We start from the raw sequence: 72,089 nt of genomic DNA, 5'->3' as shown, positions 1-72,089 counted from the left end.
TGAGTTGCAATTTAAAATATCTACAAATCCTTTGCAATCCCGTTAAATCCTTAACCTAAAATCGAAAATATCATACATTTAACATTTCAGCAGGAATATTGAGCACCCGCATATTACCACAGTATCATAAATCCAAAGTAGTGACAGTACCAGACAATACATACATTACACCAACTGATCGTTTTTCCCGGCTAATTCCCGTTCAATGATAACAAGGAAGTTTGTTAAACAGATGATAAGTGTTATACTTCTTCCCCACATACATCGTTGCCAAAGCGATTCCCTACTCATGCTCGTCTCAGTATAGAGGTGGGTGGTAAAGCATCGTTTTCGCTCCACTTCGAAATACCTGCAGTATAGAGTAAGGTGCTTCAAGGATTCAACTATATCCGGTAATTGGCAGAATCTATATAATCCTCTCAATGCATTATTTTTATACTTTTGCCAAAACATAATCTTTTCATTAGTAAGCATCTCATTCAGACGAAATCTTAGGTAGATCCTTCTTACAATATTGCATGGAAACACGATCTGATACCTTGGGCGAAATCCCCATTGTCCTATAAATTTCGCGTATTCAGTGTAAGTTTGATACCCCTGAATCTTTTCAGTCAACAGACACCAATGGTATCTGCAGTATTTAGTCTTACATGATGGTAACCCCAATACCAACTCCTCATGTGAAATCATAGCATCTGAAAGGAATTGTTCCATCCTATTCTTAATTATCAAGATCGACCGAGGATGCCCCTTCTCAGTCATTATTGCAAGCTCTTCATACAATGAATTCTGAGGAGGAGCCAGCATTTTCCCATAGTTGGTTAGCATTCGCCAATGCCATTTAACTGATAGTGGTAGAATTCCCAACTCATGGCAAACAATAGCATTTGGTATGGACATTGCAAGACCCAGAACCTTTTTTAACATTTTCCCCTGGATAGTATCCACAATATCATCCATCTTGTATAAACAAAGATCCAATGCATATAACAAGATTGGTTCAATCTTTTGTAGGTAAAAAGTAAGCATTGGTATCATTGAAAATTTCCCAAGGCGATTGTACACCAGTTTAAGCTGTGCAGTCAGCGATTGGGCTTTTTTGGTTAAAACCAACTTCCAGTTCTCACAGGAATTACTGCATGCCAGATGATAACCCAAATAACGCATGGATGGGGCCCTCGGAATCGCACAGCAATCAATCGACCATGTAACATTTTTAATTTTTTGACGTCCTTCATTGAATGTAATAATAAAGGATTTCTCCGTATTAATCGTTAAATTATGTTTAAATGCAACGGTATGGAAAAGGTTCAATTTAATCTGTAATCCATAGGGGGTCCTATCGAAAAACAGTAAATCATCCGCAAAACTTAGCCAGTTCAATGCAATAATACCCAATTTTGCAGGAAAAATCACTGCCTCTTGCCATTGATCGTCTAAATCCAATAAGTAGAGGTTGAACAGGACTGCAGCAAGATTGCAGCCCTGTTTCAGTCCGATCTCAGTCCGAATGGGTTTGGTGAGTACACCAGCCTTGGTAAGTCGGATGCGATATGTTGTATGGTGGTGCAGAGCCGCTATGATTGAAACTAACTGGGATGAGAAACCAAATTTAATCAATTTATTCCAAAGTAGCTCTCTGATTACTGAATCAAACGCAGCAGTGAGGTCCAAGGCCGCCATGTAAACACAACCCGCCTTGTCTATTTTGGTTTGCTGGTACAAATGGGCAATAATAGTTGCGTTGAGCTGGCAGCCCATGAATCGTCGAAAGCCAGTTTGGAATTTGGATAGTAGGTTAGACTGATTAATATATTGGTTAATGGCTTGTAGTAGGAGATTTGTAAAGATCTTAGCCAAGGCATCCATAAGAGCAATCGGCCTGAAGTTCCCAGGGTCAGTCATTGGCCCCTTTTTATAAATTGGGATAATTATCGCAGAGCACCAGGAGGCGGGGATGTGCCCAAGATAATAAATAGCGTCAAATTTGATTTTAAATAATGCCGCCCACATTTCCGGATTAAGCTTGATAAGACATGGCGGAATGCCATCTGGTCCTGGTGCTCACGACCCCTTAGATTTTATGATGGCCAGGTGTATTTCCTCATTAGACCAAGGACAACCCTGGAAAATGGGACGAAATGACGATCTCTCCTCTAATATAAATTGACTAGGCATAGCAAATTTTACTCTGATATGATTTACCCAGGAGACAGCGGAGATAGCTGATTCCTCAATCTGCTCGGCTGTGCCAAATAGGGTGCGCATAGTCACCCATAAATTCCTAGCGTTTTTAGAAATTAAAACAGCCATGAGATTCTGATTCTTAATATTGAACAGCTCATATTTCAACCGTTTTATTTGGGATTTATAGCATTTATTAATCTCCGCCTTAGTCTCCGCGTAATCACTGTCAATCTGTTGCAGAAACCTAATTTTCTGATTCGATACCGTTTTTCTTTCCTTAGATCGACAATTTTTTGACTATATTGATGTTGGTGTTTAGGTGGATGGCTGCCTTCAAGTTTGACATATGCACCGCTATTCTAATGGAATTCTGGACCTCTTGCCACACACACATAACACCTTTACTCTCAACACTCACTTTAATCAACGGGTCCTCTAGAATTGCAGCACTAAATGATTGACATCTTCTAGAGGTCCACTTGATTGGTAACCCAGCCCGATCATGGGCAATGGCCCTTAAATTGGGCTCCACATCAAGACATAATGTTTCCAACTTCAATTTAGTTTTCAGGGCTAAATGATCCCCTTTAAAAAGATTAACAATCAAAATTGGATCAACTAGATGGAACCATCCTGTGGAGACAAAGAAATAGTCAATCGTTGAAGTATAGAGACCTTGTGCCCATGTATGATGATAAGGTCCTGCCTTGAACGGAATCAACTGAATGTCCCAAAGCATAAGAAACTCCACCCACCTTACACCATTCGCATATGATTTCTTTCTAGAGTCAGATTTACAATGAGTATCTGCCGTCAGATCATCTATACAAGTGGCATTAAAGTCACCCCCTATAATCACGTTCAAGTTTGCTTTGGTCCTAATAATCTCTTCAAAAAGGGAATTTATGCGATCTGTTAGGGTTTCAAAGGAAGTCACCACCTGATTCCAATACAAATTAATAACAAAAAAATCTTGAAATCGGGATTCCGTGCTTGACATTTCCACAACCAGTAAAGCCTCATCAGCCCACAGCAGATGGGAGCTCACTTTCAGCTTTTTATCAATCAGGATCGCCAGACCCCCAGCTGGACGTCCTAGTTGCCCCCTTGATGCCGGCTGATAATAGGAGTCAAACCCTTCCAGAACTACCTCACCCATAATCATACTTTCTTGGACCAAGCAGATCCCTGGACGAGAATCACAATCAAGTGCACCATTCCACGCCCTTAGATTAGAGCTCCCACACGAGTTTCATGACAACAGGGACAAACCACACTCATCCTCCTATTTTTTACCCATCACTATTGACGGTTTAGGAGAAGTTGATGACCCCTTCCCCATCATCCCCGATATTGAGGCGGCAAGATTCATAAATTGCTTCAATACCTCTTCACTGATCTGCGGTATCGATCCTTCCACACTCATGGTCTTTGGTTGCTCCGGGATAGTTGCAATGTAAATTTCTGCAGATTCCTCAGAATTAAATAGACATGGAAATAACCCAAGTAATTCTAGGTCCTCCCTTTGTGCCCAAATTAATCGTGCAATGATGTGAGAGTGATAACCACAAATCATCCTCGTGGGGTTATTATGGGACAATCGAACCCATTCAATATCGTTGCTTCTGATAGTGCGTAAAGCTGGGATCGCTTGAAAAGCCTTCAGCATAGCTGATCTATTCAAACTTATTCTGGCAGAGGGTGGTTGCTTAGTTTCCCAACCCATAATGGGTGGCATATCTACGGTTAGGGAGAGTATCTTATCAGACAATGCCTGTTCATATACATCAGGGAAGGTTGTATTCTCTATCAACTCTCTTTCTGAGGGCAGTCTATCTCTAGCCCTACATTTATTGCTGTTACCTGATGAAGAATCACAACTGCCATTCTCATCATTTCCAGTAATTGCTTTCAGCACAGCTTCTTTTACCTGTGCGTTTGCTAGCAACTCCTGATGTTGATCATTTTTAGATAATTTACCCTCCTGCTTTTTTTCTCCACTTAACAGTAACTCAGTGGGTTTAGTTGGTATTTTAATCATCTCCCCTGATTTTTTCAGGGGTTTCTTAGAGACTGCTTCCTTAATTTTCTTCGATGCCTTTTTCATGTAAAGCGCAGGGAAGAAGCTAAGGAGCTCAGTTTGCTTATGGTTAGATAAAGACACCTCCTCTATCCGATCAGGGGGATCTAGGTCATTAGGCATTATTCGTTTCTCCTTCCCATTACACTTCTCAACCATACTCTGGTTGTTTTCAATATTCAATAGCGCCCTAGACTCAGAATCAAGTTGCAATAGATCTATCTTTTCCTCGTCCATAGATGTTTCTTTTATCTTAATCTTAAACGAGTCAAGAATAGAGTTTGTCGCAAGGTGATTGGTAGACTTCTTTAGGTTTTTTGCTTGTTTAATTTTACGTTTTGAAGCTCTCAATAGCAATCTCTTCTGCTTTCTTGAAAGTACCGGTTCATGGCATAAGTCTTCAGCCTTCTCTCCATCTAAGACATGATGGGCATTCTGTTCATCGTCTTCGAGATCAATTAAGTTGGTCAAAGCTGACGGACTATCCAAAGACTCTACTCTTATGGAGTTAGACCGCGGTCCTATGGAATCATCCATCATTACCGTCGGACCATATTGACCATTTACTGGTTGCTGAGTAGAATTTATCTTTTGGATCGTAGTCAGAATCTGTTTGATGGCCCCGGCATTAGCCGTTCCCAGCTCTAACAGCTGATTCAGGGCAGGATTAACAGCCTCATTACTCTTTCTTACATCCGAGGCCATAGCTTCAGCAAAAGTGGGAAATGGTTGGAGCCCTATTCTTATACCAGGCGATGTTTGTGAGGCTTTAGAACATACCGTCAGCGCATTACCCACTTTTAGTGCACTATTTAACTCGCCTATGGTTTGTGATGCTTTTGAACTCATTTTAGGGACATCCCCTTGTTTACCCTTAGTCAGGGCCGCCACCGCCTCACAGGTAAACAAGAGCCCTTCAATTCTATTGATTTTGGCCGATAAGTCAATAATAACATCATGCGTATGCATCAATTGCGCATGAGTATATTCATGTCCTTTATCAAGCAAATCGAGTATTCTGGATAGAACTGGGAACTCAACCCCAATATCTGATATCTCCATTAGGTTGCATTCCGCTTCCACTTCTAGTTGAGATAAGCTCGTTTTAGGGTCGTCATGATGTAACGACCCTGCGATGTCTCCAACTAGTACATTGGTGATTGAATGTCTACCAGGAGAACTAGTGTCTTGATTAAGGACCTCCTTATCATTTTCTAAATTTGCTGAGAAATCGTCGAAGCAGGCATGTACCAAGGCTTGCGTCCCAGGTACATAGCCTGGATCCGCGTGAACATGTATATCTTCCATGCAGTAATTGTGGGCTTTGACCGGGGTTGATGGGCCTCTTGAGAAGCGCATTCGCTTATCCAAAAGTGCCTCAATAGCCGGGGCAATGATAGACACGTCAGTGAATCTTGGTTTAGTTGGTTTTATCCCCATTGTGGCTAACAAGATCTTTTTGGGCGGAAGCCCCAGGCCCTCACTCAGCCCCTCATTCTCATCATCATGATTCATTTCAGTTAGCTTATAAGTATCTGATAGAAGGGGGGCATTCGGCGAGGGAATTAAAGGCAAAATGACCCCCTCCTTCATTGAAAGCATTGTTTTTTCCCCGACATCCTGGGGTACATGCTCACCCACATATCCCAACACTTCTTCACATTTAGATGTTCCTACCTCATTTGAGCAGTATAATTCCTCATCATCTACAATGGGGGTCCCAGACATATTCGAGTGGTTACCCAATGATTGGTTTAGATCCTTGCTCTTCTCACCACGTATCTTCCTCCCACTACGCAGCCCATTCACCATTGTCACTGCGTCTAATAATGGTAAACCAATCCCGCCCGCCACCCGCGAGCAGTGAACAGTAAACAGTACTTTAAGTACTTTACACGGTGCGCGCGCGCGGACACAAGGCTTTAAGTAGGAAGTGAGGTGGGCGTGAGTCACACTCGAGGGAGGAACCCAGGAAGGAGACCTAAGTGAGATAAAGAGAGAAAAAGAAAAGCAAGAGGCGACTTTCAGTAATCCCACAAACTCTTTGTTGTGCAACACCAATGGGGCACGTTGCCTACGTAACGCTAGACGCTACACACTCAACGCCAGACGCTAGACGCCAGACGCTAGACACTTATCACAGTAGGCAGTCCAGCTCATTAGAGCATTACAGTCACCTTGATTTAGCAGGAAGCCATGCAACCTTGGGGTTACAGATTAAGACGTCCTCCAGGCGTTACTTGTGCAGCCACGCTCCTTCCAGCAGCTCCAAGGGGAAAAAAAAAAAAAAAAAAAAAGTTTCGTTTTTAAATAGAAACGGGAGCAGGGGCAGCACGGCAGCAGACCAGCACGGCAAGCCAGTAAACAGTACTTTAAGTACTTTACACGGTGCTCTTAATACGCCATCATTTACCGGCGAGACCCAATTCAGCCAATGCATCACATTGGACTTCCGCGCACCTAAGGAAGAGAAAAAGACATTATTTAAACCAAGAAAGGCATGCAAGAATAACAACAATATACAACAGCAATAACACCCACCTAAAAGACTCAAAACGGGCCGACATCAGTGAAGTAACTAGATCACATTCACCCACAAAGGACAACGCGCCCCTGCCAAGAAGGCAGGAGGGAGAGCACACCTGAATTAACAACAAGGTGAGAAGAGGTCCAGAGGGGCTGCGGGCATACGGGGTGGAGGGGGGTTGCTTACCCCAGTTGCCCAGTCTTGAACATTGCCCTCCTGTATTCCAGGCAGAACTTCCCCGCTGGTCACACCTGGGAACCGCAAAGAAGGGTACCAGAGTCCCTATGGCTGAGTGGCATCCCCGTGGATACCAGGTGAGCGTAACAGTTACGACGAACATCAACGGATGGATGCGCGATTTCTCTCATCAACTTTTTCGCACAACATAAACTTTATACTAAAAACATGACAGAGGTGACGTCATTCTACATGGCAAATAATAAAAAAACCTACTGGGGATCGGGATAGGCTTAAGAGAAACATCTAAGTACACATTACATAGGAACTAGGATTGTGATTGGCTGCCCACTGTCAGGCGGGCAATATATGACTACCTCTAAAACATGTCATCTTTAAAACCATTAGATATGTGGTTTCCCATTGGTCTTTAAACTATAAGGTCCTTTGTTATATGGATCACTGCAATTAGTTGTCACGCTTGTGCCTTGTGAACTCTATTTTCATCCTTAGCTCATGTGACAGGAATCCACAATTTGGTCTATTTTGCAGGTCTTAAATGCTCTAAATGAATAAAACATGGAACTCTTGGTGTTCTTTCTCTGCCCCTTAACAAGGGATGATTCATCCTTCACATGTTCACTCCTTTCCAGAATAGATAGCGGACCTTGGCTTCTTCAGACTTGACTCCAGGCCAGACAAACTCGCTATGCAGCTCCACGATTTCAGCTTATTCGTGCTGCAAGACAATTCTCTCTTTCTTCTTCATGGGTCCTGGCTTACTAAATTTCATGATACTGATGTCCTGCTCCTATACAATGGTGGCTCTGTCTGCATTCTATTCACTCCATATAGCCAGCTTCTATGATGACTTAGTCTACCTTGCCTTTCAGCATCTGTACAATTATTGAACGGTTGATTCTCTTCAGTACTTCGGGCATGTGTAATCTTCTTTTTCATATTAAAAGGTTCACTTGACTCTTTACTTTGTCATTAGTTTCTGTAGGTTCCATACATCCTCTTCAGCCAATATCCTGAGATGTTGTTCCTACTCTCTTATGATGTCAAAGACTTCTTTCTTTGCTCTTTTTCATATTCCTTCAAGGAGTTCCTCTCTCAGATTATCATCCCTTTTGGGATATATTTGATAAGGTTGTCTCAATGGGTACCTTCTTTTGAAAATAAGCTGCGGTATTGGCACAACTGCTTGTTTCAAACAGGGCACAATCTCACCCTTTCAACATATAGGCGGTAGGGGGCAGGATTTCCTGCAGAGGCATGCAGCTGCTCCTTGACATTTCCCCCACTGGTCGAGTCCTCAACCACCTCCTCAATGGTTTCCACATCCTGATATTTTTTCTTGAAGAAGTGTTTCTTTGGTGTCCATATTTTCATCACCCCCCTCAGGGTGCCGGCTGATTTGACTTGTTCATCTTCACTCCAGGTCATGTAGATTCTTTGCCCATTTGGGGTACAATAGACCCATCATCCCACGTACTTCTTATGATTCTTTGAATACAGGAACTTTGTTCCCTCTGGTGCTACGATGCTAGCCTCTATATATTTTCAGACAGCTTCATCAGTCAGCTCCTTGGCATTATGTTCAGGTTTGATATTGATCATGATCTTCATTCCTATCACCTTTTGTGCTGTTTTCTTGCATTGGGCAATCGCTGTCCTGATTACACAGAATCTTAACATCACCAACACTGATATTACTCCAAGAATTTTGAATATATTTGCCAACAACTGCAGAATCCACGAGAACAGGGTGGCAAACCAACTGTCATCTTCAATGTCATATGTCTCATCTTCCATCTTGTTATGCAGGTCTGTCAACAGAGTTATGGCCTCTGTCAAGGTCCCATTTTGTTCATCAGGAGAAGGATGAATGTGTAACATGATAGCCCAATTTTGGCACAAAATCCTCCTTCCATTGCTGTGATCATATAAGGGACATATCGGTTTGTATGGCCCTCAGCGCTTCCTTAATAGCATTAAATCCCTTTATGGTAACATTGATTGTCTGCAGAAGCTCCCATCTCGTGATCTGTAGCCACTTGATGTTTGCTACTGTTTGGATCCCAGGCATGAATATAGTCATCAATATTGTGACAGTCTTGCTGAACAACCAGTGCTCCTCAGGAATGGAGTAATATGCAGTTATTGTTTTGGCTGAGAAATAATGCTCTCTTCTTGTCCGACAGAGAAGTTTGAGTGATCTTCTTTTTCTCAAATGGGCATACACTTTTGGAAATTCACCAATGTTCAGGTCACTTTGAAGAATCACTAATGCTTAAACATGGATGAGCACCAAAGAACATACTGCACCCCAATCCTTGGGCAACCTCATGTCAGCTGTAGATCCACAAGCCCAATATCAGTTCATAAGGACGGCTGTCCCTTCTCCCATCCTAGAAACGTCAGTTGTGGTTTTGCATTCTTTGTTATATCCCACATGATTCTTTCTGTGTCTTCGGAAGTTCAGTGTCGCATTAACCAACGGGATTACAACTACTGGGCCTGATTCATCTTCTAGCCATGTCAGTAGTTTGGAGTGTTTGGCCCATGACTTTAAACATCCATCATTCACCTTCTGCACCTCTTGTACGTAATCTGTTTTCAGCAGGTGAGCTGCACAGGACATCATTCCTTCTTCTCATCCCTTCTTGGAATTCACTCCTCCATAGATGAATAATTGAGTTTGTTCCCAACATCCAAGTGATCTGGCTATTTCTGTCACATCTGGTCAATTCATTCTCTTTACTTCTTCAATGATCACCTCACCCTGTCCTGCAGCAGGATACGCAATCCTCTTGCTCTTCCATACAGGCTCCTTTTCCATTAGTAACGTTTTGATATAGTCATCCTGGTATGTAAACAACCATTTTGATCTCTATCTCAAGATCGTCCTGCTTCCTTGGAATTGTCCTTGGGTTGTACATGTTGCGAGATGACTGAGGAACTTTGCATCGTGCTCTGAAACCTCTCGGGCAATGAAAGTTCGTACTGTATTCATGGCATAGGGGATGAGGGAGCAGATGTAGCAACCTTTCTTAGATACTTTTCCCCCCACTTTTCTCATGTGTTGGTACCACATGTTATTCCCCAGGTGAGCTGTGATGTCTAGATAAGTATTTATCCCTTCACTATCTTCCTCTGTATCCCTTTTGCGTCTCCCAAAATCTGTATAGAAATCATAGAGTAAGTCAAAAGTAATTTTCACAGTAGGGAGAATCATAGGGACTTCTCCTTCAGTTGAAGTACTAAGATGAAAGAAATAGTGAAAGATGAGGAACAGACAGAAAAACAATGAGTGCAATCATGGAAGCATCTATTATACATAAGAATCTGGGCATCCATCTCTCACGCCACCCTAATACTTGTTGATTTATTTTATTCTCTATCACCATGCCACTCTCTTCATTATTCATTTTTAATACAATCATCATGATTCTTTATATTTGCAACTGTAAAATGTTTCAATTTTAGCATTAAATAGTCTTTTTTTTACACTGGACGATTTTACAAGAAAGTGTGAATATTAACGTCTCTTCTAACAAGAACAGGGTACGACTGAAGTATAAACACAAAGACAGCAAGCACAATCTGATGAACGTCACTATCGGCAGGTACCATATGTTTGATCACTTAAAACAAATATTCTCCACAAAATGAATCAGGATACTGATCTTGTTTCCAATTTCTGATCAAGAACTGAAGTTTAGGCATAACTCTGATGCATTATTTTCTACTTCAATATGTACTTCTAAAAGTTCATTTAAAAATTCCTGGAATTCTTCCCAAGTTTTTTTCACTCTCTGCTAGAACATCTATAAGGAGTGTCTTATTTAATTTGAGTCCAAATAAAGTATGTATTATTCACTTGTTGTTTTATTGTCCTTCTTCTTGGTCATCGATCCGGTCTGCACACGCTGAAATTCTTTTTCTTGTCTTGCTTCTGGATCAGCAACGGTCGGAGGGAAGGTCTCACCTTTATAAATCTTCACATCACCCAGGTGCAGCCAAGCTCTTCTTTCTTGTACCTTGGCAGCAGAAGGGGACATTTCTTCGATAATAAAAGGGCCATGAAAACATGGCTCATGCCATTTCCTGATAAAAACAATTATTAACACTAGGTCCCCAAAAAAAACTTAGGTGATGGTAATAGTTTGCTTGGATTGGTTGCCAAATTAGCTTATTATATGTTCTTAGACCGACCCCCCGGCACTTGACTTGATCTGAAATGAAAGAAATACTACACATCATACATGTCAAATAATCATGCATTTCATCACCTTAAGTTTTAGCTACACTCTGGGCATCACTTAAACTCCTAGATGGAGGTGTAAGGAGTGATCTCATTTGATGCCCTGTAACTAGCTCATGCGCGGTGAGGTGGTGGTCTGATGCTGACTGATTCCAAAGGCCGTATAAGGCTTGGGATAGGCAATACAGCCCTCCCTTTTTCAAAGTCATTTTGATCTTGGCAATCCTTTCCTTGAGAAGGCCGTTGAGTCTCTCACATAGACCGTTCACTTGCGGGTGATAAGCAGAAGAAAACTTGTGCTTTATGTTTAATAGATGCCCTATTTGCTCAAATAGCTCATTGACAAAATGTGGCCCATTATCTTATTTTAGCACCTCATACACACCCCACCATGGGAACACCTCACACACAAAAAACTTTCCTGCGCAAGTGGCATCAGGGTGTGTACATGGACCAGCCTCAATCCACCTTGAGAAGGGACACACCACCATAATATGATGATATGATATGATAGGTTATTTATAACGTGCTTAATACCCAGAGGTTTCTAAGCGCGGACCCAGGGATCAAACCTGTGTTGCTCTGTGTCATCTTGTTTCCAAGTCGAGCAGGCTGCCGCAAAGCTATCCTCCTGGGACGACCTATAATACCTATATCTATTACATGTCTGCAGCATATCAACATAGTCGATATGTAAATGATAAAATTGACCTTTCGGTCGAGGTATTACTCCTCTGATCATTCTCAGTGTATGCCCAGCAGTAAACATTTGACACACGATGCAGTTCACCATAAATAGTGCAACGCGTTCCAACAAATTAGGAATGAACCAGTCTTCTGCAATACTGGCAGCAATATTTTCCCTAGTTACATGTGCAGGGTAATGCAGCTGTTTGAGCACATTTTTTTATAAAGTTTCTGGCATCACTGGCTTTGCAGTGCTGACTTGTTGCCATAACGCTTCCGCAAGGGATAAAGAACACCCCCTTCATTTCCATAATTTCTGCTCTTCCTGTGGTGCACTCCCTTGAATCTCTATTAATTGGGTTATCAACAACTTATCAAACCCCTCTAGCACTAGCAGTGTTGTAACTAAATGTTTTTGCATACTCTCTGTGTCAAAACTCGAAATGTCTGGGGAATATGCAACCCTTTTGGCTTCTTCATCTGCGGCTTAATTCCTGCAAGAGATAATATCTGTTCACTAAGTATGTGCTGCGCATTTAATGACTGCTAGGGCCACTGGGAGTTGTAGTGCCTTAATGAGCCTATTCAAGAGGTATGCATGCTGCGCTGGATAGCCATCGGCGCGGAAGTAGCCCTTCCTTTTTCAATGTCACAATCCTGCGTGTACGGTTGATGTCATGTAGGCGGAGTCAATGTAAACCATCACTTCCTGCCCTTCATGCTTCTCAAGCGACAATAAGTGCTAGCAATTCTACTGCTTGTGCTGAAAAATGAGATGGTAGCCTTGCACTCGCCACTACTTCAAATTCTCACTACGGCTCTTGAATACCTTCGCCGACTAGGCTGATTGACGCTTGAAGAACAATCAATAAAGAAAATCTCCCCTGCCGCTTAAGCATTCTCTTTCCCAAGGGGTATATCATCATAAAATTCAACATAATTAGCACAGTCATGCACATGATCGCCTTCTTCGCCCGGCTCAGCAATAAATGTGGCAGAGTTCACTATTTTACATCTTACTGTTTTAATCGCTTGGTTAGAAATCATTACCTCATATGCTGAAGATTTTTGAGGCTGTCAATTTGTCCTTGTTTGGCAAGTAGAGCATGCTACACAAAGAGGGTCATAGAGAAGCCCCTGACAAACTTGTAGTGTACAAAGAGTGGGGGTGTCCGGACTGGAGAAGTCTAAGCCGACTGGCGCTTATTGATTGCAGTCTAGGTTTAAAGACAATGCTTTATCCTTGAGTGTCACAATTTGTGTATTTACCAAGGATAACAGTACATGAGAGAACCATAATAATCCACTTGTGCTAGATCATTAGTCTGCAAAAGAACAGCTTTTATTAATTGGCTGTCCTTGTTCTTTTACATATTTTTTGTAAAGAAATTGTAAGTACAACATATATGGGTGTACATTTTTTCACCAAAGTCACACATAGGCAATGCAAACAAATATAGAACAAAATAGAAAAAATAGAAAAAAGACATGTAGCAAAAGATAAGACAAAGTCATACATGTGCATGCTGACAGAAGTATAAAGACATTCTGTTGCTGCTAATACATTTCGTTTTTCTAATTGTAGAAAGTTATCCTCGAAAGTAAAAGTCCTTGGATAGGTCTAACTAAGCCAGGCTAAAGGGTGACCAAAAAGTAGTTGACAAACTTGTAGACTTGTTGATCGCGAATGCAGCAGCTGCCAAAGATTGTTTCCAAAGTAAGTGTCCTCTCATAACTGGGTCTAAAATTCCACTGTAATATGCCAAAGGTTTGTACCACAATGTGGTTCTCTGTGTAAGCACTGCTGTCATGACTGTCTCATTTGTGTGCAAAAATAAATATAATTCCTCAGCATACTTGGGAATTCCCATAACAGGGGCTGTACAAATAGCTTTTTTCAACTCTTCAAATCCTCCTCCATTTCTTTTGTCCATTCTAGTTTTGTTTTACCAACTTGCGCATTCTTTAATTCTTGAAGAAGTGGCCTTTTATATGTGCTATAATCAAACACTCAGACCCACCAGAGGGGAAAAAGGAAGTTCATGGGAATAGAACCATAGAATCAATCAATGGAATAAGCTGCGCACTGTGAGGGAGCTAAATATGGGGACAGATCAGGTCAAGGAATCATAGAGATATATTCAATCAATCTTTAATAAACACATATACAATTGCCATACAATTAAAAACAGCTTAAAAACATATAATTGATACTAAACATATCTAGTTAAAGTGCATATTATTTTACTAAACATCCTAGGATGTAAGCAAAAGTGCAATGTGCCTAACTTAGTTCAAAAGTGCATAAATTCCGTAGACAGTAAAGAGCCTCAATTGAACCCCAAATTGTATTTAGCCAGGGGGATATATTATAACTAATCTCTGTATATATGTAAGAGTTAGTTAGTGAGGCTTAAAGAGTTATGTAGGACACCAAAGTCACGCAGATCAACAATAAACAATATTTTCTGCGAGATGAAAATGGTTGTACCTTAGTCCAGCCCAACATTTCTTTATAGAGAACAAACAGCAACCTGTGCTTGTCTCCAATCTGACCAAAATAGTCAACAACCGGTACCTAGTACAGCTCCCAAACGTATCGTGGGCTGTACTGGTATCTGAACATAGGTAGTTTCGACGATCAAATAACAATGTCTAAGCTGTCTATCTCTCGTCGTAGCAGGAGAGAGAAGGCTTGACAATCGTCTTCCTTAGGACAGGGCAGATTAGGTGATAAATTCTAAAATCTAAACATACAGATTCTCTACATTTGAATAATCAAGAACCGTCTGGGGCCACCTAGTACAAACAATAACTTTCTAGGGCCACATAGTACAGATAGTGTCTTTTGAATTCATTCCATATATCCGATCTTCTTCAGTTAGTTCTTCCTCAATGCACCCAGATGTTCAATAAACAACGTGGGACTCAAATAGTCTGTGTTTTCCAGCCCGCTCGGACAGGAGTCATTTCCTGAATTAAGGTACCTTACTTTGAAGGTGCGGCACTCTTTGTGAGAGAGAGAGAGACATTTTGTTCTGCCCGTGGAAAGAACCATGGTGGAAACTCTGCGGGCGTTTAACCATCATTGAGGAGGATCGGATCTGCACAGGATTACCGGTTGATGGGATGTTTTCTCCCCACTTAGCCTGAACTACTGTGCACCTGGACAAGATCCCAGGGGAGTGTCATCAAGAGAAATTTTATTTCTTCTCTCTACCCTGATGGCTATTTTTCGAAATACACCCAATGGGAATTTCTCCCTTCAAAGGGAATTTATTGAACATCTGGGTGCATTGAGGAAGAACTAACTGAAGAAGATCGGATATATGGAATGAATTCAAAAGACACTATCTGTACTATGTGGCCCTAGAAAGTTATTGTTTGTACTAGGTGGCCCCAGACGGTTCTTGATTATTCAAATGTAGAGAATCTGTATGTTTAGATTTTAGAATTTATCACCTAATCTGCCCTGTCCTGAGGAAGACGATTGTCAAGCCTTCTCTCTCCTGCTACGACGAGAGATAGACAGCTTAGACATTGTTATTTGATCGTCGAAACTACCTATGTTCAGATACCAGTACAGCCCACGATACGTTTGGGAGCTGTACTAGGTACCGGTTGTTGACTATTTTGGTCAAATTGGAGACAAGCACAGGTTGCTGTTTGTTCTCTATAAAGAAATGTTGGGCTGGACTAAGGTACAACCCTTTTCATCTCGCAGAAAATATTGTTTATTGTTGATCTGCGTGACTTTGGTGTCCTACATACCTCTTTAAGCCTCACTAACTAACTCTTACATATATACAGAGATTAGTTATAATATATCCCCCTGGCTAAATACAATTTGGGGTTCAATTGAGGCTCTTTACTGTCTAAGGAATTTATGCACTTTTGAACTAAGTTAGGCACATTGCACTTTTGCTTACATCCTAGGATGTTTAGTAAAATAATATGCACTTTAACTAGATATGTTTAGTATCAATTATATGTTTTTAAGCTGTTTTTAATTGTATGGCAATTGTATATGTGTTTATTAAAGATTGATTGAATATATCTCTATGATTCCTTGACCTGATCTGTCCCCATATTTAGCTCCCTCACAGTGCGCAGCTTATTCCATTGATTGATTCTATGGTTCTATTCCCATGAACTTCCTTTTTCCCCTCTGGTGGGTCTGTCTTACTTTGGTTCTCCCCTGGGTTCATGGTGTTGGGGACGCCTGTTTTTGATTATATAATCAAACACTCAGGCTCCAACATAGTGGCATACACCTAAAAACTGTTTCATCTGTCTCACTGTGTTTGGTTTTGAGGTTTTCCTAATTGCCTCAGCTCTCTCAGGTGTCACTTTTTGTCCTTAATGCGAAATCAACTGACCTATATATAACACTTCTTGGCAGTATTGTAGCTTCTCCTTGTCTACTTTAGATACCCTTGTCTGCTAGGAAAGTCATCAACTGAACAGAATGCTGTCTGCACTCATCTTCTGTGGTCCTGCAAATCAAGATGTCATCTGCAAATTGTATCACCACACTTTTGACATCAATATTACCTAGATCTATCTGTGGGACTCTGTTAAAGATCGATGAGGACTCTTAGTATTCTTGAGGATGAATAGTATGTTTCAGTCTTTTCTGCAACAGGATTGAGAAAAAACATTTTTCAAATCGATCACCGTAAAATATCGGGCTTCCACCAGGATACTGCATAATATTGTCGCCTTATTAGGAACTAAAGGAAACTGTGCATCTTCAATCTGCTGAAGAGGTCTCATATGCTGGATAAATCTCCACGTCCCCCCTTTAGATTTCTTAATCAAATACACTGTAGTATTACATGATGATTCTAATGGCACCAAATCCCCCGATTCATCAGCGCTGAAATAGTCTGAAATATACCCACACCAGCTTCTCAAAACATGGGGTATTATTTTGCTTGAGGTAAAATCCCTCCTGGCTTATGCTTTATTTTAACCTCTCCTATCCCCTTCAATAAGCGTACATCATAAGGGCCTGTAGTCCATAAGACACTTGGCACCTTTTCAAGATCCTCCTAAACAAATGATGGTATTTGCTGCATTATCGCCATTCGCTGTGGGACTTCCCTTTTCTCAATCCTTATCCAGTATGTAATGCTCATGATGAACACCACTTCATCATCACTTCGATCTTCCCCGAACATATCATCATCAGTTATGTCAGTCAATCTGTATCCTTCCTCAAGAGCTATCACTATTCTCCATGGTCTACCCTCATTGGCCCTCATTACGACCCTGGCGGAAAGTGACTGACCGGACCGCCACAGCGTAAATAGCGTTTCCGCCATTGCACGATGGAGCAAGTGCTGCCCATTCCGACCCATCGGGCACGAGCACCACGGCATGGCGGAAGTGCAAAGTCCGCGATGGCGGAAATGACCCCAAAACGGCCCACACCGCCGCCGTACGGCGCCCTAGGTGCAATACCGCCACCCATCTTAGCGGACACCGCAGTGAGCGCCAACCGGAAAGTACGGTGACCGGAAATATACGGAAACGGAAGTAAAAACATGGGCCCGGAACGGGAAACATCCCGCCGTACACCTATAAAACCACAAAATCCACACAACCACTAAAAACACTACCCTGAAACACACCCCAACCCGTCATCCACCCTAGCGAAACCAAGAAAAATGGGAAAAGTAGCGAAGAAAGCGTGCGACCGCAAGCGGCAGGTCCACTTCTCCCGTGAGGAACTCACCGTGCTAACAGAGACCCTCCAGGAGAATGCTGCCGTCGTCTTCTCCACGCAAATGACCAGGACGGCACTTGCGAACAAGAAGGCCATATGGGCTCTGGTGGCACAGCGGGTAAGTGCGGTGGGGACCGCACCCCGCAACCCACAGCAATGCAGAAAGCGATGGGACGACCTGCGGATACGCGTCCGTAGCATACTTTCTGCCAACCGCAACATTGCCACAGCCACCGGGGGAGGATCGGAATCACCCATCAAGTTGACCCCCTGGGAAGAAATCTGTGCCTCCACCATAGGAATGGAGAGCATAGAGGAAGTCGGAGGGATGGAGAAAGGAGTGCAGACATCCGAAGAATCTGGTAGGTGGCCCAAATGAAACAAAGCTACATCCACAATGTCCAATCATGTGAAGTACCATGTGTCCACATAGTGCAACAGAAACACATGTCCAGGAGAACGTCCACACACATTGGCCTGAGAGCGCACTTTAAAACTCACAATAAATACATAAATAATTAAAAACCCCTAAAACACCCACTACACGTGCAGCAGGCACACCCTAACTGCAGGCTGCAAAACAACTGCACCCTCACTCCACACACAAATGAAAGCACCTCCAAGGCCCCGACCCAAATCACCCTCAGGTACCACCCCAATGCATGTGATACAATGCCATTCCAATTCCCACAGACCCATTAATAACCCTCGCCCTCCTTTACTCCACCACAGGGTCCGATCCAAACGACGAGCATCAGGACACCCCTACCAGCACACCTGCAAAGAGGGCCAAGACCAACGGCCAAAGACCCTCCACCTCAGCTGCTTGCATCAAGACACGGCAGCAGCACAAATCAGGTGGCAGCACAGAGGAGGGAACATCAACAGGCACCCCAGCAGCCAGCATGCCCACAACACCACCACCACAGGTCCCCCCAATGGATGCCACAGAAGGCACTGCCTCTGGTGGCAGCAGCACCATAGGTGACACCCCATTGATGGCAGCATGCTCCGACACAGAAAACGGGGATGTCGAAGTCAGATCCATCCATGACCTGTCCCAATCCCCCTGTCTGTCCCATCCCGTACACCATGAGGATACCACGCAGGGGCACCCACAAGACGACGACTGGCCATCCCCCACAAGCCCTGTGGCAAGGCAACATGAGGTCACCAGCCCCTCTGTGACACCACCGCAAATGGCCATGGCCCAGCAGAGGCAACAGTCCCTCGACCAGTTAATCGTGCAACAGCAGCAACTGGCCACGCTCCTCAAGGACCATGCCGATGAATGTGGGGGCACTAAGGCAGACATAGAAACATCAACTGAGACACTTAGGGCAGAAATGGAGAGAAGTACAGAGACACTAAGGGCACAATTGGAGAGTAGCACCGAGAGCCTGAGAGTACAAATGGAGAGTAGCACCGAGAGCCTGAGAGTACAAATGGAGAGAAGCACCGAGAGCCTGAGGGGGGAACTGCATGCGACGTCCAAAGACGTATGTGCCGAACTTGCCGCAGTGCGCCGTGTGCTCACTGAGCTCTCACAAACCCTTAGGGACATGCATGGACGTGAGCAGGCAGAGACATCATCCGTTGCAAGTTCCGTCCAGGGCAGCCCCCAACGTAGATCTGGGAGGAACCTGCGCTCCACAGGCAGGGGTGCCCCTGATACCCGCAGAGGGGGCTTGCAATAGCGACTGCCCACTGACAATGAGCATCTTTGGACACTGGTGTTCGGGGGGGAGGTAGGAGGGTGGAGGGGGTGTTTTGGGCTCACTTGGGTGGCGGGTCGATAGGGTGTTCAACATGATATCACATATGCCATAAACAATGCACGATCAACCAATGAGATGTGTGGACAATGATCTTTGTGTACTAGGCCATCATAGGCGTACAGTCCATATTGTGCATGTACCAGACACACACAGTGCCACGAGTACCGTGTCCATGTATCAGCCACCAGGCGTGAGTGCTAGAAGCATGCATCAATGAGATGCTGACGAATGTCACGGCCCTCCGGTGCCTCGCAGACTCCTTGAGGTGCTGCCACATCCCCACCCTCATCATGACCATCTTCAGGTGCTTGCAGTTCTGCGTCAGGGGGCATGGGCACATTTCTACGTACGCACATGTTGTGGAGCATGACACATGCCATGACCATCTTTGCAACCTTCTCATGGCGGTACAGGAGTGCCCCGCCAGACCTGCTGAGGCAGCGGAAACGAGTCTTCAGTAGGCCGAATGCCTGTTCAATGACTACACGGGTACGTGAGTGGGCATGGTTGTAGTCCTCCTCATGCTGGTCCCGTGGGTTCCGGACTGGTGTGAGGAGCCATCTCTTCAGTGGATATCCAGCATCACCTGTATGTGGACGATAAACGTATGATGTGGAATGCCATTGCTACGTACGCACACCCCCCCCCCTTCCTGCCAGGTCATTGCCGAATCACATACCCCACATCATCATGCATGAAATGAGACTCACCGAGTAGCCAGGATCTGTTCCCTGCGTGTCGCTCCATGTAGCGTGGTATTGTAGAGTTCCTCAAGACCATAGAATCATGGGTTGATCCAGGGAATCGGGCACAACAATGTGTAATGATCCTGTTGGAGTCACACACCATTTGTACATTCAGGGAATGAAATTGTTTTCGGTTGCGGTACTGGGCCTCCATGGCATGTGGGACGACCAATTCCACATGGGTGCAGTCGATGGCACCAATGCAACCCGGTATGCCGGCAAGTGCATGGAATCCCACTTTTGTGTTGGTAATTTCCTGCTCCGAGCGTGGTAGAGAGATGTAGTCGTCTGCGTGCTGCAGGAGGGCATCGAGCACTTGCAATAGTGTCCGTGAGAACAGTGGCTGAGAAATGCCATGCAACTGTCCGACTGTGTGCTGGTAGGTGCCTGTGGCCAGGAAGTGGAGTACAGACACCACCTTCAGTAGGGGTGGGATGGCGGTTGGGCTATCTATCATGCTGACAAGGTCAGCCTGTGTCATGTCCACAATGGCGGCTATGGTGTCCCGGTCCAAACGGTAGAGGATGTGGATCTGCTCATCAGTGAGGTTGAACGGATGTGCTCGGAGGTGTGGGATTGCGGGCTGCCTGCGTGGTGGTAGTGGCTGTGCTGGCGGCCCTTGCTGGCCCTGCCTTGGCCTCCTCCTCCTCCTGCGTCTCCTCCGTGCGGCCGGTTGTAGTTGGTGTTCGTCTTCTTCTTGGAGTTGGAGTACTTGCAGTGCTATCAGGTCCCCCAGGGCCAACATCGCGAGTCCTGCCGGTAGCATTTCGGAGTGGGTGTGGTTGTGGGAGGAGACTGGGTGTGCAATTTATGTGTATTCAGGCTGTATGGCCTCCACCTGTGGTGATTCATTCCACCTGTGCAAGCTGCTCTCCCCTTTGGCCGAGCACGTCCCGCACACAACGCTGCAATTCGAGTAATGGCATCTTGCTATTGCAATCATGTATTTGTACCCGATGGCCGTGTAACATTGGTTGATATGTACATTCGGCTATGGTCCCATTGTTTCACATACAATCTTTGCAGTCGCGAACAGACTTGTGAAGGGTCAGTGGAACGTAGTACTCGAGTAACGGTGGGCCCTCATGCATCACTGTACCGAGTTGCACCGACGGGCGGGGCGTCCCATTTGTGGGTGAAGGCAGTTGCATTTTCACACACAGCCGCACTAGATGGATTAATTTGTGATTTCAAACGGCCACAGATGCCTTTTCGACGTGATGTTGCAAATGAGGAATTCGAAGGGCGGCGCTTTCGGTTTTCAGCTAGCGGCGAGGAGATGCCCACAGGTCTGACTGCAAATATAACGTTCTATTGTTCAATGTCCTTGAGACAGGGGCCATGGCGAGGATGCAATGATTGATATGAATAGTTTGGGATGCGCAATAGCGACGTGGGCGATGAGGCCGGACGTTCCCAAATACATGTTACTTCACAACACTGGAATTACGGGCTGGGGCACTGTGGATTTTGCAGGCTGCATAACGCACAGACTCAATGGATATTTCTAATGTTATGTGAGTAAATATTCAGGCGTTTTTATACCGGGATGAGGGAATGATGAATGGATGCATGGGCAGATGATTTGATACAGAGTTTGCCATGTACAGGGCTTCTTGGAATCTGTCCGCCTCCCCTGCGCTATGTGATGCAGGGCTGCCATAGTGGGACCATCGTCTATCTGGCCTTGTTGAGCCCTCCCTGTCTCGACGCGCCTTCAGACACTTGTGTCCATGCACGTTAACATTCCCATCTGATGGATTCTGTTTTCACAGACGCATGCACAGGTACACTCGTTTGTGATGGTGTTTACACCTCGATATAGATGGTTATGAGTCGCAAGTGGTTTTGGGGTGGTGATGATCCTTTGGAGTGGGCTAGCATGCATATGGCTGTGGATTTAGTGTGATCATTGAAGTGAGTTGTTCGAATGTAGTTCTGATGGCCATTCTGTTCTTTTTCTTTTCTTTTGGTTGACAGGTATCTCCTCCCCTTTTGCCACTGCCATCTGTATGCCACTCCTGCAGATGGCTTTTACTCCCGACACCTGCTGCTTCGTGTTAATCAGTGGAGCAGCATTACGATCTTATGGGACGATCGCCAATGGGCCACATGCCCTTACGCAGTACTAGTGGCTCGGAGCAACATTTCGGCCTTTCAGCTGGACTAGTGCCTCCCCATTGGGACGGCCCTGCGGTTCTGTGCGCTTCCATGTTGCCTTTTCGTACGTGAATGTGGCTCTGTGTACCATGATGGAACAGGGCGTCACACAAGTAGTAGCTGGTCATTTCTTGCGGATGCAGCCCACAATGGTGAAATGTGTTTTGGAGTTCATGGCCTAATGGCTGTATGGGCTTGGTGATTTTGTTGTGCATTAAATTTCTATTCTGATATGGGCCGTGTAGCGTTCTTCTTTGAAAGTGATGTGGCATATTCCTATTTGGGGAGCGATGTATTGTGAGGAGATCTGCATTGGGTTCCAGCTTCGGAGTTTAGTTGCGTGGTACTGTGCTGGGCGTGTTTGCCTACGAAGCCCAGTGAGGTCAGGGATGGGGGCTGCCAATATGACTGTTTGAATGTTGTCATGCTCAGGGGCGGGGGATTGGGTTTTGTGTAACAGATGCCGGTCAGCCAGGTGGACTGGTGGAATGATGTGATTTTCGGAATATTGCTGGTCACAGGTGCCTGTGTTTGCGTGCGTTTCTTGGTGGGGGACTGTGGTCATGTCCATTGGAATGGCTTCTGTATTCGTGCCATCTGTGCCCTGCAGCTCCCATTGGCCCCTCTTGTGATTCTTTTGTTCGTTGGCATGCATGGGTGACTTGTACATTTCAATGGTTGCATTGTGACTTCATTGCACCTACGGGGAGTTGTACTTTGTGGGCAGGGAGCGGTGTACAGGCACTCAGTGGGGCCGTTTACGGTTGATTCGCGATGCCGTACTTCTCACCATGGCGGAATGGTACTTTCCGCCGTGCTTGATGGCGTTAGGTACATGTCCGCTAGGGTCGGAATTCGCGTACCGTTGCGCCATGGTGGTATTTACGGTTTGGCATGGCGCGCGCGCGCGTACTTGGTGCAGTTAGCGTTGGCGTTCACTACGGTGTCCCTAATGGCATCGTACTTTACGGTGACGGGTCATAGTCGCACCGAGCGCTATTCGATGGCGGTATTGCATTTCCACCATCGTTTTTCGATTTCCACCAGGGTCGTAATGAGGGCCATTGTCTATTCCTTCAAGCATTGCCATTTCTCTTCGTACTATGGCTGCTTACAACGCTATAGGAATAGTGTGTCCACCTTCTTCATCCATAGGTTTTTGTGGTCTAACCAGAAACTCATCAGGTATTCTCACAATCTTTCCCACAAGGCCAAGTAGCCATATCAGTAAAATACTCACTCCATTTAGAAAAATCTCTGGATCTACCGGAAAGCCTCGCAGAGCCATTTGTCCTGTAAACGCCAGTATAAACTCTCCCGCATTTAAATAGTGTATTCCTCTAGTGGAGCACACTATTTCTTGATCAGTAATGGAAATTGTCATATTTATTTTGGTTATTAAATCTCTTCCCAAAATACTAACAAATGTATGTTGTGGATATAACAAGGGAACTGACATGTCACATTCTCCTATGGAGACTGGTAATTTATCAGTAAAAGGAACTTGACTTGTAGCTCCAGAGAACCCTTGAGCATTTATGGCAATACCTGACATTGGATATTCCCCTCTCGTATACACGAACAAGTTGCTCCAGTGTCTACAAGAAAAGAAAAGGATTTGCCTCCTATCATCACATTGACCCTTGGTTCCTCTTGAGTGTCTGGTGTCACAGACAGTACTGAACATATCAAGTCACCCTGTGAGCTGTCCTATTGTGGATACAGGTTCATCCCCGTTCCTGTGAAAAGATTTCCTCCTACCACAGTGACACCTCATATTCTGGGTGTCAATACTTGTCCTGTGTTTGCATATTGCTGTGTCTGCATAGGGGCTTGTTGCGACTGCCCTTGTTGCAGATTCATTTGTACTCATCCCTGCTGTTTCACCTGTTGTACTTGCAGTGTTTTTGTATGATAAGATATGTGATCCTGGGCAAAGCCTTCTCTGGTCTGTGTGCTATATGGTGGAGGGTAATCCGGCCCCCCTCTTGAGAACTATCCATTCTGTATATTCCCTTGGCTACCACTTACTTGCGCAATATTTACTGTCATTCTACAATTCCAACATACTGGAGGAACTCTCCTACTAGTAGCTCCTTGTTTATATCCTCCCAGAGCATTCTGGTCACATTCTATGTACCTTAAAACCACCTTGATTATTTTGAAATCTGCCTCCTCTTCCTCTATAACCCATACCTCTGCCTCGTGGTGTAAACCTATATCCACCTTGGTCTATCGTGCGCAGATTATTCGCCTGTCATGCACCCATTGGTTCCTGTATTCCCAATTCTTCTCCGCTTGCCAATAGCACCCCGTCTATGGAACATTTTGAAAATAAATGTGGAACTAATTTGACTTCCTCCATTTGTCTAGTCTCATAATTCTTTTTGTTTTTCTCTTGTAATAACCGACAATAGAGTACTCTCGTCAGCTGTATCTCAGCCCATGGCTGTACTTCCATCCCTACTTGTTTTTTCATCTGCCTCTTTACTGTCTCAAGCAACCACTGACATAAAATGTGGTCAAATAATCCCACTGTCTTTTCTCACGGCTCACAAGTTTCAAGTTTCCATTTCTCCTGAATATCCTGAATATAAGCAAGTCTTCATCTTCCTTCTTCTTACGTGTCATAATTGAACCCATATCTGATGTGTAAGGATAGTGTACCCTGAGTGCCCTCCAAATATCTGCTCTACAAATGTTAAACAGCGCCCCATCATGCGCTGTGTTTTGTGCAGTCACACTTGAATATCCCGCTCTCCTCCATATGTCTGTCATGAACCGTCGTCTGCGTCCCTTCTGGACTTCCTGGTCCCTGACACATAGGGGATTGAATACAGTGATCCTTCCAACATGGCTGCTTGAAACGGAATGCTGCTGGCCAGTCTCTATGCTCCACGCTGTACGCTCTACAAAACAGACACGTCCCCACGGCTCTGCGCGTCTCAACGCTACCGCTTGCTGTAGTCGGACGTGTGTTGCCAGAGTTCGCTCGGGGCTCTCTTCTGATTCCTAGTTCCCGGTTCCTTGAATCCCTCTTCCTTCCTCCTATTCCTCTACCTTACCTCCGATCTTCCTGGATTTCTTCCATGCTCGGGTCACAGCATTCCGTGCCTCTGAGTGCGAACATCATTCCTTCCTGGTATCCACCCTGGACTTCTGAATGTTCCCGGAAGTTGGATAGCAAACCTCACGCTGGAATCCGTGGACCAGCGCTCGGGTTTGTACAAATCCCAGACCGTGAGAAAGAAGACATCACAGAAGGTCGCAAGCAAACAACAAAAGCAGGTGAGAAGGGGAGAGACTTGTGACAGATTGAGACACCTAAAAAACGATACAGATACAGAGATGGAAGCCGCTGTTCAAGACCTCATACGAGGCATGCAGGAACTACCCACGGAGGTACAGAACCTTAAGGCTGAGAATGCTGCATTAAAACAGCTAGTTTTGTCACGTGACTCTGCAACTAAGGAAATCGTGTTATTGGGAGGAGGAGTGGACAAATATGATGGTGCTTCCCTTGATTCATGTTTAGTGCACTTCACCTTCAAGGCCTACTACCTTTCCACTCCTAGAGCAAAGGTGGGCTTTATGATCTCACACCTCACTGGAAATGCCTTGACCTGGGCAACCCCCCTAGTCAATTCGGGTGACGCCCTCCTGGATGATTATGATGTGGTTGTGAAAGCTCTAAAGGCCATGTTTGATCGCCCAGAACAGGTGTACAGTGCTCAAGAACGACTACTCGAATTTCAACAAGGATCCCAGGATATGCTCACCTATGTGACCCGTTTTAAACAACTTGTGAAGGAAGCAGACTGGTCTCAAGAAGCCAGCTTCACCCTCTTCCGAAGAGGTCTGAATGAAGAAATAAAGGATGAGTTAGCTAGGGTAGCTCGTCCAAGCTCCTTCCAGGCTTTCATGGACCTTTCCTTGCAAATAGACTTCCGAATCCAAGAAAGAAGAGCAGAGAAAAAGAAGTCTAAATCGGCTTTCCAAAAGGCCGCCACAGAACACCCGTCTAGACCTGAGACCACAGTTTCTTCAACCCCGGACCCAGAACCCATGCAACTGGGGGCCTTCCGTGGACCCATTAACCCACAAGAAATGATGCGACAGATTCACACTGGTCTGTGCATGTATTGCGCCTCCGATAAACACCTCGTGAGAGAATGCCCTATTGCTCCTGATCCTAGAAGGGGCACAGTTTCAGGAGAGAGATGTTTGCTCCACATCAATTCCATCCTTGAACTCGCCTGGACAAAATAATCTTGTGGTTCTACAGGTCTTTCTATCGCCTTCCAAGAAATAATCTTACCCCATCCTGGCATTGGTAGATTGCGGAGCCATGGGCATATTCATAGATCATGATTGGGTCACTGATCACAACATTCCACATGAAACTCGAGGAACTATGCAACCTGTAGATGCTATTGATGGGAGACCTCTGTCTTCAGGACCCATAACCCTTCAGACTAAAGAGATCCTACTCTCTATAAACCACCATCAAGAGAGGATCAAATTTGACATCATAAAATCAGCCTATTATCCAATGGTTCTAGGAATGCCCTGGTTACAAAAGGATAACCCCTACATCAATTGGGCAGCAGCTCCTTGTTTCTTGGTTCTGAACACTGTATGTCTCATTGCTTATCCCTAGATTCCTTACCAAAGTCTTCTGAAGACTCGCGAGAGAGTCAGCAAAATCCAGTCACCGTCTCTAACATCATCCGGATTGCCAGGGCCTACCAGGCCTTCACTGATGTATTTTCGACCGCTATAGTTCAAGCTCTCCCTCCTCACAGACCAGAGGATTGTGCCATCGATACTGAACCTTCAGCAGTGATTCCTTTCGAGAGGTTGTTTATTTTATCAGAACCTGAAAATAGGGCCCTCCGGGAATACCTGGATACTAACCTGGAAAATGGCACCATACGATCATCTAAATCCCCAGCGGGTGCTTCGTTGTTTTTTGTTCCCAGGAAAGACACCAAGGAGCTCAGACCATGTCGAGATTACCGTGGCCTTAACCAGTGCACTCTCAAGGACCGCTACCCATTGCCTCTCATCTCGGATATCCTAGAAGCAGTCAGAGGTGCAGTAGTCTTCACAAAACTAGACCTAAGGGGTGCCTACCATCTTATTTGTATAAAGGAAGGTGACGAATGGAAAACAGCCTTTAGAACCCCCTTTGGCCATTTTGAATACCTGGTTATGCCCTTTGGACTAGCTCAAGCCCCAGCGGTCTTCCAACGTTTTATGGACAGAGTGTTCTCTGATATGCTGTTCATCTTCGTCATTGTATATCTGGACGACATACTGATATACTCCAAGGACCATCTAAAACATGAAGAGCACGTGAAGGCAGTCCTACAATGTCTACATGAACATAAGCTCCTGGCCAAGCCCGAGAAGTGCCTTTTCCATATATCAACTGTTCACTACCTCGGATTCGTTCTCAGCACAAAGGGAATTGGAATGGACTCCTCGAAGGTAGACTCCATTTTATCCTGGTTCATTCCAACTACTGTAAAACAAATTCAATCCTTCCTGGGGCTTGCTAATTTCTATGGGAAATTTATACCAACTTTTTCGGAGATTGTGCATCCTAGTGTTACATTGTTAAAGAAGGACACCCGCTTCCTGTGGACCTCAGTCCAAGATACGGCGTTCCAACGTTTGAAGTCGGAGCTCACACAAGCCCCCATCCTAGCTCAACCCGACATTGATCAACCCTTTCTTGTTGAAACTGATGCTTCCAACTACGCCATTGGGGCAATCCTAAAACAAGAATTTGGTGACAAGTTAGAACACCCCATCGCCTATCTTTCTCGCACCTTGACTCCCAGTGAAACTCATTACTCCGTTTTGGAAAAGGAATTACTAGCCATCCGTCAAGCCTTCACTGACTGGCGTCATCTCCTCCTGGGAGCCAAACACCCAGTACAGGTTTGCACGGACCATCGGAATCTTCAAGTCCTACAATCTCTAGAATGTAGAAAAAGTTGTCAATCCCGTTGGGCCTTCTTTTTTGCTCAATACCAGTTTTAAATCCATCATGTCCCTGGAACACACAACATAATAGCCGATGCCTTATCCAGACGTCCTGATTACGAACCCCTTGAAGATCGGACCTTCCCAAAGATGTTTCCCCACACAATATTTGTTGCCAAGCACTTACCCTCCTGGAGAATAGTCGAATTCAAACTCAATCCTCTGAAACCTGGAAGGAGTTTACGAGAAACAATCGATGAAATCTCAAAAAAAAGGACGGATATCTATTCAAGGACAATCGGTTGGTCATTCCCACTCCTGGACTGAGACAAAAGATCACAAGCATATGTCATGATACCTTTCATTCAGGACACCGTGGCATCACCAACACCCTCCATCTAATACAAAGAAAGTTTTGGTGGCCGAAGATGAAGGATGATATCAGGATCCATATCCAAACATGTGCAGTCTGCAATCAGAACAAACATGATAATAAGAAACCGGCAGGTCTCCTGCTCCAGCCAGCAATACCAACAAGACCCTGGGAAATCATTGTCACAGATTTTATCGTGGAACTACCATCTTCCAGGGGCTACACAACTATCATGGTTACTATTGTTTGTTTACTCATATGGCTCATTTTACACCTTTTATACAAACTGCCATCCTTATCTGAACTTGCCGGAATCTTCCTGGAACACATATTCCGGCTTCATGGGCTACCCTCCAAGATCATTTCAGACCGAGGACCCCAGTACATATCTCAGTTCTGGAAGCAATTATGTCGTATACTGGGAATCCAACGTGCCTTGTCTTCAGGTTATCACCCACAGACCAATAGAGCCACTGAACGTGTAAACCAAACTCTGGAACAATACCTTTGTTGCTTCGCTACCAAGGTCCAAAATAATTGGTCACTCTTAATACCTGTAGCCAAATTCGCTTATAACAATTCGGAGCATTCAGCTATCAAAACCAGTCCTTTCTTCTGTAGTAAAGGATTTTATCCTTCAGTTCTACCCTCTGTTCTCCCACACCCTACCCCAGTTCCTGATTGAAACCCTTATTACCGTACACAAAGAAGCAAAGGAACACTTAGAAAAGGCCCGAAGAGACATTAAACATTATGTTGACTCCAAAAGAAGACCTGGACCTTCCTACTCAGTAGGCGATAAAGTGTGGTTATCCTTGAAGCGCCTTCCTCGACATCTGCACCCAAATAAATTGGCTCCCAGGTATTATGGGCCCTTTTCTATACAAGAAATCTTCAATCCAGTGTCCTTTCGACTCCGACTACCAGAATCATGGAAAAGGATCCATCCAGTCTTCCACACCTCACTGTTAAAACCATATCTTCAGTCATCTCGAACAGCTCCAAAATCTACCCCAGTGATTGTCAATGACCAACTCGAATACGAGGTTTCCAGAATCTGTGACTCCAGCTACCGACGTGGTCAACTACAGTATTTGGCCGAATGCAAAGGATACCCTCCCAGTGAGCGCACCTGGGAACCCATGTCAAACATGAATGCCCCCAGGCTGGTTCGAAGATACCATCTTATCCATCCGGGCAAGCCCGGAGGAGCTGGGCTTCAGAGGAGGCATACTCTCATGAACCGTTGTCTGCGTCCCTTCTGGACTTCCTGGTCCATGACCCATAGAGGATTGAATACAGTGATCCTTCCAACATGGCCGCTTGAAACGGAATGCTGCTGGCCAGTCTCTATGCTCCACGCTGTACGCTCTACAAAACAGACACTCCCCCGCAGCTCTGCGCATCTCAACGCTGCCACTTGCTGTAGTCGGACGTGTGTTGCTGGAGTTCGGTCGGGGCTCTCTTCTGATTCCTGGTTCCCGGTTCCTGGAATCCCCCTTCCTTCCTCCCATTCCTCTCCCTTACCTCCGATCTTCCTGGATTTTCTTCTGTGCTTGGGTCACGGCGTTCCGTGCCTCCGAGTACGAACATCATTCCTTCCTGGTATCCACCCTGGACTTCTGAACGTTCCCGGAAGTTGGATAGCGAACCTCACGCTGGAATCCGAGGACCAGCGCTCGGGTTTGTACAAATCCCGGACCGTTAGAAAGAAGACATCACAGAAGGACACAAGCAAACAACAAAAGCAGGTGAGAAGGAGAGAGACTTGAAACAATGACATCAGCCCTGTCTCCATGAATGGCTGCCAGGATAACTTTTATGTCCCGTATGGCCAAAGCATTTCCTCTTGTCATTTTCTCTAATTCATATAACCATTTCCCAGCACTCGAAGATAAACTAGGGAGCTTGCATTTTAAGTTATCCTTGTCCATCTGTGGCCATGGAATATAATGCAGTCTTGCTCCCCCTTTTTCTAACAAGGAAAACTACGTAATCCCTGTGCCATAGTCAGATCCCACTATTAGTCTATCCATGGCAGGAATAATCATCCCTGTCTGTCTCCTTGTCAGCAATGACCTTAACCTGCTTACATATGGTGGAGAATCTCACTTCTCACTTCTCACTATGTGATCGTCTTCGAGGACGCTCAGGATATTCTAGGGGGGTCTGGTGTTCTACCTTTTGGTTGTTCCAAATCTGACCATCTCACTTCCTTATCCATTTGCGGGCTCTCTTCAGGGGCGCACACGCTCCCTCCTTCTGCCCCAAGACCGGACTCTCTTTCCTCGTCTGACATATCTAGTTCCCAACTAGTGTGACTATCATCCCTTCACCCTTATACAAGTTCAGTCTGCTCAAAGACAATGCTCGACGTTCATCAATGAATAGGTTTCCCTCCTCAATTTGTGATTGAGGTGCTGGGGATCGATCACCATTCCCTCGAGTTCTATATTCGCTACTTCACCTTAACTGTTGATAGACCTTATCGATCCTTTGTCCAATGCTTTCCCCATCAAATCTTTCTTCTTCTAACGCTACACTCGATACTGCTAGTGTACCTTTCTTTATTGGAAGAATCTCTTCCACTGTGTACCATCGTATTTCTGGGCTCAGCCTCATTTGTTCTTTATGAATGAGACTGATGTTGAGACCTCCTTTTGCGTTCTATTTCTTCATCAATGTCCCTTTGCTTTCTTGTATCCCTTCTAAATTTTTTTCCTCTTGCCTTCGTTCTTCTCCTGTCTTTACTCCTTCCCTTTTTTCCTCTTTTTCCCTTCTTCTCTGTAATCTTTTGTCTGTTAATCTTTGTGCTTCTTCCTCCTTCCTCTTCCTTTCCTTTCTATCCCTTTCTTCTATCGTTCTCTGTCAATTGTCGTACTTTCATTGTTATACTGCCTGTTCTTCTATTTTCTCTTGCTCCTCCTGATATATCTGCTCTCGTTGCTCCCGGGTTTTCTTTATCTGCTCATCTTCTTTCAATCTCTTCTCTCATTTTTTATGTTTTCTTTCTTGTATGTCCTTATCTTCTCTTTGCCTAACTTCCTCGATACTTTTCCCATCTATCTTAAGTAATATCTGTCCTCCCATCCATTTGTTTTGTACAAGCGCTATCTCGTCAGCCTTATCCTTCTCTACTTTCCATCTCTTTATCTCCCTGTCTATTTCTGTCGACAAATTTGACCACTCACTCTTTTCTTCCTTGTCTTGTATGATCTTATAAATCTATTCCTTTCTCGTATTATTCTCTGGACTATCGTGACTACTGTAAGCGGGGGTTCATATATCGGAATACTATACCCTGTCGCTGCTCTTAATTCCTTTAAAGGATACACCCCTTTTTCTTCTGTAGCAACACCCGTTGCTTCAGGTGATTTAAGGCAAGCTGAGGGCTCAACGCCTTCCTCCTTATGCTGATTAAACATCCACTCATCAGTTGGCGGTTCTCTTTCCTCTTGCTACATCTTCCAAAGCCCTAAAATCACAAATCTTTTCTCTAATTTCTTCCCTGTGTACGCAGCGTGCAAGTATGTGGTCATGTGTTGCAATACTGCTTTTGACAATGATATCCCTTGTTCCCACGGCATGAGCATTTTATCTGCCTTGCCTTTTACCCATTCTGAACTATACTGTTTGAACTTGGGCATAAGCTTTGGCAGTGTCTTGCATAAGTGCATGAGAGGAGTATCCCCCATAATGAAAAGTCTCACTTGACTGTCGATACTTGCCAGATTGTTAAATAAACCTTATACTTTGGATTAAATATCCACTTTTCAACATTTTTAAAACAGCAAATATGAGCAAGCTCCATCAATTGCTGCTCATGCCTCTTATTTCAATAGTCTGTCTATTCGAGTAATTGGCGCCAATCACTTTGCTATACTCAATCACTGTCGCTCCTCAACCTTTTACATTTTTCACAATCTCTATCTCTCTTTGATATTTTTACTCAACAAACAACATTCAGACTAATCAAACATTACACATTACAAACACCACAATCACCTTTTCCCCCACCTTTACTTTATACCCAATAGAGGGTTTAAGACATCATCTTACATAATCCTGATTACACGTTTTATATTTTACTCTCCCCCCACTGGGATTTGAGTTGTCTCCTTCTGACTCTCTTGAGTCAGGGCTTCTAGGCGCTACTTCTTCTCTTCATAATATTTCCCATTACTCAAAACTGATCACAATCCCGTCCCCTTATTTGCCATTCCCCTTAGCCTACTCATACTGGGTATCGATTCCTCCTTCAATCCGACTACTTCGCCTTAGGTCCACAGAGCGCCCTTGCAATCCGGGTAGGGATTTTGTCAAAGGGGGACCTGTCCACCGTCTTGGTTCTTCTTGCGAGTTTATTTCTATCGGCTGCTCTCCATAGGAAACTGCACAATCTTCCAGCTAATGGTGGAGGATGCCCAATCGTCCAAAACTCTGGAGACAAACTAGTTTGAATCTTTTGGAACCAACTTCTGCTACCACGTGAGGAAACTGCATGCAATGGATGGGTTCACAGAATAACTCTGAGTCCAAATAACAGAACAAACTCAAGGAAGATGGCAAAGTACTCTTTTATTAACAATTATCTAAAACAGGGAGTTTCAATGAACATCAATGGATGTACGCTTGATTTCACTCAGCGACTTTTTCACATAAAATAGACCTTATACTAAAACACATCAGAGGTAACGTCATTCTATGTGGAAAATAATAAAAAAAACTACTCGGGATCAGGATAGGCTTAAGAGAAACATCTAAATACCCATTAAATAGGAACTAGGATTGCAATTGGCTGCCCGCTGTCAGGTTGGCAATGCATGCCTACCTCTAAAACATGTCATCTTTAAAACCATTAGATACATGGTTTCCCATTGGCCTTCAAACTATAAGGTCCTTCATTATATGGACCACTACAATTAGTTGGCACATTTGTGCCATGTCTAGAACATTCGGTTCATTTAGCAGAATGTAAGCCCGGACCCAGGTGTAAGGAGATGGGCCTGACTACATCCCCCAGCATTTAACCCAGTATCTCTCATCACCCAAGCCTTCTGCCATGGAGATTGTCTTTGAACTTGGCCTTGCAAAATATCATTGTCTCTGGGAATGCATGGGAGTGCAGGCATTCATTATTGTTTTCTGGGACTCCAAGTTCGACTCTATTTTCATCCTTGGCTCACGGGACAGGAGACCGCGATTTGGTCAATTTTGCAGGTCTTAAATGCTCTAAATGAATAAACCTTGGCACTCTTGGTGTTCTTTCTCTGCACCTTAACAAGGGATGATTAATCATTCACACATTGACTCCTTTCCAGAATAGATAGCCGACCTTGGCTGCTTCAGTCTTGACTCCAGGCAAGACAATCTCGCCATGCAACTCCACAATTTCAATTTCAGCTTATTCTTGCTGTAATTCAGTTCTCCCTTTCTTCTACATAGGTCTTGGCTTACTTAAATTCATGATACCAATGTCCAGCTCCAATACAATGGCGGGTCTGCCTGCATTTTATTCAATACATATAGCTATCTTCAGTACTTCGTGCATGTATAATCTTCTTTTTCATATTAAAAAGTTCACTTGACTCTTTAATTCATCATTAGTTTCTGTAGGATACATACATCCTCTATAGCCTATATTCTGAGACATCGTTCATACTCTCTTATGACGTCACAGACTTCTTTCTTAGCTCTTTTTCATATTCCATCAGGGAGTTCCTCCCTCAGATTATCGTCCCTTCAGAATACATTTGATAGGGTTGTCTCAATGGTTACCTTCTTTCGAATATACGCTGCAGTATTGGCACAACTACTGGTGTCAAACATGGCACAGTCTCAGGCTTCCTACATATAGGAGATAGGGGGGCGGGATTTCCTGCAGAGGCATGCAGCTGCTCTTCTACAATACGATAGCTAACTGACATGTGAAAGCTCACAAGGCACGTCCAACAAAAAGAAAAATTAGATACTCGATACCTAACTTAAATGGAAAGGCTCACAAGGCAACCCCAACAAAAGAAATGATATGCACAATCTCTAACTTAAGTGGAAAGGCAGGTAGGCACCCCCCAAAAAATACACACAGGGAAATGCATGTTTTCAACCATCTATGTACCTTCATACGCACAACTGGAAATACGCGTTGCACCTCTTAAATATCTCTGCCACTGCATCAGGCCACGTAGGCATGCTGCGTGCAGTGTGTAATATGCAAGTTATATACTATGGCCCGTTACTCTTATCTTCACGCTACTGCCTCCCGTGAGTATGACCCACACCAGTTCCTCCTGTCTCGTGATATATATTGCCTCCTCCTGACTTGCATTGCCTCCAAAACCCACAATCTGCTGCTGCCAGGTACTGTGTGAGTGCCTGCTGACCACCAGCACTGCCTTGGAGTGCCTGCTGTCCCCCCAATACCTGTTCTCCTGCGGATCACCTCTAAGGTTCTGTGACCACCTCATCTGCCACCTTGAGACTTCCACCACTCTGTACCACAACCACAGCTCCACATCAAGTTGTCAGGGCCCAGCTCTACCACAACTGCCTCAGGGGGTGCCATGTCTGCTCCACTGTACTCTCCATCGACCAGCACCCCTAATGTGAGGCAGAGGGCTGCCAACTTCACCTCCACCGAAGTTGGTATTCTGGTTGGTCAGGTCCTGGTGAACTATGAGGCCCTATTCAACCCAGAAATGCAGGTTGGACAGTCCAGGCATCTGAGGATCTGGGAACTCATCACGGCTGCTATATATGAGGAGGGGGTGGCAGTCCATACCATCAGAAATGTCAAGAAGCGCTGGGACAACTCGAAGCACTGGTGCCAGTACCAGGCAAAGGAGGCCCTCTAGGCACGTGCCATCATGGAGGTGCACCGTGTGGGCTGCTATCACATAACACCCCTTCACATTCGATTCCTGGAGAGGTTCTGCCCAGTGCTCCACACCCAGATCCTTGACTGGCAGGCAGGGATCGAAGCTGCTGGTGAGTACCCAAAGGGTGCACTGCTATACAGTGTGTGATCTGCATGGATATGCATGATTTCAGATAATCGGCACAGTATGTGTGCTGCACGTCTTCACTGGCATGCTGGGTAAGTGCACTTGTGTGCATGCAATGTGAATTGATGACAGCAAGTATTCAGACAGGTACAGATGCCAGTTTGAGATGTTGAGGGCATGTTAGGGACATACATGCACAACACTTCGATGGGTTGCTCATTCGCAAATGAAGATTGCATCATGCACACTCAGCAGCTGAGACTGACACATGCCTATGGATATCTGGCAATGACATGTTGGTGCATTGACCTCTCATTGACCTCTCAGGGATAGCAGTGTGATCTGTCAGCCCACTGCATGAGAGGCCAGACATGACATCCTGTGTTACAACTATGCAGACGACACTCAACCAATTCTAAAACTCCTGAACTCAAAACCCAACTCCAGACCTGACCTGGCCTCCTGCCTCCTTGACATAGAACTCTGGATGACCCAAAGCCACCTCTTGTTAAACTCCTCCAAAACGGAAATCATGATTTGTGGCAACTCCGATCTCCTTCCCCACTCTCTACCCTGGCCACCCGCCATGGGCAACGCTCCGACCCCCTCCAACTCAGTGAAAAACCTTGGATGCACCCTTGACTCTGACCTAACACTCTCGCGCCAAGTCAACAATGTCTCATTTCCTGCCACTACCACCTTAAGACCCTTAGGCGCATCTTTCCATATCTCTCCTTTCCCAACAGACTCTCCGCGGTCCAATCAATCGTTATCTCAAGACTGGACTACGCAAACCCCTTATACCTCGGAATCCACGCCTACCAACTGAATAAACTCCAAAGAGCACAAATCGTGGCAGCCAAAATGCTACTTGCGCTCGGCCCAACAGATCACATCTCCCCAGCCCTTAAGACGCTGCACTGGCTTCCTGTAGCACGAAGGGTGACTTTCAAAACCTTATGCATCTCCCATCGAGCACTGCATAAAACCGTACCTCAATATCTTCAAGACAAGCTAAAACCCTATCACCACCCACGCACCCTAAGATCAAGCTCAGCCGGCCTCCTAGTCATACCTAAGACAAACTCAGTCAGGTTAGGTGGATCATCATTCTCAGCCTTAGCCCCCACGCTCTGGAACTCACTCCCACCCCATATCTGCCTAACTGTCAATAACACCATAGGGGAGGAAAGTGTCAACACTCTCCCCCGAACCCCAGAAGCCAAATGAAGTCGACCCTCCACCCGTGGTTGGCACAGATACCTGATATTTAAAACACAGGATACCACGTGGCAGTCAATGGGGGGAAGAGGGTTAGGGAGAGGTTGTGGACGGGGATGGGGATGTTAAGGAAAACCAGATAGAGGGTTAGGAAAAAACCTACAGTGGATAGGATGGGGGAATTAACAGGGAAAAACCCTACAATGTCTAATATGGTAAACCATGAAACATAACACACACATAGATCACCAATATGCCCCCTTAATACAGGCTGAATAAGGACCTTAGATAATGTAACCGTTCTCTCTAATAGCCTCTTGATACAGGCACATGCAGTTATTACTAGGACATGGAATACATATAAGCAAGCATGGATGAAGCAAACTCAGGGACTATGACTGCCCAACATGAAGAACATGACACATGGCCCTTTTGGGCAAGCAAAAGCAACATAAACACTCATAAAACATGTTGGACCCAAGGTGTGATTTTCAACACCCACATAGAATGAACTCAAACACATATATATAATGAGGTAGCAGGCCCCTAATGATAAACTGTATGTGGTACAGTGTGACCGCTGATTGCCTCATTAGTGTCAAACATTCAGTAATTCCCAGACCTGGTCTAATCAAGAGTTCGACCTATATGATATGCTCAAAGAAGTCCTGCAAACATTGCCCCACGTTAATTCACGAAAAGCAACAAAAGCATTGAGCACTTATCTGTGCGTCTGGGAGACTTGCAAGCCGTCCCAGACGAGAAACTATGATGCCTTGATGGAAATGAGAGCGACCCCGCTCGCACTGTCCACGCCGGGAGAAGAGCGGAGCTTTAATGGAGTAGCGTGAGTCTTCTTGCTTCATGTGCTTATCCTCGCGTAATTTCTATGACCGCATAGTTCTCCGTGTGCTGCCAAGATTCCTGAATCCTGTTGTAAGCATGCGCTGGACTGCACGAACCTCCGGCATGGCTTCGCTTCGTGGAAACAATAAGCCACACCTGCCGTGCGCCGTTGGCCCATGATAAGCTGTTGTTAATTACAGACAGCTGGTCAACGCACACGGCAAGGACTACTATATGACAAAGGGCTGCTGGGAAATGTAGTTTTTCCAGCCCAGGTACCAATACTAAGCTCTTTTCAGCTTAACACACCTCATTCGCCTCCACCATCCCATATTCCTGACACTAACTGAGGATTTAACATCTTTCCGCAAACTGTTGAAAACCTGGCTCTTCCCCTAAAATAAACTAAAAGGACAATCAGAACTAACAGAATAAAATAGATCTAAACATTGAAGTGGTTAATAAGAATAAATCATACGGAAACAGTAAAGAGACTTAAACTCCAGAAATGGACATAATGCAAAATGAGCGAATGAAATGAAAGGCGTGGGTGAGATAGTTAGAATAGATGAAGCGCGTGGACCAGATGAAGGCCTTGAATGGAAGAACGCACACGTGGAAGAACAGATGACTATATAATTTGAATAAGCGTATAAATCAAATGAATATGTATATTGGATGAGTGGATAGAATGGATGATAAGGTTGAGCAGTTGGGTGTGAAGAGAGGATACATTTATAGAGCGCCTGAGTGTACAGAGCGCCTGGGTGGACGGAGGAGCTGGGTGTACGGAGGGGCTGGGTGTACGGAGGGCTGGGTTTATGGAGGGGCTGGGTGTACAGAGGGCTTGGTGTACAGAAGGGCTGAGTGTACAGAAGGGCTGGGTGTACAGAGGGGCTGGGTGTACAGAGGGGGCTGAAGGTATAAAGCAGGTGAGTGTAGAGAGCAGACGAATAAATGGAACAGGATTACTGCGTATTAGTGAATTACTTTATAAGGCTGATGAGTGCATATTGCTGTTGAATGCGTGCGGACTGGATGAGCACCGGGAGCGGATGGGCGCGGAGAGCCGATGAGTCCGGGGAGCGGATGAGTGTACAGAGCGGATGGGTGTACAGAGCGGATGGGTGTACAGAGCGGATGGGTGAACAGAGCGGATTGGCGTACAGAGTGGATGGGTGTACAGAGTAGATGGGTGTACAGAGTGGATGGGTGTACAGAGTGGATGGGTATACAGAACGGATGAAGGTATAAAGCAGGTGAGTGTAGAGAGCAGACGAATAAATGGAACAGGATTACTGCGTATTAGCGAATGACTTTGTAAGGCTGATGAGTGCATTTGCTGTTGAATTCGTGGGGAGCGGATGTGCGTGGGTAGCGGATGTGCACAGAGGGCAGATGAGCGCTTAGGGCGGATGAGCGCGGAGGGCAGATAAGTGTGGAGGGCGGATGAGTATGGTGCATACGAGAGGATAAAGCGGACAAATGCCTAGAGCAGAGGAGTTACATAAACCGAGTGAGTGCGCAGAACGGATAAGCATGTAGAACTGATTAGTGCGGAATGCATGCAGAGCTGATGAGTGCGTAGAACGGATGAGTGCGGGAACTAATGGATGAGCGGAGCGGTATGGATGAGCTAAGCAGAAAAACGTATACAGTGGAGGCTGCATAGAACAGACTAGTGTGTAGCACCGACAAGTATACTGAGCAGACGAGCGCATAGAGTGGCTGAGTGCGTAGAGGGGCTGGGTGCATAGAGGGGCTGAGTGTGTAGAAGGGCTGAGTGCGTGAGGGGCTGAGGGCGTAGAGGGGCTCAGGGACCAAAACAGGTGAACGCATAGCACGTATGAGGGCATAAAGAGGATGAGTGCGTTGCGCGAACGAGTACCCAGAGCGGAACTGTCCTGTTGCTAGAGCGGGCAAGTTGCGTAGAGATACTGAATGCATAGAGTGGATAGAACGAGTGAAATGGAGCATGTGGGGCAGACAAGAGTGCATGCGTGGAGCAGACAAGAATGCATGCGTAGGGCAGACTAGAACGCGCATGGGGAATAGAGCACCCGGGTCGGACTGGAACGCGTGGAGCGGACCGAAGCGCATGAGTGTGTCATGCGAACCGGAGTGTGTGGAGCAGACTGGGATGCATGGCATGGATAGGAGCGCATGGAACTGTGTGGGGCAGACAGGAGTGCGTGTGTGGGGCAGACAGGAGTGCGTGCGTGGGGCAGACAGGAGTGCGTCCGTGGGGCAGACAGGAGTGTGTGCGTGGGGAAGACAGGAGTACGTGCATGGGGCAGACAGGAGTGCGTGCCTGGGGCAAACAGGAGTGCGTGCATGGACAGGAGTGTGTGCATGGGGCAGACAAGAGTGCATACGTGGGGCAGACAGGGACGCATGAAATGAATAAATGTGCATAGAACGGACTGCAGCGCATAGAATTGCATGACGTACATAGTATGGTTTGGAATGCAGGGAATGTTTGAAAGAGCATATAACCCATCATATCCCACCCCACTACTCTCTTCTTTACACCACCACTCAACTAGAATGCAGAGATACTATGACACCATTCGGTACAACTGTTCTCATACCAACATCGGCCGCTCACTCCCCATCATCCTAAGTAACCACTGCTGGTTACACACCCCCCAGCCAGGCATTCTCCTCACGCCTAACGCAGCTACATTCGGTCTGGATAATCCTGCCAGAAAGAACACATACTCCTGATCCCTCAACCACCACACCCACCGCTAAGAAGCAGCTACTACACAAATACTGCACCAGCTGCACACATACCCGGTGCGCACATGCGCCTTTGACCCTCTCTACTCTCTCTACTGACCTGAACTTCGGTTCGCAAAGGGCATTCAACCTACAAGCGCCTTCAGACCATACCAATGGTATATGAGGCGCTATATAAATGCAAAATAACATAACATAACATAATATGCCATTTTTTTGGCTGGGAGCAAAAGCATTTCTGCTTGTGTCTCAGCAATGGGTGCCTATATGTGGTGCGTGCTTTCAGGTCAAACTGTAAGGAGTGCATGTTGTTACATGTTATTGGATGTACAAGTGCCAAAGCAGGTCTAGTGAGACCTCTACACCCGCTTGCATTGGCATGCTGTGCTGAATCAAATTATGTCTGGCTGAAGCGGTAAAGCATCGAACAGGGTAGCTTGACAGCTATGATGTACTCAGAAGTGCACTCTGCTTGTTCGGGGATGTCCCCTAGACCACCTACACTACCAAGTGTTTAGCAGTTGCCTACCCTACAAAGGGACCCACTGCCCACACCACTTCCCCCATGCTCTGACTCCCGGGGTCACGATGCAGGAGTGCAGAGGGTCTTTGCCATGAGGCAAGGAGCACGGGCCACCTGTGCCCATTGTGATGCATTGAACTACCAGTTGTCCGCTCTCCATGCCAGGTCATCTGATAGTCAACCTTTGGAATGCATGGTTGATCCAGAGGGCAGGCTAGCTCTGGACGTCCGATTGGGGTCCAATCTGGAATGCACTCTGGTTGTGTCTTTGAGGAGGCATGACACTTTTGGCCAGACCTCCTCTGTCATCCAAGGTACACAGATTTCAAGAAAGCATGGTTGCCTTCCTCTGGCTTACTGTTGGCCGTGTGTAAGGGTCCTGTCTGTGCTTAACTTAGTTCTTGCTGACACACCCAGGCTCTGCACATCCTCAAGATGGCCAAAGGTCATGCCCTATGCAATGTGCCAGCAGAGCTTTGCCTAGCGGGGGCACTCTTCTGAGTGGCCACATTTTTTCCCATCGCTGAAGGGTGCCTGGCTGACAAATGAACCGCAGATGACTTGCTCCTCAACGGCAGGGCAGCTTGTCCATCTGGCTCCTTCAATCCACTGGATCAACTGGCACACTAGGTCCATCTAGGTATGGACTGCTTGGCATTGGGCGTTATGAGGGTGTCCCCTTACATGGATGTCTCTCCCCTCCAAGCAGTGCAAAGCTCCACAGCAGCCATATCAGGGTGGAAGTGGGGGTGGCTGGCCACAGGTAAAGGTCACTGTGCAGCGGCAGCCAGGCCCATGTCAGCCATGACCCCGCCCATCTTCCCTGATATGTTTTTCCCCAACATTCTGGCAGAATCAAAGGTTCTGTGGGGTGCTGCCCCACCCTTCACCACACCAGTGTTGGATGTGCGTGTGGCAGGTGCCCCCTCCCACTCAAGTTGTGCCTGGGCCCGGCCTCTCCCTCCCACCCCTCCATGTGGGGGAGTAGGCTGGGCCGACAGTGCACGTCTGACTGTCCTGTCCACCAACCCTGCATACGTCGGGGCACATTCAGGTACTGCAAATGGACCTGAGAGTACAATTGTTGGCCCGAGACAGGCACACGGTTCCCTCAGTTGCCACACTCCAGCAGGTACGGCTACCTGGTTGATCCTGCTGGTACATTGAAACTGTGAATGGCTCTTCAAATCAATTATGGTTCCTTTGATCGCTCCATCTGTCACTTGGATAACTGGGGTACTTCTGCAGCTCATACATGCTGTGGAGCGTTGACCTCCCGGGATGCGTGCATTCATCAGACCAAGAGCAATTTAGGCTCGCCCTGCCACTTTGGTGGCTCTAGATGACATTGAGCCATCGCACATCCGTGACAGTGACGATACATTCAGATGTATGCCTATCAACTTGTGATGGTACTTTCTATTCCTACCATGGTGTCCACAGTTAATTAGGAATAGGATATGATATGGTATGATAGGTTATTTATAATGTGCTTAATATCCAGAAGTTTCTCAGCGCAGACCCAGGGATCAAAACCTGTGTTGCTCTGTGCCGTCTTGCTTCCAAGACAAGCACGATGCCCCTGAGCTATCCTCCCGAGACTAAATCAGGGTGCGATTCTGGTGAGGGAACTTGAGAAACAGCTACCACTTCCAAGGAAGGCAGCAGGCATAGTAATTACATACAGGACTCTTTCGAGGCCCAGTAAATGCAATGAGTACACTTTGAATCCTTTAATGAGGACCCTTTCGATGCAAGTCTAGTGCCAGCAGCCTTGGTAATTCCAGCTCCAATAGCGTATGGTAAAGTTGCTGCAGTGAAAAAAGATATAGTTGTATCCTGGGATTTAACTGGAAGTCTGCTGCAGGGCGAGCTACTGCCTGTCCCAGCCCCTGCCTCTCAGATCCCCCTTGATGTTCTTGAGTGAGTACCCTGGGGGATCGAAGCGTTTGAAAAAAAATGAGAGTGTTGAAAGCAGGCCAGTCACCTGAATACATAAGCTAGGTATAATGGAATGGGGTTTTGGTTCTATTTTGTTGGTTTTCAGAACTCGGGCCATGATTGAGAGGGACACCAGGGACATTCATATTGTGCTGCTAGAGGTGAAATTCCTGCACTGGCACAGATGAAGCAAAGCAAAAGCATTGCCAATATTGTTTTTATTAATCAAGATTCCTATGACCCACCAAACAGCTTCCGGGTAACCAAAGTCTTTGGTTTCTGGGGGGAGTGTGATTGCAAAGCTGGAATTTAAACACATTGATGGAAGGGCACCACCAGGAGTGGAACCTGCAGCTTAATTTGACTAAACATGGGAAACCTCACCCAGCCTGGACACGGAAAGGATTGAGAGATGGATAGCTCTTTCTGAATCCTGTGGGTGGTGGTGCATGTCCCTACACTGAACGGATAAATGTGTATCAACCTGCGGGTAACCTGTTGAATTCCTAGTAAATGCGGGTCATAAGCATGAATTGATTAGTCCCTATCCTTTGTACACACTGCCCATCGCTACTAGCGATTGGATGGGTTAGTGATGTCCTCGGATCGACCCACCGAGATCAGCAACAGCATTACCATAGCACCAAGAAGATGATCAAACTTGACTATCTTGAGTAAGTATAAATCGAAACAATGTTTCCGTAGGTGAACCTGTGGAAGGATAATGAACGGCAGAGGGACAACCGTGGGACGGACATTGGTTGCTTCCCAGAATATCCAGAAGTTTCTCAGCGCAGACCCATGGATCGAAACCTGTGTTGCTCTGTGCCGTCTTGCTTCCAAGACGAGCACGATGCCCCTGAGCTATCCTCCCGAGACTAAATCAGGGTGCGATTCTGGTGAGGAACTTGAGAAACAGCTACCACTTCCAAGGAAGGCAGCAGGCATAGTAATTACAATACATGACTCTTTCAAGGCACAGTAAATGCAATGAGTACACTTTGAATCCTTTAATGAGGACCCTTTCGAGGCAAGTCTAGTGCCAGCAGCCTTGGTAATTCCAGCTCCAATAGCGTATGGTAAAGTTGCTGCAGTGAAAAAAGATATAGTTGTATCCTGGGATTGAACTGGAAGTCTGCCGCAGGGCGAGCTACTGCCTGTCCCAGCCCCTGCTTCTCAGATCCCCCTTGATGTTCTTGAGTGAGTACCCTGGGTGATCAAAGCGTTTGAAAAAAAAATGAGAGTGTTGAAAGCAGGCCAGTCACCTGAATACATAAGCTTAGGTATAATGGAATGGGGCTCTGGTTCTATTTTGTTGGTTTTCGGAACTGGGGCCATGATTGAGAGGGACGGCCAGGGACATATGTATTGTGCCGCTAGAGGTGAAATTCCTGCATTGGCACAGGATGAACCAAAGTGAAAGCATTGCCAATATTGTTTTCATTAATCAAGATTCCTATGACCCACCAAACAGCTTCCGGGTAACCAAAGTCTTTGGTTTCTGGGGTGAGTGTGATTGCAAAGCTGGAATTTAAACAAATTGACGGAAGGGCACCACCAGGAGTGGAACCTGCAGCTTAATTTGACTAAACATGGGAAACCTCACCCAGCATGGACACGGAAAGGAGTGAGAGATGGATAGTTATTTCTGAATTCTGTTGGTGGTGGTGCATGTCCCTACACTGAACGGATAAATGTGTATCAACCTGCGGGTAACCTGTTGAATTCCCAGTAATTGCGGGTCAGCATGTGCTGATTAGTCCCTATCCTTTGTACACACTGCCCATCGCTACTAGCAATTGGATGGGTTAGTGAGATCCTCGGATCGACCCACTAAGATCAGCAACAGCATTACCGGAGCACCAAGAAGATGATCAAACTTGACTATCTTGAGTAAGTATAAATCGAAACAAGGTTTCCGTAGGTGAACCTGTAGAAGGATAATGAACGGCAGAGGGACAACCGTGGGACCGACATTGGTTGCTTACCAGAAGTGCACTCCCACGCCCAGTGCCCCCTTTGCACTACAGTCCAGCTTGCAGAGCAGTCGACAGCGGGGCCGTGTGGGGATCCAGGCAACAAGGAGCGGGATCCCTTCCACCGGAGGGGTCTGTGACCCAGCAGACAGATGGGGTGTCCGGCAGGGTAGGGATAACCCTCTGGGACATCCCCAACCATGCACCAGAGTGGGAGCCAAAAGAAGCCGTCATCCTTTGTGAGCCAGCCCCTGAGCCACCGTGCCGAGCACACTCCTCTCTCTGACCTGCCAGTGGGCAAATGTTGGTGAGGGTCACCCTAGTCAGAAGGAAAGTCCTGAGTGGGGGCAGCCGGGAACTGAGGGAAACTTGCCTGTTCTCAAAGGATGCCAGCCCAGGCAGATGGGAGCCCAGCATGCTGAGTGAACTCTGAGCTATGACACAGCTGGGCCTACTCAATGGGTGGGCATTAAGGTTTTGGCCACCCACCACCATGGGTGAGAGATAGCCAGGCTCACGGGTGCAGTGGGTGACATACCCTGTGTCCAGGTACCTGGGACTCAGCCCTCTGTGGCCAGGCTCGGATTTGAATACTCTAGTGGTGCGACCTGATCCCCACCCTGCCTCCTTCAGCCCTCCTCTCTGTACCCCCCAAAAGTGGAGCAGGAGGTCACAGTTGGGCAAGGATGAGTGGAACGGACAGGTGGGTCGGCGGCAGAGCTGCCTGCCATCGTTGGTGTGTGAAGGTCTGTTGCGCTACCACAGAAAACAGCGGATGGGCTTCCTGGGTTGAGTGCCTAGAACACTTTTATTTGATACCCCGATGGTCTTGGCCAATTCCAAGTATGGTAGCTAGACAGGGCGCATGGCCATCCTGCCGTATGGTCAGTACAGGTGGTGCTACCGCCGCCAATCTCTCCTGCACTGGCAGGTTCATGTCGACGAGTGGGAGATAAAGTAGCGCGTGACACTTGGCGGTGAATCACTCGGCTCGCACGTTGATGAAGAACGCAGTCAGCTGCGAGAATTAGTGTGAATTGCAGGACACAATGATCATCAACACTTTGAACACACCTGGCAGCCTTGGGTTCCTTCCGGGGCTATGCCTATCCGAGGGTTTCTTGAACGTCAATCCCCCCATAGACTCACCCCAGTGCACAACTGCAGCAATCACAAGAACCCCATTCCGTTTGTCTCCCTAAGGTCAGACCGCGATCAGCACCATTGTTGGATCCTTGGACCTGGCACAGAAGTTTGTTACCGGGGCGTCCTGGCCTCCACATTTCCCCGTAAATAACAAAGGGCATCCTGGGAGTCCCTAGGCCAGACATTAGTCCTGGTTACGAGAGCCTTACCCAGAGTCTTTAGCTCACTGGAGGTCATTACGACCCAGGCGGTAAGTACACCAACTTTACCACCATGGTTTAAACTATGTTTACACCATGGTGGATGGTGGATTTACCGCCCCATTCCAAGGCGAGTGGGGCGGTAAATCCCCATTTCCCATTCACCCTTCCCCATTCCCATTTTTGCCCCATAGGGCATAATGGGAGTTGGGAAGGTGCTAATTATGGCACCGTAAATCACGGTGCCGTAATTAGCACCAAGGCGTTTTAGCGCCATGGATTTTAACGCCTGCTAAAAGCAGCCGTTAAAATTGGAATCAGGCGTTAAGGGTTAACGACGGCGTTAACCCTTACCGCCTGGGTCGTAATGACCTCCACTATCTTCACACAGGAGAAATATCCAAAACATATCAGTCTTTGCCTGGGGCAGTCCAGCAATGACATTCTAGGCAATTCTCCTCTGAACAAGAGCACTAACAGCAACCCCAGACACGTTTGTCGGTCTGGTTGGACCTCATCAGTAGGGTGGAGCGGTGCCTCTCTAAGAATACTGAGCAAGGTGTCCACATCTGGATTCCCCTAGTAACTTATTTCCCCACCTTGTGGTATTTTGTGAGTGACAGCCCTGGAGCACAGGCCTCGTGAATGCGTCTGGCAGGCAACCTCTCCCCAGACGGCTTCTGCACAGATCAAGACAGCACACACTTGGCAACACTGTAGGTGCAGCCTGGTTCAACTCCCCAACATCCCCGTGCCTGAGACAGACCACCCTTAGCTTCGGTGCACAGACGAAGACCTCAGATCAGACGTGGTGACCTGCAGAATTGAGGCATATTACTAAGCAGAGGAAATTAAACTAACATGGATTACCTCAGTAATGGCGAGTGAAGAGGAAAGAGTCCAGCGTTGAATCCCCATCTGGCAACAGGCACAGGAAATGTGATGTACAGAAGACCAATTCCCAGGCGTTGCTCAGGGGACCCAAATCATTGTGAAAAAAGATCACCCAGCAGACGGTATTAGGCCGATAGCGGCCACCGGCGTGCTAGGATCAGGTCTTCTAGGAATCGAGTTGCTTGGGAATGTAAACCAAAACGGGTGGCAAACTCCATGTAAGGCTAAATATGGGTGTGACACTGAAAAGGAAAAGTTGTCATTGAAGAGAGAGTTCACGAGTGCATGAAACCATTGAGAGGTAAACAGGTGGGGTCCATGCAGTCCATCTAGAGGATTCAACACGGTGGGTAGGTCTGTCACTTGGAACAGGCGATCCCCTCATAGGACCATCACCTGGGTTTACCCGGCCCTTGCAAGGCTCTTTCCTCCATGGCAGTGCACTGGGACTGGCTCCAGGTTGGCTGGGAATGTCCGAGGGGGTGGCTCTCCTCTCCAGCAGAGAGCGGTTCAGACCTCTGGCAGCAATTTTGGCATGTTTTCAGAGAGATTGCCGGGTTTCAGTGAGATTGACTGCCACCATGCCTTCTTCCGGCAAACGTCTCGGCCCTTCTCTGTGGTCACCAGAGCATTAAGCAGGGGACGGGGCCCTCTGCTCCCAGTGCCACTGGGGGGGACAGCCCTCAGTGCACCCGACTATGTTGAGTCCCAGGAATGGCACTGGGGTTATGCAGTGATGTTGGTTACCCGCCCGACCCATCTTGAAACACGGACCAAGGAGTCTAACACGTGCAGAGGGTTGTACAAAACCCTGTGGCGCTAAGAAGGTGAAGGCAGGTGCAAGCCAGCAGAGGTGGGATCCCATCACAGCATCATAGCGGGCTCAGCACTGGCCCTTCTCGCCTGCTCTTTCGGGTAGTTGGTGCATGGGTGTTTGTGATGGAACCCGAAAGATGATGAAGTATGCCTGGGCAGAGGTGGAGGCATGAAGCGATCCTGACATGCAAATTGGTCGTCTGACCTGGGTATAAGGGAAAAAGACTAATTGAACCATCTAGTAGGTGGTTCCCACCAAAGCTTCCCTCAGGGTGGCTGGTACTCGGAAACCCCAGTTTTATCTGGTAATGCAAGTGATCAGAGCTCTTGGGACCAAAACAATCTCAACCGATTCTCAAACTTTAATTGGGTGAGAAAACCTGCTCGCTGGTGTGGAGTGGGCATTGAATGAGAGTGTGCAGTAGGCCACTTTCGGTAAGCCGAACTGGCACTGCGGGATGAACCGAACACCAGGGTAAGGCACCCGATGCCGGCGCTCGTGAGACCCAAGAAAATGTGGTGGTTAATATTGACAGCAGGACATTGGCCATGGAAGTCGGAATCCGCAAAGGAGTGTGTGACAACTCACATGCTAAATCAACTAGCCTAAAAATGGATGGCCCTGGAGCCTTGGGCCCATGTCCGCCCCTCGCTAGCACTGAGAGACTTGGGCGCTAAACTGTGAGCCGCCGCTGGTGCATATCATGGTGGTAGTAGCAAATGTTCAAAATGAGAACTTTAAAGGCCAAAGTAGAGACGGATTCTATGTGAAAAGCAGTTGAACATGGGTCAGTCCGTCTTCAGAGATGGACAAGTGGTGATCAGAAGGGATGGGCAATGGCCGATCAAAAAGGAGCCAGGTTGGGATCCCCAATCATGGAGTGACGTAGATAGGTACCCTCACGGCATCCAGTGCGATAACGCAAATGATCCTGGAGAAGCCGGCGGGAGTTCCGGGGAGAGTTCTCATTTCATTACAAAGGGCAAGGCACCCTCGAATCGGGTTGCCCCGAGAGAGGCGACTGTCCCTTGGAAAGCATTGTTGTTCCGGCAGTTTCCAGTGAAATCTCGCTGGTCCTTGAAAAGTGGGTTTGATGGTGTAAATCTCACACATGGCCATACCCATATCCACAGCAGGTCTCCAAGGCGCACTGCCTCCTGCATGTTGGAACAATGTGGGTAAGGGAAGTCGGCAAGTCATATGCATAACTTCAGCATGATGATTGGCTGGGTTGGTCGGGATGTGGCACGAAGCAGGGCTGGGCTTGTAGCATGGTGGATGAGGTACCCCCCACCCCCGAGGGCAGCGCTGACTCTGGACGCCAGCCAGGCCCTTCCTGTCGATGGCAACAGCTATGGTGGTTGCCTCTCTCTGTCCCTCTCCTGGGGTTCGGCCCGGCACTCTGCCTTGGCTGACGCCTAACAGCTGACTGCTAGGTGCGTACCAGAGAAATCCGACTGTTCAATTTTAACTTAGCATGCGAAGGCCTGTGGCAGGTGTTGATGCAATGTGATTCCTGGCTAGTGCTCTAAAAATCAACATTTAGTAATTTAAAGAAGCGTAGATAAATGGCATGAGTTACTATGAGTCCCTTAAGGTAGCCAAATGCCTTGTCATCTAATTAGTGAGGTGCATGAATGGATAAATGATATTTCAACTGCCCCTACCTACTATCTAGCTAAACCACAGCCAGGGGTACATGCTTGGAGTAATCACCAGGGAAAGGAGACCCTCGGAAGCTGGACTCTAGTCTGGCACTGTGAAGAGACGTGAGAGGTGTAGATAAGTGGGAGGCCCTCAAAGCACTGGTGAAATACTACTACTACTCATATTGTTTATTTCACTTACCCAGTGAGGGAAGGGGACCATGGAGATATCGCTTCTGGCGCCAAGGGCACAGTACCCGCCGGGCGTGACCCACTCCGTGGTCAGTGGCAGGTGGGGAGTGTCACCGACAGGATCGCCCCACCGCCTCATGTCATATTGCCCGAATACAAGTGGGAGGATAATCATTTACATATATTTCAAGTACATGACAGGCTGCAAAACACGAGCCCTCAAAGCCTCATGTATTGATGATCACAGGTAGTAAATTATCTGATACAGGGTACTGAGTCCATCCCCACAAAACAAAACACTATTATGAAAATGCTTACGCTGCTTCCTCCTAAACAAAGGTAACTCGTTTTGTTCCTATCTAAAACAACGCTGCAGTTCGAGGCAAGGGAAGGGCAATAAGGTTAGGGATCAGACAGCTCTTATCTGATAGAACAGGCTAAGACCGGAGAATGGGTGGCACATGCACCTTTTTACCAATGTCTTAATAGGACCTCTCTGGTTGCATAGGTTTAAGGGTGAAGGGTGCATTCAGGGTTTACAATCAAGGCTGTCCTCAGTGTTTGAAATGGAGGCTTCCCTCAATGTTATCTACCCTCAGTGCATTTAATTCAGGCTGTCCTCGGTGTATGACATGCAGGCTGCCCTCTAACTTTAAAATGGAAGCTGCCATCTGTGTATGGAAAAGAGACTGCCCTCGGTGTATGAAACACTGGCTGCCCCCAGTGTATGCAATCCAGGCTACCTTCACTGTTTAAATTGGAAGCTGCCCTCGGTATATGGAAACCAGTATGTCCTCTGTGCTAGCTTTCCTCGGTGCATGGAATGCAGGCGGTCTTTAAAATGGAATCTGCCCCACGTGTTTGGCATGCAGGCTGCCCTCGGTGCTTAAAATGTAAGTGGTTCTCGGTGGAATGCGGGTTGCATTCAGTGTTGAAAATGGAATCTGCCCCCACGTGTTTGGCATGCAGGCTGCCCTCGGTGTTTAAAATGTGAGTAGTTCTCGGTGGAATGCGGGTTGCAGTCAGTGTTTAAAATGGAAGCTGCCCTCTTGTTTGGTATACAATTGGCACTCGTTATTTAAAATGGAAGCTGCCCTGATGTACGAGACAGATTCGCGAGACACGTTAATTGAGGTTTTAATTTTATATTCAGTAAACTTCAAATATACTTGTAACAAACATCAGGTACACTGATGCACATGTAATACAACACTCTGTCCTATCTTTCTTTGCAACATCACAGCGCCGTTTTCCCGTTGGCACGTACAGCCCAAGACTATGCTTAGTCATGTGAGCTTCTGGGATAATGGTCACACTTCAGTAAGATGTGGCCCAGCCGTATATGGGGAACATATTCCCACATGGGAAACTTACATTAAATAAGGCATTTCAGCTGGGTTTGCAACAGAACTTTAACTGCACCTTGTAGACATTATATTGTCATTATTGCCATTACGAACATGCTTCTTTGTGCCAGTCACTTTCCAAGTACTGAACAACTGAAGGAAGGAAATAAAAGGTAACATTAGCCAATATCAGGAAGTGGGATGCCACTGCAGGAAGATTTGAAGTAATGATCATAATTTGCCTTAAAATAGTTTTTCTCTGCTTTCAGAAGCATACGGGTGCACTTAAATTGTGCAATATTGAGAGTTGTTCTCGCTGGACCCTGCCAGGTAGGTTAGTTTTCTATCACAGATAAAGAAAAACAGCTGTTGAAACCCCAAATATCTTAATGATCTTCCAGGTGTATTGTCATATGTGAACTTTCAACAAACGCATAAAGCCTCATAGCACCATACTCCAGGGAAATGCTAGTTCCCCGGGTTCTGCATATCATTTTGTCAATTGTTCTTCTCTTGGACAATGATTTCCTGAACTGAGAAGGCACCTTTACCAGATGGTGCACTAAGTCCCTCCCATAGGCGGGGCCAGATTTCCTAGCCAATTTGTGGTGAAAGAACCATGAATATGACTCCTGCATTTGCAATTTGAACAATAGAACAAAACACTACAATTGTCAGCAAGATTTTGGGTCTAATTCAGACACCGTTTTTCAATGGGTGCATCCCTGTATTAACGTATTCATATACAGGAGGAACAATGCTCTTTTGATTATAAAAGAATGTACAATAGATAAGAAATCAGATTTGTCGGAAATCAGTGAGCTTCTTACAATGGGGTGACTTGAGGGACTAGGTTATTGACGGTAAGGACAATACAGAATACATTAAGAAACCCTTTGTGAATCAGAACCTGTGTGTTTGTGCCACCAGATATGTGCACCAGCAATTATGACCACTCTTGCACATTACACAATATAAGGCAGTATGTCCCCTATTTTAGGAAGTTATTCACAAAGGGATGCGCGGCGATGGCACAACCGGCATCCACATGCCAGATCTCAGACTGACGGGACCACGTCTAAGCATTTAGACCTGCTCAAACAGAATCTAAATCCCTGCTCACGTTGGGTATGGAAATAGCTCTACAGTGTTCATTTTGACATTTGCAAAAGAGGTGAAGAATGTTTTCCTATATTATAACTCCTAAGCATGTGCCACTTCGGGGAAATTGCTCATTTATCCAGGTTTACAGAGGACGCACAAGAGCAAATAGTCTCTCTGATAGACACGGTGAGCCCCTTCCTGACTGCAATGGTGCATTCATTCTTGCTACTTCCACAGCCCTCTTAACTTTTTGAGTGGCCCTCGGCAGGAACCCCAGAGAACTGGGAAAACAGTAAAAATTTGCTTTGGGGGCCCTCAGACGGTGGGCCATAGATCTTACTGCACTTCTTCAAGGTCTCCCCCTGCAAATGTGGTCACAGGTACATAACATTGTGGCAAAACGAAACCACTTTCTGGGCTGTGTATAAAACTTTAGTTGCAGGGATCTTAAAATGAGAATTTAACACAACGAAATCCCAGAAATACAGTTAAACCACCATAACTTCATGACCCCTGTTGTGCAGCCTATGACCACAATGATGACATCACAAATGACATAACTAATTACATTAAAACAGTAACCAGCATTAAGCATAGCCTCCAGCCATTGTCAGTGTGCATGGCCAAATATATTTTAACACATTATGGTGGCGCAGCACCACTCACTAAAACAGATCAAAAAGTACTATTCTGACATTGGGGAAAAAAAACAGGTGGTTTGAAAAAAAAAACACACAGCTTGTCAGACAACTCCTTTACTTTCCTTGTCGCTTTTTCTTCTGACTGCTGCCATCAGCTACTGTTGCTTGCATCAACCTCTACACCAGGAACCACCATGGCAACCTCTGCACCATCCACCTACAGCACTATACCTTCCACGACCTCCACCAGCAAACTGCAACATTTTGTGCTGGAAAAGTCACAATTGTTTCACTGTGGGAGATGTCATATTGTGCCTCAGAACATTTAAGAAAAGTTCAAGCAACCGAACCTTTAACCTGAGAGAAAGGTGTCAAATCATTACTTAAGTTAATTATTTTATATTTTTAAAATATTTATATTTTGAGTGGCTGGAGGAACTTTATGGTGAAGGTGCAGTTAAACTTTATGACAAGTGCAAGAAAATAAATCTTAACCCTCAGTAACCAGCATAGAAAAGGGGAAATAGTTGCATATAATTGCTGTTCATTTAAAAAAAAAATATTAAGCAGCAAGTTAGTGAAAGTTAACAAATTGCATGGAGAATTAGGAGCCTCAACATGTGTATCGTATTTACAAATAAGGACAAATCAATAGCAAAACATTTCTCCAATACTGGTAAGTAGAAGTTGATGAGAGCAGGTGTACTATTTTAGCACTACATGTAATCTGATAGCAGCACTTGTCAAATAGTTTAGCTTTATATATAGAAAAACAATGCTACGTTTTAGGGATACCTATTAGTAAGAGTATTTGAATCTAACACAACTATTGCATAGGTGTATCAACAGAGATAGTTATATTTAATAGCAACTCAGTAAACAATCACAATGCATAAGTGTATGAGCAGCAGTTACATTTAACAAATTCTATAAAGTTAAGAAGAATGCCCTTTTATAACACTTTTATAGTACAATTAACTTCCACTTGATGTGAGCAGAGGTGAAATAGTGGCAATATATGCCATGTGATAGCAGTGGTTAATATAGCTGACACACACACAAAACTGCAAATAAACATTTAAATATGTACATGTTTACTGACACTTTCACATCAGTCACACACTCAGCATGCGCGCAGTGTGAGTTTGGCAATCAAAATGAGAAAAGCGGACAAAATTGTGGCTTTTATACTTCCCAATATCAGTAGCAGAAAAAGAGGACTATATAGTAAGCAAAGTACTGAAATGTCAGCCATATTTTCACTGCAATCTATCACAGGAAGGTACACCATTCCAACAGTAACACCAACCAATTACAAACACTGAAACACATAGATAACCTTTTATTTAACCATACCTTTACAGCCGCAGCTATTCAACCCGTGGCTATAAACACTTCTACTAGCCGCGGATACACGTACATTTTTTATCAACTAGAAAACAGACATTGCCAACCTTTAAAAGTTCAAATGAAGCAAGAGTACAGGTGAGGACATGGAATCGGAAACACATGTAAAATTGTGTGGTCTAACATACACAGAATAATATGATTATTGCACATAAATATATGGCTTAATACCCACAGTGATTCTTTATAGCTGCTTGTAGGCAAGCAACCAATCAATTGATGAGATACGTTAACGCCGCTACGTACGACTGGCTGCCCGCTGTATTATACATGCATATATGGGTATTGCAACACCCAATGACTTTTTTTGTTTCATGGCCACAGCTATTCAGAAAATTATGAAATAACATGTTTTCCTGCACTCCCAAGCACTCAACATTTGACCCCAACATGTGTGCAACCTCCCCACTCCCATGATGTCCTCGTCACCTCCAATGTCGTCTCCCATTCCCCCTATAACACTTGTTGTTTCTGTGACACAGTTACTATCAAAATGTTTGGTAGCTACGGCTATGCAACCAGGGAAAATACACAATGTATCATTGGGCAGTATATAGCTGCAATAACATGGTGGTCGCTGATAGCTGTGACTATGTGTGCTGCATAGTGATATGTACTGCCACGTGTGTGGGTTGCCCAATCACATTGCTTGTCTCGTAGCTGCGGCTATAACTTTTTGTAAAACAAATTACAAATGTATGTATGTGTGTGTTTAGTACACCCTATATTTTGTATTTTGAGATAAATACAGTATAAGAGAAAATTGGCAGAACAGTACAGAAGCATAAATACATTCTGTTACGGAAGAGTGGGTGGGTAGTAGTCAAGAGGCTGGAAATTAACCGCATTAGGGTATAGAAAATGTGGGTAGAGTGTATGGATAGAGAAAGACATGGTGGTGGTACAATAGTAGTACTAAATATCTAAGTACAGTGAGTACATAGGGAGAATGAGGGTTAGATCAGTATAGAGAGAAGAAAGAGGCAGCGAGTATACTGCGTGGTTGGGCTAGTAAGGATGGGAGATGTTAGGTGAATGTACATAAAGTGGGATTCAGTATTTGCGCAGCGGTACATTCAATAGCTAGGTCCACATTAATATGTGCACAGTGATTATGTGATAATATGCACGTTCCCGTTTGTAAAAAAAAGAAAATGTAATTACCTAGAGAACAAACTTTATGAAACGCAATTAGTTACAGTTCTACACATGTTTTTTTTTGTTTTGTTACCATCATAAGTGGAGGTACTCCATGGAAGAGGTGCACTGAAAGTTTAGGATAAGTGCAAGGAAATACACCTTTAACCTCAGTAACCTGTGTACAAAAAGGGAAAAGGTTGAATACGAATGCTGTTATATGAAGCCTTGCTCTAAGAAAACTTGTGCTCATTAAATGGCAACATACCCTGAAGGAGCAGGGAGCTTCCTCACAACTGGGCAGAATCAATCCTGGTTAGTGCATGCATAAGAGTCCCCAATGTATGCTGTGTCACTGGCCACACTGAAGAAATATATTTTTTTAAAGAAATATATAATGGCGGGTACGGAAACAACACATGCCTTTGGCTATCTGTAGTCTTCGATAACTGCGTTTATCAGGAAAAACTATCATAGTGGTAAAATTCATGGGGCCCACAGCCCCTCACCAAGTGTCCCCCTACTCTGTGCATGTTCCCCACACACCCATGATGGATTCCTCACCTCCCTTGCCCTCTCCCATTTCCCGTACAACACACAGTGTTTCTGTGACACAGTTTCCTTTGAAATGTCAGCTATTAGTAGCTATAGGCAGCATACAGAAAACTTTGTGTTGCAAACTCAGTCCCTAGACCCCTTCCAGAAAAAAAATTGTTGGCGGCTGTTTCATTTCTAAAAACATCCAGCTCAGGCAAATTACGTGAGATAGAGCTATCTATTTTTGAGAAGAGGGTACCCCGATCGCCATCAAATATTTTAGAAACTATTACACACAATAACCCCAAACCATAAAAAGTCTTCCAGTATACGCTTCATGCCCAAGTTGTTTCAGACCTGGTACAAATTGAAGTTTTTTGTCTATGGGAAAATGAATAGGAAGTAGTAGGCTGCAACTTTGATTTTCTTTGTTTTTTGTTTTCTGAATAACATTTTTATTTTCTAACAAATCTTTAGCAAACTTTGCAGTCTGGGGGCACACACGTGTCCCTAAGTGACTTCATAATTTTGGCCCAAATCTGTTTCCAGAGGCCATACAGCCCAATTGCTGCTCTGAAGTGGACTTTCACTGAGGAGGGACAGCAACAGCGCGTTCAGCACACACCTGGTAAGGCATTACGGGCGTGTTTTGTGTGTCCAGTCTGTGTTATGTGCCTGAGTCGGGGAAGCCATTTCCCCTGTGCATGCTGTGCTTGCCCCTCCGTTAAATGCAATAACCTGCAGCATTCCACTGAAGGTTAATCCACCCATTGCACATTACCTCTGTGTGGCTGTTTACACAGTGTGTGGACCCATCCATTCTCAATGTCATCGCAAGTAGACATTGAAGCCATTAGAAAAGAACAGGCTTTTATGCTATTTTGTGAAACCCAAACATATACCAGGAAACAGAATGGGACTGAAGCTAAAATCACTAGGAAAGGTGACAAATGAGATTGAACTGTTGAGAGAACTGGAAAAATGTCAGAAGAAAGAAGTCAGGAAATGGTGGGAAGAACACTGCATACAAAACTATATTGCTGTAGGACGTACCCAAGCGGGATAAGAATTTTGGTATCCCCTTCTTTCGACGAACAGGACCTCATGATGTTGGAAGAATGGGGGGATACCACCAATGTCTGTTCCATATCTTTTTTGATGATATTGATAAAATATGCCAAACGAAATCGGGAGAAATTACTGGCTAAAATTGAAGAGATAGGGGTGAAATTAAACATCATACCCCAAAGTGAAGCAGGCAAAAACCTATGTATAGTTATGGAAGGACATTTGAAAACTCATGAAGAAGAAATCAAACAAAGAAAATTACAGAGGTTCTTATGCGATAAAGAAGATTATGAAACTGGCAGGGTTTATACGTTTGCCCGCAGATTTGATTTATTGATAACTCAGACTAAGAAGAGTCCAGCCACAGCACCTTCAGGGAGTGCCTCCACGAGCGAGTTGCCCACCACTTCAGAATCTGCAATTTCTACCAGCAACAGTGATGAGTCAGCAATAACATTATATTGTTTAGACGAAATACGCCTTTTGTTCAAGAACAGCAGGACCAACAAGACCTCCAGAGGAAGTGGAAAAACAGGAGGGATGGTCAGAAAAAAACAAGCAGAGGTGATGTGGGCAAAAATGTAACAAATGGCAGTCTGCAGCGATCAACACACTCTGGAAAGCGGAACTTCAAAAAATAACAAAATGTGACTCAACTAAAGTAATTAATTTATCAGACCATATTCTCACATCTGAATAAGAGAAGGTTTTAGGTTTGAGTCTGAATTTTTGTCCTACAGCGACATTTGATTATGTCCAGGCACAGATCAATTTTTTTCAATACATTTGCATGATCTGACTCAGACATTTTCTCCTTATGAATCCTCATCCCAAAAAGAAAATAGCTAAACAAACAGGTCAGACTGATATTCCCATTGAAGATTTGGACACTCTCTCTGGTCTCATCAGCTTGGGAAACCAACTTAATCCCGAAGATACACATGCTTCACTAGATTGGGTCGAACTGGGCATAAGCACTGACTGGTGGAAACTTTCCAAATTGAAATGTAAGTCCAAAGGTAACCACCCAGCCCCTTCAGGGGGGATACATTGAACCTTTTCAGAGCCTAGTGATCAAGGATCTTAATAGGATGAGGAAGTCTAATTCAAACAAGACTGGAAATGCACAAATCCAAGAAAGCCCTCAAGGAACTACAATATCTCCTTACCTGTATCATAAAAGCATCTGATAAGGGAGAAATGTTTTTATAATGAACACTACTAACTACTTAAAAGAAGCCAAAAGAGAACTGCGGTAAAAACTGTGCTATGAGGTTCTCAAGGGTAACACAATAAGGGCTATCGAGACAAATGTAGACATTTTCTTTTAATCAATGGAAGACAGCAGGACTCCTAGATGAAGATATATGCATGTTTTTATTCACCAAACATTCGGTCATACCCACCATTTATTTTGTCCTGAAGATTCAGAAGAATGCCAAAACACCACAGGGATCACCTATAGTCACCATACTGGGTTCTCTTAAAGAAAATGTGTCTAAATTGATCAATGAGGTACTGCTACCATTTGTGTCCAACAGTCCCTCATTTTTGAGATATACCAAAGACTTTCTGGGAAGGATTAATGAGATTTCATGGGAGAATCAATACTTATTTGCCACCATGGATGTTGTTTCACTTTACACTTTGATACAGCATGCAATAGGCCTCAAAGCATGACAGTATTTTTTAAATTATGAGGTCACTCAATTATCTTAAACACACTGAGATGATTTTAGGAATGATCGAATTGTGCCTCAAAAACAATGCATTCTTATTTGATGGTCCGTTTTATAGACAAGTACAAGGAACTGCTATGGATTCAACATTCGCGCCAGTTTATACTAATCTTGTAAATTTGATGGTTTGAGAAGTTTATTGTTTGATCCGAGGGCAATGTGCAATTCACTATCAAGATAGTTTTATGGCTCAGGTTCATAGACGACTTGTTCATTATTTGGAATGGTACAGAAAAATAATGGTTATGCTTTGTAAAGGTCCTGAATCAAAATACCTTGAATTTGAGGTTTACTGAATCCCAGTCATCAAGAAGTAATTTTCTTGGATGTTCTTGTGGAACAGAAACTGGGTAAAATTTAAACTCATTTGTACAGGAAACCAACAACTGGTCCCTAACACTCCCTTACATGCCACCAGTAATCATCCGAAGAGCCTAATAGGGAGCATACCCTGTGGGGAATTCTTCAGACTATGAAGGAATTGCTCAATATTGGCTTTCTTCGACCAGCAGAGTAGAGTCAGTGCACAGGGCTTTAAATATCAGGGGTATCGCAAACGGGCGATTGAATGTGAATTTACCAAGGTCTGAGACATGCCTAGAGAGAATTTATTGTCCAATATTGAATATCCATCTAGGAAAGAAAAATATCTGGATGATTCTAGATTATTCATTACTCATGACACAGCATCTAGTAACATCAGGACCATTATTAATCGTCATTGGCATGTGCCCAGCACTTCTTTTAGATGCTCCACTTCAGTCAAAGATTTTCTAGTGCAAAGCTTTATGAAAAAAGAGCTAACAGAACACAAGGGACAATGGCTCTTTGGCAATATTAATGGCTTTCGTAAATGCACCAGTTGCAAGGTATGCCAGTTTGCAGACAATCGCACCTCTTTTGAACATCCGGTATTAAAGCAGACCATTCAAATAAAGGACAGAATTTCTTGCAGGACAGAATTAGTTGTTTATGTAGTAATGTGCCGTGTGATAAATGGTATGTAGGAATCACGGTCTGCAAATTGAAACTCTGCATATTTTTTTAATGTATTGTATTATTTGTATGTAGTTTTACAAAAACCTTTACAAAACAGAACAGACATACATTACAGCATGTACAAGCCATTAAAAACAATGACCCATCCTACCCCATGGCGAAACATTTTAAAGATACACATCAGAAGGATTTGGCGGATCTCAGGTTTTTTGGCATTGCAATTATTCTTGCTCCTTCTAGAGGGGGGAATTGAGAATCAACATTGCGCCAGCTGGAGACTAAGACTATACTGGACTTTGAAACACAATTCCCATCTGGTCACAACATAGACAAAGAGTTCTATACCTTCCTGTAATATGCACATTCATTAGTGTTGATTTGATCAAGTGGTTGTATGAAGAGATGTCACTTTAAGGAAGGCACATGTTAAGTGAGAAAATCAGTAACGCTAGCTATTTTCCAGAGCTCATAAACCACCTATATCTTTTTGTTTGGTTGTGCATTGTTTGAGGATCTCTCATTTTTGGCTCTGTGCCATTCAGGATTGTTTCTTTTCTGTTTCTCTCTCCTCTCTCTGGTTTTTGTTTCCTTACTCCTCTCTCTCCTTTTGTACATCTTTTCCTAGAGCTCTTTCTCTTATTTATGGCTTTTTCCTTTTAATTATATTTTATTTTTGAGGGTATTAGCGTACATTTCTTTGATACCAGCCACGGGATAAAGTAATTAATTGTTTTGTTTGTGGTTCTTCATTATTTGTTCAATGTGGACTTGTCAATAGCAATTGGTGAGAGTCTTGGTCGTTTGGGAGAGCAGTATTTCTTAACAATGCAGTAACATTGTGTTTACTAGTGCTGACGCAAGAGGCCACAAGGTCATAATGATATGCGCCCAGATCATCATCAGATGTCGGAAGCGGCGGTAGTGTCCTTTCCCGCAGTGCTTTTGACGTCCACTGTTAATTCTACGTCCTTTCCTCTAATTGGCGTGATCCTGCTGGCGTGTCGGCTGCAATCCTGTGCAGCTCCTCTGCAGAGTTTGCGGTGGCGGTCACGGTCTCCAGTATTGACAGCACTGGGTTAAGGTGTCCAGCACTGCAGCTCCCTCTGCCTGTGCCTTATCATAGGTGCTACCTTTAAAGGCCTTTAAATGCCCTGAACCGGTAGCCGGTGAGTACTTGTAAGGCTACTTGTAAGGCATGATATCCAGGCTGCTGGGTAGAAAAGACACAGAGCACCATGATATCCAGGCTGCTGGGGGATAAAAGACACAGAGCACCTTCATACCTCTGTTGTGCTCCGTTCTTCTGCCTTTCCCTCTTTCTGGCTGTTTAGCTTGGGAAGGCTCGGGTCGGCTAGCGCGGTGGCGTGCGGTCTCTTATATGGATATAGTTTTCCCTGGAGAGAGGGGCTGCATACACGCCTAGCCGGACCCTTTCCTGCCTGCGCATTGTTTAATCGCAATTTGTGCAAGGAATAGTGTAAGGAATAGTACACCCCATGACCACTAGTAAAAAAGGGGGTGCCTACAATCTACGTTCAAGGGAGCAGGAGCCATTTTTTTATACCCCTGGGTGTGGTGATAAAGCCTCCGCAAGTCAAATGGAAATGAAAATGGGACAGGCAGTCCATGCAACCTTGTTTCCTTTGCCGGCAAGAGATAGGGTACTGGAGGTCCTGACTCTCAGTACTCAGAGAAGACGAAGATTGCAGAACGTACAATCTGAATGTGAATTGCCTACAGTATCTATAGCCCCGGGGAGGGCCTCAGGATTGGATAACAGCATTACCATGGAGCAGGCCATCAATACTATCAACCCCGTCATCTCCACTGCCTATGAGGGGGGTGAGAATCCCACAGGAAATAATATAGTGCATCCAAAGTCATCTGTTGGTGTCCCGCAAGAGGAGGCTGGTTTCTATCCACCCCCCCCCCCCCCAGATCAACTAGTTCTTGATCAGTGGCCAATTGCTAAGGAGCTGCTGCTATGCACAAGCCCTTTCGACTTGGGCCTTTTAGTGGATTCACTAAGGAAATTGGTTGTCGATCCATGTTCAGTGAGTAAGAACATGGCCTCACAAACAAATGAATCCTTTAGTCCAATTGATGGGATCTGGACAGGTAACTTGGATAAAACCTGTCAATTCACCTTTAAAAAAGAGCGGCTGGACAAGGCCTCACAAGGCCTCGCAATCTGACTATTGTACCAGTGAAATTCCAGTACATGGCAGGCCCCCTGTTAACAAGAGTATTATAACCATCAGGTATAACAATGTCAGTTCTACCCTGGAACCATCTGTTGCCATTCCAGTATCTGTGCAGAGATCGGGCTAGGAGGCTTATCAACCTTCCATACAGATGAATGCCCTTCCCAAGCCGGGATCTTCACAGAACTTGTTTATAAGAAAGTGCTATATGCCCAAAATTGAAGACATGAGCACTCAGAATTTTGTTCTGGACCAAAGAAACTGTATTATCACAAATATCAGCAAGGTTAATGGTCAGGAACCCAAAGAAGCCCTGTGGTTTAAGGTCTTAGCCTGGCTTAGACAGAGAACTGGGCCGGGTGTGGTCAGTCTATCGGATCTTGGAATTCTCCGTAGGCTGGATCTGAAAGACTGGAGCCCGCATGGCAACCAGGATTGTGTTCTAGTGGGTTGTGGGACTAGTACCCTACCTGCGTTCCTAAGACGGTGCAGATATATCCCGAGGGTATCCTCCAGCTGTAATTTGATCATTCACATGGTTTAAGGAGGTCTCCTTGTTCTCTATTGTTTTGCAGCCATGTGTTTTGTATATTGCTGTTGACATATCCTGCCTATTTTTGTCTCACGGAATATTTGTTACGTATTGTTTATTTCTTGTTGTCTGCGCTCTTATGCCTTTGGGTACCTGGAGCGCAATATAAATAATAAACATAAACATAAACTTAAACATAAACATTTTTAAAGGTATTTGATGTGGTTCTGACCAAGAACATCTATGGTTCACATTTCTCAGCTTTCTGACCAGGCAATAACTGAGGGATTTTTACAATCAATGATTGACAATGAATCAGTGCTTAGTTGATTTTGCGCATTTGCATTTTGTACTAAATGGCCTCCTAGATGCACATGGCACTTTAATGCACTATTCAGGGATCACTGATTGCACTTTATGCGGTGCTCTTCATCGAGCACCATGCATTATGCACTTTAAATTGGGTCGTGACTCAGAGGCAATCACTATGCACTTTAATTCCCATTGAGTTGAGACCTTTATTTTAGCTAGTGTCAGATGTTATATGGAAACCTGTGACATAGTTCATTTTTACACATGAGAAACCCTGTTAAATGTGAATCAGCGTAGTTCAGGTTTGCCTTTTTATGATGAATTGCAATTGGTTTATGAATCTGTATTTATGGATTTCCATACGTTTGTGCATGTTTTACCAACTGATAATCCATTTTCATTTTCCATGTGACATGTAAAGCACTAAGCACTTTATGGTTGTCTGCATGTTTAAATGGAAATGCACTAGACAGATATGAGCCTGGCCTCCTGTCACCCATCTATCCAGTGTGACCATAGAGAACACTTGAATGCATATAGACATTTCTACACATTGTTTGTGATTGTATGTGATCAAGCAACAAGTTGTTGGGAAACACATAATATTGGCTTTCGTTGTCCTGCCTGAGGGACCCACAATAAAAGACTGTGCTGCCAAAGGAATGGATTCCTGTTATTTTGTGCATATCTGTGGTGGTGGAGTGCATTCCCAACGTGCCCAGCATGGTTTGTTTTTTCCATGTATATATATATATATATATATGTATAAAAAAAGGTGGATTGGAAACCAATCCGGGTTAAATCGGCACTCCGGCTGTAATAGTAAAGAAAGACTAAATATCTCCAACAAATCCACACACAGGCTTGTGAACCGTGCAGTCAAAGTGCCATTTATTAATTGAAATGCATGGACAAAGGAGGAAGCAACGGTCTTGGATGCAAGAAAGGAACGACGCGTTTCACCCTACTCGGGCTTCGTCTGGTATGTGACACAGAGAGAGGACTGTAGTGTTATAGAAAAAAGTGTATAAGTCCATTTTTAGTGTTTAGCACTTAAATAGAGTAACAAATGGTAGACAAGAATGCAACCATGTTGGAACTGCATGACCACCCATTTCAGTGCATTCATGAGAGACACATTGTTTTAAAGGCACTATAGTAATTCAAAACGCTTTTGTCATAAAAAACCAATTAGCCCATGTGGGTTGGGGGTGGACAATTTGCACGGAATTACTGATTTAAAATGCTATATTTTCCATCCTAGTGTTCGCCAATGCCAACAAAATAAAAGAAACGATTATACATCGTCTTCTATTGTACTAGGCTTGTTCTTTCAGCCCTAGTGGGCCGACGCAGTGTCTTAGCATGAACTGAAATGTGGTGTCAAAAAAGTTTACAAAGTACATGTTGCAGACATCAACATTAAAATTGCAGATATTTCATAGGTAATAAAGTGCAATGTGCTATGTAAACATTAAAGGACTATTGATTGACAAAGTGCTGAGTGCTATCAATAAAGTGCATAATATAAAGTGCATATTGCAAAACCACAAGTAGTTGGTACTTTGACCTTTGAGGCTTTATGTAACCCTTGCGGGTGCCTCTATGGTATGTTCTATCATACTTAGATCGCATCAACTCCACAAAAATTTGCTAAAAAACACTGAAAAACGCTAAGAAACGCTAAAAAGGGGGGCATAAACAATCCTTAATATATATCAAAAGTATCAAAAGTATTTATACTAAGGCACATAAGTTGATCTAGTACAGCACAAATGGGCAGTGTGTTACCCTTGCGGGTGCCCATGTGCTGTGACTGGAGGCTGTATGTAACCCTTGCGGGTGCCTCTGTGGTATGTTCCTATCATACACCGGTCAATTCAACTGCACATAAATATACGAAGGAAAACATGGAGTACATAATATATATTGTGAATATTCATAATAAAACACACAGGTTGGTCTGGTACAGACACAAAGGCAGTATGTTACCCTTGCGGGCGCCTATATATTGTAACTTGGCCAACCTGTATATTAGATAATGTGGTAAAAGGTAACTAATGCAAATACAAGAATAAATGTTGCCTTTTCAAATTGTTATAAGGACATATCTAAAAGGTTAAAGTGTTTGATGTTGTGTGTTAAAATCACACCTTATAATTCAAATACAAACAATTTTAAAATATAATATAATCCACAATGTATGAATATATCACTTGATGAGAAATTAAACAACTAGAGATTAAAGTGCATAGTGCTGGATGTCACATTCATATGCCAGTGTTTTATGCCTAAAGTTTTTAGTAGATATGGAACATAGTATTTTTAACATTCAAATTATTGCCCTCTCCCATACCTCAATCCTATCAGTTACATTCAAAGCAATCCTGCAATTGATAAACATTGTTTTGGGGAGACTTGTGATGCGATTGTCAACTGGATGATAAATGCACTTTACATATTGATAAAAACAACACTCAATGAAAATAAAACATCCTCTCCCTTTGCTGAATTATTGATTTAAAATTGTTTGTGATAAACACACAATAAAAGTAAAAAGTACTTGCAGAAAAAAACACATAAAGATGCACAGACGTCCAAATCAAACATAATTTCCTAAAAGCCTTATTTCATTGTGCATGCACACCAAATATACAAAAATGCAGAGTATTTGGAAAAATTAGGACAGGCTCAGGTCTACCAATGATTTACATTTTTGAGTCTTAGAATTTTCAAGATCCCAGAAATGCATATAATTCTTCGTCACGATTGTGACCTCCCGGATACTTGGTATTAAAATCTACTATATATCTAGATTCCATTTGTCTAAGGGTTCGCAGTCTATCCCCTCCTCTTGGGTGAATTTTTACTGAGTCAATAATGAAATACTTAAAAGAACTGATGTCATTTTGATGAACCTCTTCAAAGTGTTTTGCAAGTGGGTAGGACATATCATGATTTTTGATTGCACGTAGATGTTGCAATATTCTTAACTTGGCTTCCAGCTTGGTGCTACCAACATACCATAAGTTGCAGGCACAAGTAATCACATAGATAACAAATTGTCTAAAGCATCTCAGATCTTTTTTGATTTTGACTTCTTTCTTCGTTCGAAGATGTGAGAACATTTTCATGTTTATTCCATGACGACATGCTTTACATTTAGCGCAGTTATGGAAACCTGATATTTTGGTAGTTAGCCAGGTGTTGGTACTTTGTTTAGGTGATTGGAACATACTAGGTAATAGTTTACTTTGTATAGAAGGTGGTTTTCTATAAGTCACAGTGGCATGTGTTGACAAGTGTGGACTGATGTTCTGATCTCGTTTCAGAAGATGCCAATGTTTCTTTAAGATCTGTTTAGTTTCTTTTGCTCCAGAATTGAATGTGGTGATAAATCTAAGTGAGCAATCTTCATACGGTTAATCCTTTGTTTGATCCTTGGTTGTGCTTTTTTAGCCAGAATCATCTCTCGGGTTTTGTTGCAGGTTTGGTTATAGGCGTTATTTATAACTGTTTTCTTGCAGCCTCGGATTGAGAATCTAGCCGCAGTTTTTTTGGCATTTATTTAGCATACTTCATTCTCACTACAGTTTCTTTTTACCCACAAGAACTCTCCGTATGGAATACTGTCGTTGAGACATTGTGGGTGCGCACTGGTTGCATGTAATAATGTGTTAGTACTCGTTTCTTTTCTGTGCAACTCTGTGCTTATGCTGTTTCCAATGACTTTCACCTTAATATCTAAATAAACTATTTCTGTTTTGCTATGATGTTCCGTAAATTGTAAGTTCTGCTGGTTTTGATTCAGAATATGAAAAAAAGTTGTCCATTCAGTGTTCGTCCCACTCCAAATAATAAATAAGTCATCAATGTATCTTTGCCACATAATTACTTTGTCTGTGTGTTCTTTGTAGTTGTCATTGTGGAAAAGATCTTCTTCCCATGCACCCATGTACAGATTAGCAAAAGTTGGAGCCACTGCTGTGCCCATTACCGTGCCACAAATTTGATTATAATATTTAGAATCAAACATAAAAGTGTTGTGTGTTAAAATGAAAGAAAGCATATCTAAAAGCATAATGGAATGTTCTCGAAAACTCAGAGATCTGGTTGATAGGAATCTTTTAACTGCTTGTAAACCTTTTGAATGAGTAATGCATGTATAAAGGGAAACAACATCTAACGTGGCCAAAAGAAAGTTGGGTTGCCAAGGAATATGTGCAATCTGGTTAAAAAATGCTGTAGTATCTTTTGTATACGAAGGTAGGGTTTCCACAAAGGGGAACAAAAAGTTGTCAACAAATTTTGAGGTATTTTCAAATAGAGAGTCTATTGATGCCACAATGGGTCTTCCCGGTGGTCTAATCATGGATTTGTGAATTTTCGCTATAAAGTGTATAATTGGAGTTTTGGGATGGTTTTTGGTTAGATATTGTTTCTCTTTAGTGGTAATGAGTTCCAAACTATACCATCGGTCCAACATGGTGTCATATTGTACTTTATATTCCGGGTAGGGGTTACAGGGCAGTTTGACATAATTACTAGTATCATTTAACTGCCGAGCTGCTTCTTTCTGATAGTCCTTGGTATTAAGAACTACCACATTTCCACCTTTGTCCGAGGATCTGATAATGATCGATGTGTCAGCTTGTAAATTTTCCATCACTGTGTGTTGCAGTCTCGTCATATTCTGGACTGTACCTCATCTGATCGTCAGTTTTTTGAGATCATCTATGACAAGATCTTCAAATAGATCTATCGTAGGACAAAACACATTGGAGGGATTGAATTTTAGACTTGTTTTTCATGCCACTGGGAGCTGCCATACAGGTATCTATTTCTGTTGGTAATTCAATTTGCCACTCATCTTGTGCTGCATGCTGAGGAATCTGAATAATCTCCTTTTCTCCCAAGTTTACAAGATCTCTTAAGGCCGGTATGTCACTGATATTCAGATGTGAAGGAATTATATTCAGTCCAGGCATTGACACGTTGTTCAAATTGGCGTGAAATTTGGTCAATCTTAGTTTGCGGATAAAGCAGTATAGATCAATTCTTGCTTGGGAGTAATCGAAGTTAGCTGTGGGGCAAAATGTCAGACCCTTTCCTAGTACTTCCTGTTCGTATTGAGTTGGGGGTCTGTCTGATAAGTTAATTACTTGCATTGTGTCTTTTACTGAGTATTCTTCTTGGTTTTGCCAGAGCGTGTCAGACGGCCTGTCGATTGCTCTCCTTTTTTTCCTCTTTCCCCAGCGCCCCCTTGTTGACCTCCTTTTGTTGACATTGTTTTTTGAAATTGCTTGTTTTTGTTTGTATTTCGCACTTGTGTTGTTTTTCCCACTTGGTGTAAAAGTCTCATTTCCTCTAAAAAATTTAACCTAATTGGGGTGTCCTCACTGCTTGAGTTTGAGACATCTGTGGAAGTGCTAGCGTCCTCTTCGAATTCTGATTCTATCGGACTTGCATTTTCATCATTAACCTCTGCCTTTTTTTGAATGATTTTGCGAACATTATCATATTTTCTTGCAAATGTATAAATACGACCTGTGGCATAGTCTTCCTTGTCTCTTAAAAACTTTCTTTGTTTACGTTCCTTTATTTCTTCTTCATATTTGCCGATGTTGGTTTGCATTTGGGTCTTCAGCATCTGGACCATTGTATACGTCCTGCTCAAGCACTTCAATCTCCTTGAGTGCTTTGATTCTGTCACTTTTGGCATATTTAACCAATATTGTCAACATTTTAAAAGAACATTCACTAGTGGCTTCCCCCCATTCATTTAACATTGCCGGATCCGGGTCTTCATACGTTGGTATGGTAAAAATTCTAAGGTCTCTGGGTATTCTCCGATTGACCAGGTAATTTTGTAAAGACTTAATTTCCCACCATTTGTTTGTTTCCTTTTATGTAATTTTTCCAATGTTAACATCTTCTGTTGTATCGTTCTCATTTGTGGTGGCATTGCTTTCTCAGCCTGTTTTGGTAGTAGTTGCAAGGTTCCATTAAATAGAATGGACGCCTCTGCATCCCTGCTGCCTTCCTTGTCTGCCATTAAAGTATTATAATACGTTTGATTTACTGAATAAACAAACACATGCACATTGCTGCTGTGGATAAAATATATATATTCAATGAAAAAACTTTGTTAAAGGGACGTTATGGTTAAGATGCGCTACTAAAAACCTATCAAATTCAGTGAAAAACCTTTGTTAAAGGGACGTTATGGTTACAAGTAAAACCAAAAAAACCCTGCAATTCACCAGTTATGGTAAACTAAGCAACAATAACTTGCACCACCACCGTGCACTGCTAAGAATAACACCCATGACATCAAAGATGACATCACAAATATGATTGATGACATCACTGATGACATCACATGTGCATTTACTTTTCATAGGAAGTCCCTACAAGGGGTTGTGAATGTAATGTTGTCAAAAAAGTGACAGGGGTCATCTGGAGATGTGTGATGAACTACATACTTGATTATGCAATGTAACATTCCATTGCAGTGTTGTTTCTAGAACAGGAATCTACTCATACAGAAACATAGGCATTGGCTGCAGAATACACCATAGCGATGTAATATTTCTAATTTTCCAATGTTGGATTGTAAAAGACTGAATGCTTCTGTATCACACTTTTGCGTACTGTGAAACATATACTAAGTAGGTAATAATGCATCACTTACGTGTACTACTATACACAAAACATTCAGAGACCACAATGTATACAAATATGGGGCTTATACAGGGAGAGTAAAGTAAGTAAACAAGAGGCAGTATCATGAGCCACTGTGTATAACCAACTTGATTATCTTTACGCATAGAAATGATTGCTGTGTTTCAGGCCTGCTTCTTCCCCTATGTATGTGCATCATAAGATGCGATTGAATTTTTTTCATTGAATTTCATAGGTTTTTATTACTGCAACTTAACCATAATGTCCCCTTAACAAAGTTTTTCATTGAATTTCATAGGTTTTTATTAGTGCAACTTAACCATAACGTCCCCTTAACAAGGTTTTTTCATTGAATTTCATAGGTTTTTATTAGTGCAACTTAACCATAACGTCCTCTTAGCAAAGTTTTTTCATTGAATTTCATAGGTTTTTATTAGTCCAACTTAACCATAACGTCCATTTAACAAAGTTTGTTCAGTGAATTTCATGGGTTTTTACCAGTGCATGCTACTTTCCTCAAACTTACTAATATCATACTTACCCAATATAGCAATATTTCTGTCCAATTTACAAAGTATCACCTTAAACCTTTGCCATTTCCCACCTTCTAGAATCATTTTTAACACTTCTATACACTTTTTGCAACAATTTCAACTAGTTTCGCATACGTAGACGTCTACAAACATCTGAATTCATTGCGAACCTTCCAGACAGTGCCACATGACCATACGCTGGCGCAGCATGATGACGTGTCCGAGAACCCATCTGCACTTCACGATAAGATCTGCACTTCGCGGACAGTTCGGAACTGCATTTTCTACTGATCTAGGAACTTTCAACTTCAACATTTCCCTTGCACAGCTCCAACACCTCTTCCTACTCATCCATTAACAATCTAGTATACATACTTTTAGAAAAACTGCTATTTATCTTTAAACAGAATCAGCTAATGCCATCCCTCCTCCCCACGAGACACCACCACTGCTGTGATCAAGGTGCATGAGAAACACTGCCCCCTGCCTTAGCAATAACACATGTGCAACATTTTCCCCTGTCCCCCTGTACCTCCATATTAGTGTTTGGTGCCTCTTCCCTCATTTCCCTCCTCACATTTCGTTGTAAGCTCTCCTGCCAAAAGAAAATACATCCAAAAACAATAAAAAATAGAACTAAAAAAAACTTATAGACTCCATCTACTTTATATTTCTCAGTAACGTACATAGACTGAATAAGATTTTCCAACATTACCATTTGCATTTTGTGTTATACTAATGGAAATATTGTGGCGTTTATCCCACGTTCCAGGGACTGGAATGGTAGATACCGGCCTGGCAGCCCAAGTCATCAGCCCAAGGGAAGCAGGGGTGGATAACGAGGTCTTCGGACCATTATCCCCCCATTCCAGCCCCTCTAATGGGGGATGAAGGTCATTAGCACCCTAGGTTCCCAAAGCGGGAACCCGGGGTGCAGCGTCCCGGTGTAGGAAGGAAAATCTTTTTCCAAGATGACCACCATGGAAAGGGAAGGCGGGGTTCCATACAGGGCCCCTCTTAGCTTTACATAGAAGCCTGCAGAAGGTGAAAAGAGAACTCTATGACCATATTACCACAAGCACATTTTTCTTCCTTTTCAAACCTATACCAATTTCGAATAACTTTACCACAAAGCCAGTCCCAGGTGGACATGGCCGCTTTAACCCCATGTGTTGTCCCTCGTGGTCATGGCCAGTAGCCAGATTGTCCGGATCATGACCTTATTCCATGACCCAGACAATCTGGCCACTGTCGATGGTCACAGTCTACACCTCAGTCACCAAAGGTATATCACTATTTTTTGTACCTACATTATGACACTTGTCAAAAAATAAAAGACGGCACATTTGCAAAACCATGCTTTCTGGTCCTTGCCAATGCTCCTCACACAAGTTTGCTGGAATACCACCCATGTTTAATGTTTTCAAAAGTGTCAAATGTATGCACATACAATAGTCATATAACGTAGCCCCCACTTGACAAAATCCATTCAGACTTTATGAAAACAATCTAGATCTATAATCTTTTTGCAAACCTTTGTGTAGATTTGTCAAATGGCACGACACTTATAAGCCTTTACAATATTTTGGGACCCCCCTCTAATTTTGCCCCCTCTTGACAAAATCCCACCAAACTTCGCAAAAACATTTATATCTAGATCCATTATCAGTTTGCCAAATTAAGTGTAGATTTGTCAAATGGCACCTCAATTATAAGGCTTTTACAAAATTTTGGGACCCCCTCTAATTTTGCCCTCTCTTGACAAACTCCCACCAAACTTCACAAAAACATGTATATCTAGATCTGTTATCAGTTTGCCAAATTAAGTGTAGATTCGTCAAATGGCACCTCAGTTACAAGCCTTTACATAATTTTGGGACCCCCCTCTAATTTTGCCCCCTCTTGAAAAATCCCACCAAACTTCGCAAAAACATTTATATCTAGATCTGTTATCAGTTTTCCAAATTAAGTGTAGATTCGTCAAATGG

The 72,089-nt window shown here is 44.3% G+C and overlaps 1 non-coding gene across 1 annotated transcript; it reads left to right on the top strand.

Annotated features, from left to right (window-relative positions):
• The first annotated feature begins 45,929 nt into the window (after nt 1–45,929).
• Nucleotides 45,930–46,083, top strand: LOC138526675 (5.8S ribosomal RNA). Its single transcript, XR_011283705.1, has one exon. It is a non-coding gene; the product is annotated as a 5.8S ribosomal RNA (ribosomal RNA).
• Nucleotides 46,084–72,089: the final 26,006 nt, after the last annotated feature.

Source organism: Ambystoma mexicanum, chromosome 7p, assembly GCF_040938575.1.
Source record: "Ambystoma mexicanum isolate Mex_15411 chromosome 7p, UKY_AmexF1_1, whole genome shotgun sequence".
Lineage (NCBI taxonomy): Eukaryota > Metazoa > Chordata > Amphibia > Caudata > Ambystomatidae > Ambystoma > Ambystoma mexicanum.
The sequence above is the reverse complement of the archived record's forward strand: the minus strand, read 5'-3'. Positions and strand labels throughout refer to the sequence as shown.